Here is a 72089-nt window from a genome sequence, read left to right on the forward strand (position 1 = left end):
ATTGCAGGGAACAACTTCGTTCACTCTCCTTCATGCCTTGATCTTAGTTCTCTGCAAATTGCTTCTGGGCTTTCTGCCAACCATAGTAAGATTAAGATTATTTATTCTTTGAATTCTTGTAGGCTGTTAAGAAAGTTAATTAATAGCCTTTGTTTGAAAACTGATTTAATTTAGTAAACTAAGATTTGTACAGACTTTGTGTATACTGCGTTCTTTGAGGTCCGTAGCTGGGGCAGAACACTAAGTGATGTAGTTGTAAAGTGAAATATCATGTGACCACACCCACTTATAGACTGTGTTTGTTAAGCAAATAACCTACAGTCATTGAGTGCCACATGATGTGATCATGAATTGCAACTTCCTGTCAGTTTCTCCATTGACTTTGCTTGTTGGAAGCCATCTGTGAAGTTCGCAAATTGCAGTCAACTGACTGTGGAACACTGTGATCATTATAAATATCTGCTGGTTGCCAAACACTTGAATTACAATCGCATAACCACATTTTTTCCCACAGGGAGAAGCTTTCTCCCATAGAAAACAGAGTTGTTAGGTTGAAAAAAAAAGAGAAGGTTGGTTAGAAGTGTTGAGAACAGAAAAAAAATGAGTTGGATTTTAGATGGTGCTGAAGATTTGTTTCTTCTGGAAGAGCCTGGGGCTAGGTTCCTAATGTTCTTGGATGAAGTCTGGATAAAGTCACCAAAGAAAAATAGCCAGCAATGAACATGACTTCCTGGGTTTGATGGCCCCAAGAAAGAAAATCAGGTATTGCCAGCCCAAGGGAGAATTCCAACCAGTTTAATGAACACCTTTGTTCAACTCTAAAAGGGGAGGATGTTGTAAGAAAAACTATACACAGATATTCCTCATTTAGCAATTGCCTCGTACAGTGACATTCAGAGTTATGACAGTGAAGAAAAGGTAACTGAATCAATCCTCACATTTACAACCTTCACAAGTCTGTAAAGCAAAGGAAAGATGAAGGAAGATCATAAGCAGAGTCTCAATTTCACTTGGCAACTACTTCACTTAATGACCAAGTTGTCAGTCATAATTTTGGTCAAAGCCTACCAACACTTACATAGTATCAATCTTAAGGTAATTACTTGATATGCAGAGAAAGACTTGACATAGATTTATTGATACAGGTAGTAATGAATCATTACCATATTCCTATTCTCTTCTAGCTAAGGGTAAAGAACATAAAAAAGAGTAAAGCCCCTGAAGGTAGATCAAGAAGCAATGGATGGAAACCAATCAAGGAGAGAAGCACCCTGGAATTAAGAAGAAACTTTGTAACAGTAAGAACAATTAATCAGTGAAATGACTTCCCGCCAGAAGTTGTGAGTGCTTCAACATTGGAGGTTTTAAGAAGAAATTGGACAACATTTGTCTGAAATGGTGTAGGGTTTCCTGCTTGAGCAGGGGGTTGGACTAGAAGACCTCCAAGGTCCCTTATAATTCTGTTGCTCTGTTAATATGGAGAAAATGTATTTGACAAACCTTCTTAAAGGAATACTGGTTAGATTGCTTTATATGTGGAAAACTGAGCTGAGAAGCTTGTTTATCTCTCAAAGGTGCTTTTTTCCTTGAGGAAGAAGAAGACAATATTTTGCTTCTCATCCAAGAAGCTTTATCGGTTCTGGCAGGATGGTGGGGGCAATGGAAGGATTAGTTCTGACAAGGGGTGGGGGTTTGGAAAGATCATATTTCTTTGCAGTCATCTGGTTGTTAGCACTCTCCCTTGAGCTCTCCCTTGAGAGCTCTTGAGGCCATTTCTCCTGAGTCTCCAGAGGAAGGCAGCATATAAATTGAAATAATAATAATAATAATAATAATAATAATAATAATAATAATAATAATAATAATAATAATAACTAAAACAAAAGCAGAATATAAGAAAGAAGTAATTGAGCAGCGAGCTGAAAATTGGAAAAGCAAAGCTCTGCATGGCCAATACTTGAAAAGTATTGAAGGCAAAGCTGACCAGAAACTAATTTGGAATTGGTTAAGATCAGGAGTACTGAAAAAAGAAACAGAAAGCTTTATTTTGGCAGCTCAAGAACAAGCCCTAGCCACAAACTGCATGAAGGCAAAAATTCAACATGTTACCACCAACAGCAAATGCCACCTCTGTAATGAGAAAGATGAGAGAGTCGATCACCTGATCAGTGGGTGCAGCAAAATTTCACAGACTGACTACCTACAATGCCATGACTGCGTTGCTAAGATCATTCACTGGAAATTGTGCCAGCAGGTTGGATTTGAGTACAGCAAAAACCACTGGGAACATCAGGTTGAGAAAGTTTTAGAGAATGAGACACTCAAGATCTTGTGGGACTTTAGGATTCAGACTGACAGGCACTTGGTCCACAACACACCTGACATAACAATAGTTGAAAAGAAAAAAGTATGGTTCATTGACATTGCAATACCTGGTGATGCACGGATTGAAGATAAGCAGCAAGAAAAAATCACAAAGTACCGGGACTTGCAAATTGAAGTTGATCAACTGTGGAAAAAGAAATTGTGTGTTGTCCCAATTGTAATTGGAGCCCTTGGAGCAATAACCAAAGGGCTACCCTGCTATTTAGAAATTCTAAATTTACTGGACTTGAACATTTTGACTTTACAAAAAACCACTTTACTCGGAACAGCTTACATCCTCCGACGATACCTTAACAGTTCCTAGGTCCTTGGCTAGGACTTGAGCTGCTGAGCTATTAACCAGCCTCAAAGGCTGTGAATCTCACTAAAGATTAACCAATAATAACAACAACAAAACAACAAAACAACAAAACAACAAAACAACAAAACAACAAAACAACAAAACAACAACAACAACAACAACAACAACAACAATAATAATAATAATAATAATAATAATAATAATAATAATAATAATAATAATAATAATAATTTGGCAGTTTATCTATGCCTGCAGGGTCACCTGTTTCAGAGTGCAACTGCTGAAAGGACTGTGTTGTAGACAGAAGATAGGTTGTTTATTTCTGTTAATAAATAGGGGCAAAATTCACAGGGAGGGGTTTCTTGGCAGTATGATGGAATATTTGCCATGAACTCAAAGCCTTTGTGACATATACTTTATGTGGAATAAGAGATATACTATTAAACAGAATATAGCATCTCCAAAAGTGAGGGAGAGCCTTCTGACTGATCTGTTATCAGTAGCAAACTTCTAATTATTGAATCTTCTTCAGATTCTTAAATATATTGAACACATACCTGTGCTTATACAGTTATGTATCGTAATTAAAAATAATAATAAAACACATACATTGATGCAAAAAAAGAAGACAGAATATATAACAATTTCATTATTTATTGATAAATGAAATAGGCATTGTGAATTTTCACTGAGTAAAGCAGCGGGAGCAGGGAGAAGAATAGTGATGTTGGTGCTGTATTTGAAGGAATCAAATACGTTTAGTCAATCTTCTTCTATGTCTTCAAATTACTTGCATTTTCCAATGAATTTCAGCTGAAGAGTTCTACCACTGTAACTGATGAGGAAACAAAGCAAAGAATCCATTATGATAAGTCAAGAATCTACTGACTGTCATTGTGCAACCAAAAGAAGGAATCTAGCATTCAGCAAGGGAACTGAAGGATCCCCCGAAATTGACCAAGGAGCTATTTCCTTCTATCCCCAAACAGTAAAATAGTAAAATATACTGTTTAACACCACCTCACTGTTCATTTCTGTTAGAAAATCATTTATTTTAAAAGAGCTGCCAATAAAAGTGCTCTTTTATTGTCACCAACTGTATTTAGTAAACTTTATACTCACATATATGCATTACAGAAGAAACACTGATTATCATAGGTTGTTCCATCAGAGGCACAGTGCGGATTGTACTCTTTCGTGCAGCCTTCTTTTGGGTAGTTCTTACAATAAATCTACACAAAAAGCAAATGATATATTTGAGGAAACACTCCTGCTTCCATCTGGGAGTGCTTATTGATAGAGCCAGACAGGAACTTCTTGTATATTGATTGCAGGACTAATTGAAACTGCTGTAACGGAAGCCAAATGTATAAGGCTGGATAAAGAGGATGAAGTCTAAACTGTAGGTTCTGCTCATGTGAGTTTTATATTGAAGCCACATCAAAGTTGTGAAGAAAGAAGAACTGGATACATCAAATAAAGTCAAGCTGTTGGAAGAACTCATTTGCATTGCAAGTCACTTCAGCATATGGTGAATTATTATAATGCATGTTTTACCAGGATGACCCAGTGCAGATTGTATAAAAAGATAGACCCTTTGCTAAGATACATTACCTTAATGAATTTAACCAGCATGTAATTATAGTATAGTACCACCTCTGACTATTTTGAGATCTGGGAGTACTGGTTTTATTGCCCTGTACAGGAAATTCTGTGCAGCATCAGGGTTTTATGTTTGAAAATGTCAAAAGAGCTGAAGTTGAAATTGAAATCAGGGTCAGTGTATTTACAAAATACATGAGGGTTGAGGGGGAGAAATGGAGCAATTGCAAAAGTAACTGAAGAAAAACATAAGCATGAAATTAGTTGTGCTCAGGGAGCTGTTCGTAAATTTAAAATGAAGCTTTGGTGGTGGTAGCTGTAAAACAAATGGAACAATAATGAGAAACAATCTCAATGGTAATCAGAGAGTAGGGGGGAGAATGACTGAAGTGGTTACAGCAAGCATCTAAAGAGATTTCAAATTTTGGCCTTGGCACCAAAGCAGCCAACGACTGATCAAACTTTAGGCCTTGCAGGGGCCAGAGTGAGAGGGAAAGAGAGTGGGAACACGCCCCTCTCCTCTTCCCTTTAGCCATGCAATCTATGGCTTTTTGGGAAGTATAGTTGGAGCATGGTAGCTGAAATGACCATACATTTCCCAAATTTCATTCCTACAGACCCGGGCATTCTGTAAATTACTCCATGTGACTAACCTTGTTTCAATAGTCATTATCCTATACCAGTGATGGCTAACCTTTTTGTCATCGCTTGCCAGGAGCAGAGGGTGGAGGTGTGGGCACATACACACGCATGTGCGCCCACACCCATAATTCTATGCGCCCACCCCTGCGCATACATGCGTGACCCCCCACCCCCGTGCTCCTGACACGCGATGGCATGGTGGGCCTGGTATGCCCGTTTTTCTCTCTCCCCAGGCTCCAGAGCCTTTCTAAGAGCTTGGGGAGGGTGAAAACGGCCTTCCCCACCCCCTAGAGGCCCTCCGGAGGCAGGAAACAGCCTGTTTTCCTACTTCTGGTGGCCCAAAAACCAGTTGGGCAGTGCGCACATGTGCGCCAGAACTGAGGTCGCATGCCTACCAATATGGCTACACGTGCCACCTGTGGCACGCATGCCATAGGTTTGCCATCACGGCCCTATACAGTACTTTCCAATTTTGTCCAATTGAAGTCTACAAACAGACATGAGAGTTTTAATAGCACATAGATGTTTCTTTGATCATTGAACAGTCAACCCAGAGTTCTCCATCAAAGCACAAATGACCAGGGTCAAATTATCCAACTTCAGATATATTATACAAAGACTTCTCTGGAGAAGAAGAGAAGGAAAGAGAAGAGGTGACTAGCAGCAATGTGGATGAATTCAATTACAGTGGTAATGGGCACACCATGGAAGAACTGAAAAACTAAGCTACGGATAAATTGTCACAGAGAAAATCTATCTATATGATTGCTAGGAGTTGAAACCGACTTAATGGTACATAATCAATTTATCAACTCTGAAGTTGCCCTGACCAAGGCCATCTTTGAGGCTTCAGTGTTGCCACAACGGAGATGAGGGTTAGGGAGGGAATAGAGATAGCTGGGAATTTGTAGCCAAAACTGTTACATACGGACATATGCAGGAATTTGCATGGCTGCCGTGGATTGGATATAATTTGCAGCGGGAAAATTAAACTACTGTCAGTGGCTGGCTGGCAAGCCAGATGGCTTTAAAAAGTCAAGTTGTGGCTGCCGAGCCAGCAGGACTGATTTGGAGATGACCTGATTAAACTAAGAGACCCAAGTTCTGGTGTCCGTCTCTTCTCTTCCCGCGCCTCGAACTTATCACTGGTGACAAGGGTGGGATTGTAGAAGAAGAAGGACAAAGAACTGACCCTCACCACGTGACACCGCAGCCATCACACAGCAGGACGCTACATTGGCCAACTGGATAATGGCTGCCAACCCATCACAAGCTTCTGCCGTCTTCGACTCATGGTCGGAGGAGTGGCACACATACATGTGTCGATTCTGCATGTACATGGAAGCGAACAACTACCAAGACCTCCCCGACAACCGAAAACGGGCTCTATTCCTGACCTACTGTGGGACCAAGATATTCAAGATGGCCCAGACCCTTGTATCACCAGCTGACATAGAATCTCCTGGACAATGCTGCAAAACACTCTGTGACCACTACGTGCCAGTGGCAACACCCATGGTCAGCAGGAATTAATTTTACCGCCGGCACCAGAGAGAGGGTGAGACCATTAATGATTTCATGGCCAGCCTGAGACAGTTAGCGGCCAAGTGTGAATTCATCAACCTAGAGGAAATGATGAGGGACCGCATCATACTGGGCATGAGGGACACCAACCTACAAAAGAAATTGCTGGTGTGGCAGGGAGTGGATTTCAAGGTTGCCATGGAGGAAGCCCGCACAGCAGAATCCTCAGACAACTCCGCCGGTGACATCCTCCAGAATAGTGGAGTCCACCATGCCTGGCGGGAGAGTGATGACCCGGCAGAGTGCACTGAAGGCGAGGACTATGAGGACCCTGATGAGGCTGTCCATCGAGTCTAACACATAGCCAAGGAATGTAGAGCAACCCAACCAATTCCCACCCAACCAAGGCCCCGGTTAGATGTCCGGAAGACTGGGAAGCTCAGGGACCATCGCCATGAAGAAAGATACTCAGTAAGACACTCAGACGCGTGCAACAGAGACAAATTCCACGTAAGGCTCACCATAGAAGGAAGGTTGTGCGACATGGAATTGGACACGGGATTGTTCTTCACAATAATATCGTGGGCAACCCTGAAGCAGCTAAACCCAAAGTTTCCACGGAGCGAGCTGAAGCCCCAACACATACAACTGAATGACTACCAGGGAAATTCAATCCGCATCCTGGGAAGAGCAGAGGTCAGAGTCATTTTCTGAGACTTTTGCGGCCATCTTACACTAATGGTGGTTGAAAATGACCGGCCCACATTGCTTGGGGTAGAGTGGTTCAAACCCCTGGGGCTAGGCATCACTGGGCTGCACAGGATCAATGGAAATGAACTGGACCAGCTGTTGAATGAATTTTGGGACGTGTTTGATGGAAGCCTAGGTAAATATACGGGGAAACCCATATCCTTTAGCCTAGACCCCAGGGTAAACCCAATAAGGCTTAAGCATTGACGGATGCCATTTGCTCTCAGGCCCAAGGTAGATGAGCAATTAGATAAGCTAATTGCTCAGGGGATACTCGAGCCAGTTGACCATGCCACATGGGAGACCCCAATAGTGACCCCAATGAAGCCGGATGGGTCCATCAGGATATGCACTGACTATAAGTGCACGCTAAACAAAGCATTGCAGCAAAGCGCTTATCCTGTGCCCATGTGCAGCATCTCCTGCATTCATTGGGAAATGGCAGGGTTTTTGCAAAATTGGACCTTGCTCAGGCATACCAATAATTGCCACTGGATGTGGCAACAGCAGAGGCACAGACTATTATGACCCACAGGGGGGCATTCAAATGCAATTGACTGCGATTTGGGGTTAGCATGGCCCCAGGGCTGTTTCAAAGCCTTATGGAGCGACCCTTGTAAGGCATCCCGGGAGTCATTCCCTACTTTAATGATGTGTTAATCTCAGGGGAGACAATGGAACAACTCATGAGCAGGGTAAGAGAAACCCTGAAGAGATTTCAAGAGAGGGGCCTTAAGATAAAAAGAGAAAAGTGCAAGTTTGGGGTAAAACAAATCAAGTTCCTGGACTACCTCATTGATGGGAATGGCATCCACCCCACAGACAGCAAGGTGAAGGCAATAAGAGAAGCCCCCACACCCACAAACAAAACGGAGTTACAAGCGTTCCTAGGATTATTGAACTTTTATGGCATTTTTTAAAAGCAAAAAGCAACAGTTGCTGAACCGCTCCACAAACTCCTTGGGAAGACGACCGCCTGGAAGTGGGGCCAATGCTTTCATCTCCATTAAACAGCTGCTGTCCTCAGACAGTGTCCTCATGCAATACACGGAAACCCTTCCACTGCTACTAACATGTGACGCTTCCCCATTCAGAGTTGGAGCCATTCTCAATCATCGATTGCCTAATGAATCCGAAGCCCCCATAGCATTCTATTCCAAGACATTGTCCCCACCCAAGAGGAACTACAGCCAGTTGGACAAGGAACCACTGGCACTATTGGCCGGGGTCAAGCGATTCCATGAATATTTGTATGGCCGACATTTCGAACTAATAATGGACCACAAGCCCCTGCTGGGACTGCTCACAGGAAACAAGCAAACCCTGAACTTCATAGCACCCCGAATGACGAGATGGTCTATCTTCCTCACCGGCTACAACTACACACTAATCCATCGCCCAGGCCCCAGGCCCCAGCATCAGCAACGCAGATGGCCTCAGCAGATGCCCAACATCGGAACTAGTGGAAGACCAGGCACCGGCCACACAAGTACTCCTGATCATCGTCAACCCTGCCAGCCAAACCACCGTGAATGAGATCGCAGACCAAATCAGAAGGGATGCAACACTAGCCAGAGTTCTGAACTGAGTATTGAGGGGGTAGCCACAGGGAATGGTAGGAGAGAAATTTAAAACATTTGAAAACAAGAGGACAGAGTTGTCAGCAATGAGGGGGTGTCTATTGTGGGGGGGAGAGAGTGGTTGTGCCAAGAAGCCTGAGATGACAAGTACTAGAGACATTGCATGCGGGGCACCCAGGAATCATGTGCATGAAAGCACTCACCCGGAGCTACCTCTGGTGGCCTCAAATCGATAAAGACATCACGGAGTGGGTGGCAACATGCATGCCCTGCCAGGAGACAAGACTGGTGCCCCCCCACAAAACCCTGAGGGAGTGGGAGGCACCCAAAGGTCCATGGTGATGGATACACATAGACTTTGTGGGACCTATGGGGGGGGCAAATGTTTTTAATTGTCATTGATGCATATTCGAAGTGGCTAGAGGTAATTTTAATGCCATCAATGACAACAGAGGCTACCATCTGGGCATTGAGAAGGTTGTTTGCGACACATGGATTACCCAATGTGTTAGTATTGGATAATGGGCCACAGCTGACCGCTAAGGCCATGGAAGTATTCTTGGCCAAACTAGGGATAAAACATGCCTTAGTGGCACCGTTTTGTCCGGTGGGAAACAGGCAAGCTGAATGAATGGTGAGACTCACTAAAGAGACCCTCACCAGGATGGGCCCTGGGAATGGACAGGAGAAAATTGACAAGTTCCTCCTCGCCCAACATATAATCCCAGTTCAGCTACCCATCGGAGCCCAGCCGAGATGTTAATGGGTAGGAAGCTACAGTCCCGGTTGGACCGGTTACACAAGGAGTACCACCCGGAGACCCCCCTATGGGGGACCAAACCCGAAAGGAATTTTAATGTAGATGATTTGGTGTTTGCTCATAACTATGCAGGGCACCCTACATGGATAAAGGCTAGGATAGTTGCAGTTACAGGCCCCAAGTCATATAAGGTGGAGTTGGAGGATGGTAAAATATGGAGAAGGCACATTGACCAACTCTGGGCAAGGTGGGGAGAATCCCAGTTAAGATCCAGAGGGAGGGAAAACAATGAGGAAAAAACACAAGCCACAAGACTGGAGTCCCTGCCCCGGGGAACATACACACCGGAGCTGGGAAACACCAACAACAATACACCAGTCCTACCTATTCACACACCCATTGCACTAAACTCAAGCCTGAGAGTTAGTATTGGGGACTTACCAAAGTCAGACGAAAGCACACCAAGTAGTCTAGGGCCAGGAAGCGGGGAAGTGAGGTCAGAATCCACCTCACGCAGCGAAGAGTTCCAGGAGATTCCATCGCAGCCAGCCGGAGCAACAACAGGGCCGACCAAGCCGGCTGAAATCCCAGAACCAAATGAGCTGCGCAGGCCCAATCGGACGATCCGGCTCCCCACCTACCTATGTAACTACGTCACATACATCGACCATGGGGTGGACAATTTTAGAGCTAGGAGGGGAGGGGTGATACGTACGGGCGTACGCAGGAATTTGCATGGCTCCCACAGATTGGATGGAATTCACGACGGGAAATTAAACTACTGTCAGTGGCCGGCTGGCCGGCAAGTCGGATGGCTTTAAAAAGTCAAGTCGCAGCTGCCGAGCCGGCAGTGCTGATTTGGAGATGACCTGATTAAACTAAGAGACCCAAGTTCTGGAGTCTGTCTCTTCTCTTCCCACACCTCGAACTTTTTTTTTTTATTGAAATTTTTTTAAAACAAACACAATTTCCCCACAACCCCCCCTCCCAACCCCCCCTCCCCCTCCCCGACTTCCCAGAGCAGAACACAAGGTATTTCTATTGACCTTTAACAATAAACTAAATTGCATAACCAATCATTAAACTAACACCCCTAAAAAAAAAAATTTCTTAACCCCCCATATATAAAATCCTATTTCTTAAACATAATACTTCTAATATCACTTATATAACGCTTATACAAATAAAAGAAATCATTCATAAGCTATTTGATATTTTTTGGTCTGATACTTATTTTGTATATAATCAATCCATCTTCTCCAGTCCTGTATGTACCTTTCTTGTGTGTGATCCTTCAGATATGCTGAAATTTTAGCCATTTCAGCTAAATTAGTTACTTTCAGTATCCAGTCATCAATAGTAGGCAAAAAGTCCTTCTTCCAGTGTTGTGCTACCAACAATCTTGCTGCTGTTATCAAGTTCAAAATCAATTTAGTCTCTGCAACTGTACAGTCCGTAGTTATACCCAGTAAGAACAACTGTGGAGTAAATTTCAGTCTCTTTTTAAGAACATTCTGCATCACCCACCAAATCTTTATCCAAAATGCTTTGATTTTTCTACAAGTCCACCATATATGATAATAAGTTGCATCATCACAGTCACATCTCCAACATTTAGCTTGCACATTAGAATACATACATGATAATTTTTTAGGATCTAAATGCCATCTATAAAACATTTTATAAAAAATTTTCTCTTAAATTTTGTGCTTGTGTAAATTTCACATTTCTAATCCAAATCTTTTCCCAAGTCTCCATCATTACTGGCTCTTGAAAATTTTGTGCCCATTTAATCATACAGTCTTTAACCAATTCCGTCTCAGAATCTATTTCCAATAAAACATTATACAACCTTTTAATATGCATTTGTTTTTGATCTCTAATTTGTTTTACCAAATTCTCCTCATTTTGCACAAAGCCAGTTTTTTGATCTTCCTTCCATCTAGCTTGAAGTTGACCGTACTGAAACCATGTATAAATTATACCTTCTTCTCTCAGTATATCTAAAGATTTCAAATACATTACCCCCCTTTCCATAATAAGAAGCTCTTTATAGGTAATCACCTCCTGTTTTTGTTCTATACTTATATTTTCTATTGCATGTGTAGGATTTGCCCATAAAGGTATCTTATAATTTAACTTATATTGATATTTTTTCCAAACCCTTAACAAAGCATTTCTTAATATATGAACCTTAAATACTTTATCCACTTTTTTGTCATATAACAAATAGACATGCCATCCATATAACAAATCATAACCTTCTAAATTCAAAATTCTCCCCTCAGTTAAATTAAACCAATCACTAATTTGTGATAAAGCCGCTGCTTCATAATATAATCTTAAATTAGGCATTTTAAGACCCCCTCTTTCACGTGTATCTTGTATAATTTTCATTTTTATTCTGGGTTTTTTCCCAGCCCAAATAAAAGTATTAACACCTTTCTGCCATTCTCTCAGATTTTCATCTTTCTTAAGCACAGGTATCATTTGGAACAAAAATAAAAATCTAGGTAAAACATTTATTTTAATTGCTGCAATTCTTCCCAATAAAGACAACTGTAATTTTTTCCAATTTTCCATATCCTTCTGTACCTTCTGCCAAAGTACCTCATAATTGTTTTTGTATAATTTTGTATTTGAAGCTGCTATGTATACCCCTAGATATTTAACCTTTTTAACTATTTCAAAATCTGTTAATCTTGCTAGTTTATCTCTTTCAAGTATAGTCATATTTTTAACTATCATCTTTGTCTTATGTGAATTAACTTTAAATCCTGATACTTTCCCGTATTGATCAATTATATCCAATATATATGGAGCCGACTCTATAGGTTGGGATAAAGTAATAACCAAGTCATCTGCAAATGCTCTTAATCTATAATCTTGTTGTCTAATTACAATACCCTTCAATTTTTCTGAATCACGTATCTTGTTCAATAGTACCTCCAAAGTCAAAATAAATAATAGTGGGGACAGAGGACACCCCTGCCTTGTTCCTTTCTCAATTTTAAAAGCCTCTGTTAAACCTCCATTAACTATAATTTGTGCTGTTTGCTGCTGGTATATCGCTCTAATTGATTGTGTAAAATATTCCCCGAAGTGCATTTTCTCTATTATTTTGAACAAAAATTGCCAGTTCAAACGATCAAATGCCTTCTCTGCATCCAAAAATATAAACGCTGCAGGGACTTGATTATTTTTTTCCAAATATTCCAGTAAGTTTACAATTTGTCTAACATTATATCTCATTTGTCTCCCTTTTATAAACCCTGATTGATCATTGTGAATTATTTGTTGCATAACTGGCATTAATCTATTAGCTAATATTTTAGCAAAAATCTTATAATCAGTATTCAGAAGTGAAATTGGCCTGAAATTCTCAGGTTTAATGGAATTTTGGTTCTCCTTTGGAATTAGTGAGACAAAGGCTGTTTTCCAAGAAGGTGGTACTCCTCCTCCTACTTGTATTTTATTAAATAAAATTTTGACTGGTTCTAACATTTCAGATTGTAATCCATCTGTAGTCCATCTGTTCCCGGAGCCTTACCTATTTTTAATTGTTTAATTGCCCCAACAATTTCCTCGGAAGTTATTGGCTGATTCAATCTCTTTCTCTGTTCCAGCGTTAATTCAGGAATCTCCATCTTTAAATATCTATCAATGTCAACATCTTGAATTGCATCTTTAGCATATAACTTTGTATAGAACTCCAAAAAAGCCTTTTTTTATTAAATTCTGTTGATAAATCTCTTTACCTCTAAATTCTATCTTGTCTATAACACATGATTTCTGTTTTTTCCTCATCGTGTAAGCCAACCATCTCCCAGGTTTATTAGCATTACAAAATGTATTATGTCTGGCATATTGTATGCTGGTTGCTACTTGCCCAGCCATTAACATATTAAATTGCTCTCTTAAGATATTAATCATATCTTTTGCCTTTTTATCTCCCGGGTTAATTATAAGCAATTGTTCTTTCTTTTTAATTTCCTCCTCTATCTCTTTCCGTCTGTTTTGTTGTTTTAGTCTATATTTATTATTCAAAATAATTAATGTGCCTCTCATATATGCCTTACACGCATCCCATACCATCTCCATCGAAGTTCCTTTATTCATATTGTTAATAAAAAATTCTTTCATTTGTTTTTTAAGCTCACACAAGTTATCTTCATATCTAAATAAATTCTCATTTAACCTCCAAGACCTCCTTTCCCCTCTTTCCTGCTCTAGTTCCACCCAAACCGGGCTGTGATCAGTTAAAGTTCTTGGACATATCTTCGTACTCTTCACCCTAGAAAAAAGATCATTTGTAGTTAATATAAAATCAATCCTAGAAAAAGATTGATGCCTATCTGAAAAAAAAGTAAAATCACTCTCCAATACATTCCTTTCTCTCCAAATGTCTCTGAGCTCCATATCCTCCAAGATATCAAAAAAAGATTTAGGCAACTTAGCACGCATGGAAATCTTGGAAAGACTTTTTTTATCTTTCTGGGTATTTAATACCCCATTCCAATCACCCATTAGAAGTAAAGATCTATAATCCCATTGTAATATTTTGGTATGTAAAAGTTTGTAAAATTTATCTTGTTGTTGATTAGGTGCGTATACTCCAATTACAAACAGCTTCCCATTCTGTGTTGTTAATTCGATTGCAATATATCTACCTTGAGTGTCAGCCTCAATTAAATTGGCCACTAAGCCTCTTTTAACGTATATAACTAGTCCATTTTTCTTTTCTGGTGCTGATGCCACAAAATGTGTACCTAATTTCGAATTTATCAAGTACTTTTGATCTGAGGATTTAATATGCGTTTCTTGCAAACAAATGACTTCGTTCTGAAATTGCTTCGAATAGTGAAATATTTTCTTTCTTTTTTGTGGAGAATTTAAACCGTTAACATTCCAAGATAAAAAATTATTTGCCATCTCTGGGCGTTCCAAGCTTTGAGAGCATCAGCTGAACCTCCTCCGCCATTTTAGACTTCGGCCTAGCTCCTCCCACTGCTTGTGTTTTTTGGGCTTGTTGGGTTGAATCTTGAGGCTGTTGTGCCAGATGTTGTTTGTAAGTAGCTCTTGTCAATCGTTGATCTTTTGGCAGCTGTATCATCGTTAATGACTCAAGGGTTGGTGGTGGACCCCCACTCAATAGTGGATCTTCTTCCAGATTAGCTCCTCCAGCTAGTGCTTGAGCATAAGTTTGTGGTTGCCCTCCATCTTTCTCTTGTTGTGTAATTTCCAATTGCTTTCTAGCACCCCCTGGTGAGGGTGGCCTTCCAGCCTTTAAAACATTGGCATAAAAATCTTTTGCCTTTCCAACTGTGTTTAAACGATATCTTTGCCCAGCATATGTCACTATTATCCCAAATGGGACATCCCATCTGTACTGGAGCTGCTGGTTTCTTAGTTCATTCACCAAAAAACCAAACTGCTTTCTGTCTCTTAACATTTTAGGAGGAAGCTCTTTCAGGACCACCAGCTTTGGAGCAAACATCTTTTAAATTTTCACCACTCAAGCCTGAGAGTTAGTATTGGGGACTTACCAAAGTCAGACGAAAGCACACCAAGTAGTCTAGGGCCAGGAAGCGGGGAAGTGAGGTCAGAATCCACCTCACGCAGCGAAGAGTTCCAGGAGATTCCATCGCAGCCAGCCGGAGCAACAACAGGGCCGACCAAGCCGGCTGAAATCCCAGAACCAAATGAGCTGCACAGGCCCAATCGGACGATCCGGCTCCCCACCTACCTATGTAACTACGTCACATACATCGACCATGGGGTGGACAATTTTTCAGCTAGGAGGGGAGGGGTGTTACGTACGGGTGTACGCAGGAATTTGCATGGCTCCCACAGATTGGATGGAATTCGCGACGGGAAATTAAACTACTGTCAGTGGCCGGCTGGCCGGCAAGTCGGATGGCTTTAAAAAGTCAAGTCGCAGCTGCCGAGCCGGCAGTGCTGATTTGGAGATGACCTGATTAAACTAAGAGACCCAAGTTCTGGAGTCTGTCTCTTCTCTTCCCACACCTCGAACTTATCAAAAACAAAATACTTTCCCCTGAGAACCAAGGACATTCCAACAGGTAGCTGAAGAGAGGAGGAGTGATGTTACCAAGCAACTGGACAGCACCCTAATTGGACCATGTGACTGGTTGTTTGGGAAAAGGGGAAAACTTTTATTTTTTGGTAGCTGAAAACTGTGGGAACCTTTAGAGTTGGTTTTCACCAGTCTGTGCCAATATGATATATCCAATAAGCCTATTCTTTGAGGAATCTACCTGCCATGGAGTTTTGTATTCTATGGGTGTATTACTTGAAACCCGGACACAATTCATAATCAAATCATGAAATACAAGGGACTTGAATAAGAATAATTTTTTGTGACTCACCTTGAGATCCTTTGCAGTGGCAACATCTGCAACCAAAACATTCAAAATGAAAACACTTAGAACAAATCTATACCATCTTATATTTTGTTCTCTTCATCTCAAAAGGTATGGTTTTCGTCTATTTCTGTATATATCTTAGCAGCCGATGTTCTTGGACTTAATATAAAATTTAACAGAGGGGCATCCTAAAACAGATTCAGAGCCAAGCTAACCATGTTGGAATCAGTGGAGCTTCTGCTTACATTACAAATCTTTCCAATTACATGTAAGAGCCACGTAAGAGACTGAGACATGACACCATTGGTGTCTTTGCACAGAAAATGTTAAGTACTCGGGAAAAGTACTAACAGTGGTTAAAAGAGTTAAAGAGTTTTGCCCCATTTTAAAAGAATTAAAAGAGTTTTGCCCCATTTTACTACCTTTCTTGCCACAGTTGTTAAGTGAAATACTGCAGTTGTTTAGTTAGTCACACGGTTGGTAAGTGAATCTGCCTTTCCCATTGACTTGGTTTGTCAGAAGGTCGCAAAAAGTGATCACATCCCCCAAGACACTGCAACTGCATTAGGGCCCCCAAGACACTGCAACTGCATTAATATATGCCAGTTACCAAGGTTCCAAATTTTGAGTGATCAGAGTGATGCTGAGGTAGTCATAGGTGTGAAAATCAATCATAAATCACATTTTTCAGTGCCTTCGTAACTTCAAATGATCAGTAAATGAATGGTTGTAATTTGAGAACTCCCTGTAGTAAACAAAATAACTGCCATCTTCCCAAAGTCACCAGGGCTATTTTCTACACTTTGCCTGCGTAGCTTGCCAGTTCAGCTGTACAAAAAATTGTATTCCCCACAAGTAGTTTGAGTAGCCCTGATGTACAAAATCTTCTTGCGATACAATAATCTCTGCATGATTGTAACCTCTTGCTTTCCTTTGACTCTTCTATGAATGTTCCTGAAGGACGAATCAGTTTCTACTGAGACTGATTTGAGATTGTTGGTGAATTATGGTCTTGTTTTCTCGATGACCCATCTAATGGAGTGTAAGTCCTGAAAACAAAATTCCCCCCACAAGGAAAAGTAGCAATATGAGATACAACCCACAGTTATGGGTTTGATTTTGTGAAAGATGAATTGGAAATCTTACTCTGTGGTACTTTTTTTTTTTTAATTTGATTTATATGCTGCCCTTCTCCGGAGACTCATGGTGGCTTACAATGCGTTAAGCAATAGCCTTCATCCTTTTGTATATTTATACAAAGTCAGCTTATTGCCCCCACAAACTGGGTCCTCAAACTGGGTACTGATGAACACATTATTGCTAAGGTTTATAAAATGTTACTGAAACTGAATTTGGAAAGTGAACATGTAAAACATTGTATGATTCAGTAGGCAAGGGACTTTGGACACAATCTGATGCATGAACAATGGGAAAATATGTAGACGAAAGGTTTAAAATTCATACTAAACTATAATTTAAAAGAAAAATTTTATAAGATGATGAATCGCTAGTATTTAACACCGGATAAATGATCTAGAATGTATAAAGGTATTTGAAATGAATGTTGGAAATGTAAAAGTAAAGAAGGGACCTTTTATCATTTATGGTGGACATGTGATAAAGCAAAGGAATTTTGGAGTAAAATTCGTATTTTAATACAGGAAATTCTTAAAACGAAAATAAAGATGAAACCAGAAACTTTTGTAACTTTGTAACTTTGATCTTATATATGTTGACAGCAGCAAGACTGCTATATGCACAAAAATGAAAGGACATTTCGATTCCCACCATGGACAAATGGCTACAGAAGCAGACGGAGCTGGCAGCTACCATTTTAAGAGAAGAATGTAAGTCCTTTTGCTGCTACATGGAGACCGCTTCTGGACTTTGTGCTTGAGGTGGAAAAAAATGAAATCTTGATTTTGGGTTTTACTGATTAGATTGATTTGTTGTTACAGAAATGGCTAGTTTATAATATTATGGAAAAGGAAAAAGTTGAGGTTTGATGTTAATGCTTTATTCTACTGCAGCAGAGGGAGTCGGAAGTTAACACTTTTTTTTTCTTTTCTCCCCAACCCTCTCACTTTTCTTTCCCCTTCTCCTCCCCAATGTGTCTTACTATTTGATTTTCTTTTTTTTATTCTACAATTTAATAAAATGTTGAGAAGAAAAAAGAAATATAACCTACCTGAGTAAAAGAAGAACACCATCAGAGTAAGCAGCAGAAAGCCTCCTCGCTTCATGATTGAGTTAGTGGGTCTGGTGCTGCAGGTAGGTCTCTCCCATGCCTTTCTTCACTATATATGAGCTCTCTGCTATCTTAGTGACACAATCTCTTCCTCTTTTCAAGAGAAACTATGTAGAAATAGGGCCAGAGTTACCTGCCATGAGCAGACCTATTTCAAAACTCTTTTTTTAATGCAAAGGTCAAGAATGAAGAAACACGACTTCCGGTTTGCTGTTTGTCACCGCCAGACGCTCCTTCGGGATCGTCAAACCCACTGCCTGTAAGAGCCGCCTTTACAGTGGAATGGCGGCTCGAAAAAACTCCGTTTCCATGAGGAAACGGAGATAGAGCTGGCTGGGGTGGGTAGAGCTCTCTGCCTAATCCCAAAAGTTTTTTATTTACTTTTGGGACGGAGCGGAAGAGACTCCCCATATCCCCAGCCGATGCTCCGGGCTTTGGGAGATCTCTGCTACATGCAGAGCTAGGTGGCAAAAGCAAGCCTGCTAATTTGATAAATTAATTAAAGAAGACGTGAGCTGGACCTCTGATCCTGAAGCGCAAGTATTTTACTTATTTTATAAAAGTTACTGAAGCTATTTAAGAAGGGAAAGGAAAAAAGATTTTTAAAATGGCGACTGCCGCGGCTTGAAGAGAGGCTGAAAGGGAAAGTCCTTCCGTTTTCTATTACAAAGTAGCGGAATGAATACTTCTGGTTGCAATTGAAGGCAAAACCTCACTCTCGTGGTTTTTTTTGTTTTGTTTTGTTTTTTTCTTCTTCTCCTGGAGATCTGATATTGATCTTGGTTGGGAAAAAAAGTTTTTTTTTCTCTTTTCCAGTAAATCTTGTCTGGGTAGAAAAATGGCACTGAGACTTATAAAGTTAGACAAACAGGCAGTGGGGGGGGATTCCCCCATTAACAAATTACATGAACAAGTTCTAACTCTCCAGTCTCAGAAACCTGATTTTAATATAATAGAATTTCTCCTAGAGGAGATTGTAAGAAGGGATGAGATTGTGAATCAGCAACTTGAAAAATTTAAGCAGGAAATTAAAGAAATTGGTGAATTGGTGAAATCTAAGTTTGACTTTTTGGATCGAAAGATTTTAAAAATGGCTAACGGTTTAGCAGACTTTATGATTCAGTTGGATGCAAATACTAAATTATTAGAGTCTAAAATGAAAGAAACTGAGGATAATTTGGATGATAAGATCCAAAAAATTAAAAAGGATTTGACAAACATTCAGGATAATAGTTTAGAAGACAAACCTAAAATGGAGGCTGATCAAAAGACTGGTAATGAAGAAAATGTATAACAGAGGATTGAAAGAGAAGTTTTAATGATCCAACATAATTTTACAGAATATGCAATTAGACTGAGAGGTCTGCAGGAAAATAACAGAGATGATTTAAGGAAAATATCTTCTGAGATTCTGGCTGGGATTTTAAAGGTTCAACCTGATCAAGTGTTTTGCAGAATTGACAGAATTTATAGAATAAACTCCTGGTTTGCAAAGCAAAGGCAATTGCCTAGAGATGTGGTGATTTATTTTACGGATAAAGAAATTAGGAATAATATTGTGCAGAATTCCTTTAACTCTACTTTGCAATTTTATGGAAGAAAGATTTGGATTTTTAAAGAGCTCCCGCCTAAGATGTTAACGGAGAGGAAGAAATTTGGTTTTCTAGTGACTGAGTTAAAAAAAAGAAATATCCTATTTAGGTGGGATGTTCCAATCGGTTTAATACTGAGATATCAAGGAGAAAGATACCAACTGAATACTGTTGAAAAAGCGGGAGAATTTTATCAAAAAATTTTGAAAATGAATTTAACATCTTTAGGCATAATACAGGACAAGCAAAAGGAGTTGGAAACAAAGGGAAAATATCAAATTACAGAGGCTGTGGTAGATAAATTGTCGTTGGATTCCTTGGATATCCCAGCTGGACTGTCTATAAATATGAGAGCAGTATCATCCGACTCCAATGTGATGAACCATCAAGTTACAGACAAGTACGTAAACCAACCAGTTGACATACAAGTGATAGAAAAGAAATATGAGATATCAAAACAAAACCAACAAGATCAACTTATAAAACAGAATGAAAATCGAACAGTTGATACTCAACTTGTAGGAAGGAAACCAGGATGGAAATTAAACCCACAAAAGAAAAAGAAAAAAAGAAACAGATCTCATAGAAATAGTAGTTTCTAAATCAAGCAACAGTGAAGCCAGGGACTTTAAAAAAAAAGAATGAATATGTGAAAAGATAGTGGAGGCGAACTATTGCTTAATATCATCTTGAGGACAGTGGCAGACCTCTGCAATGCCGTGATTTTGGGATGTGAAAAGAGCCTTACATTGTTGGATTTGAATCATCTACTTTGGATTTCTTTTACCGATAAATATATTATAACTATTTCGAGTTACAAGGCAAGAGAGTCACGCTGGGGCATGCAGAAGATCTGGTTGTTACCCACTAGGATGATGGGAATTAATAATCCTGATGAAAGCCACAATTACAACTATATGGAATATAATTATAATGTCACTCGGGTGGTTGTTTTTACTTTTATATATATATGAGGATATTCATTACTGATGGGGGCAGAAGATGATTGAAGATTTTGAACAAACTGTTGCACCAGGATGCTATGTTACCCTATTATGGACGATGGATTTAACAATCCAGTGGAAAGACATTACAGAAGATATTATATGGATTATAAATTTAAAGTCATTGTCTTTGTTCTTTTTATATAATGGAATGTATACATAGATATATATATATTTTAGCAGAGTGGGCAGTGGATTATATTTAGAATTGTAGTGCATGGTAATTTTGTAGGAAACTGGGTGGAAATAGGTTAGTTTATTGACTGATTAGTTTAAGCAAAGGGATTTTTAAGTGATATATTTAGGGGAGTGGAGGAAATGGATAGAATTGAATAAATGTTAAATTTGGATGTAGGGATAAGGCTGCTTTGAAATGTTATATTAATATATATAAAAGATTAAATGTTAAAGTAGGAAATGTAATAATATATAGATATAGGTTTGGCGGAGGAGAAAAAGGGCAGATTATTGCCAAAATGGGAGTTATAATAATATTATGCTAAGGGTCAGTATTTAGAGGAGGGAGTAAGGGAATGGTAAAATATTATGAAATTAGTTATGAATTAGGTTATTGTTGTGAAGAAGAAGTCACAGGGAGGGGGGGTTAGGGAGGAGGGGGGGAAAGGGGGAAAACTTGTATTTGAAAACTTTTTCAATAAAAAAAAAAGAATGAAGAAACACATGTCATAATTTCTCTTGAAAAGAGGAAGAAATTGTGTCACTAAAATAGCAGAGAGCTAGCATTCAGGAAAAAACTGTTCTTCCCTCTAGTTGTTCTGGTGTGCAGTGGTCTATAGCAGTGATGGCTAACCTTTTTGCCGTCGGGTGCCAAAAGTGGGGGGAGCGCATGGGTTCGTGTGTGTGCATGCCAACATCCACAATTCAATGTGCCCTACCCCCCACGCATGCACGCGCGACCCCACCCCCGTCTCCCCCTGTTTTTGGCACATGATGGCCCGGTAGGCCCGTTTTTCACCCTCCCCAGGCTCCAGAGGCTTTCTAGGAATGAAAATGGCCTTCCCCACCTGCTGGAGGCCTTCTGGAGGTTGGAAATGGCCCGTTTGCCAACTTCCTGTGTGCCTGGAAGGCCTGAAAATCAGTTGGCCTGCACGCTCATGTGCGCTGCAGCTGAGCTAGGACAATGCTCACGTGCCCACCAATATGGCTCCGTGTGCCACCTGTGGCACGTGTGCCATAGGTTCGCCATCACAGGTCTATAGCATCGTTTTGAGGGTAGGAGTTGAAACAGTTTATGTCCAGGATGCGAGGAGTCTCTAAATATTTTCGTAGCCCTCTTTTTGACTTGTGCAGTATACAGGTCCTCAGTGGAAGGCAGGTTGGTAGTAATGTTTTTTTCTGCAGTTCTAATTATCCTCTGAAGTCTGTGTCTGTCTTGTTGGGTTGCAGAACCAAACCAGACAGTTATAGAGATGCAGATGACAGACTCAATAATTCCTCTGTAGAACTGTATCAGCAGCTCCTGATACTGAATCTCCTGAATTGGCACAGAAAGAACATTCTTTGTTGTGCTTTTTTGATTACGTTTTTGATGTTAGCTGTTCATTTTAAATCTTACGATATGGTAGAACCTAGAAATTTGAAGGTCTCTACTGTTGATACTGTCTTGTCTAGTATTGTGAGAGGTGAAAGTATGGAAGGGTTTCTCCTAATGTCTACCACCATTTCTACGGTTTTGAGTGTGTTCAGTTCCAGATTGTTCTGGTCACACCATGAAGCTAGTTGTTCAACCTCCCGTCTGTATGCAGTTTCATCATTGTCTTGAATGAGACCGATTATTGTTGTAGTTTAACAGATGGATCATTAGAGATGCAGTCATTGGTATACAGAGAGAAGAGAAATGGAGAGAGAACACAGCCTTGGGTGGGGGCTGTGCTAATTGTACAGGTATCTGATCTGATTCTGCTTAGCTTCACCTGCTGCTTCCTGTTTGTTAGGAAGCTTATGATCTACTTGCAAGTGTGTTCAGGTACCTGTAGCTGGTTTATCTTAGTTAGAAGTGTGTCTGGAATGATGGTATTGAATGCTGAACTAAAGTCTACAAAGAGGACCCTTGCATAGGTCTTTGGAGATTCAAGATGTTGTAGGATGTAGTGCAGAGCCAATATAGATCATACCCAAGTTAAATGATGCATAGTATTGCAAGAGCATCAGTGCAAAGACATTTTAAAACATAGTGAAAGGTTACCATTTGGTCCTACAATAAAATAATAAATTGATAAATTTTCTAGATGAAAGTAATTTCCTTCATGTAGAAATATACAGAATTATTTGGTGATAATTGTCTATCCCTAGTAGCACAAAAATAACAGAATAAGTTTGCTTATTTCAAAACTGGTTTCAAAGAAACAACTAACACAAATATTAAAATATGCCAATACTGTAATATCAAATATAAGTGCCAGCTCATTGCAAAAAACAAACCAACTAATATGCAGCACAGCTGCATTATAACTGAATACCCGGGATGCAAAATCAATGAGGAAGAAAATAGGCAAACACTGCAGCCCCAAAATGAAAGATCAGGCTGGAAAATAAGTTCAGCATGCTAAGATCAGATGCAGGCAAGATAGAACATAAGAAAGAAAAGAAGAATGGAAAGCAAGAAGATGAAAGCAACCTTATTAAGAAATAATAAAAAAGCAAATAACAGCTGTAGCCAAACAGATCAGCAGGTACAAAGCTTGAACTGCACACTATAGACAGAATCTGCAATTTCAGTCAAATCAGAAATGTTTCTACCAATCCAACAATGGATAGAGCCAGTCAAGACTATGGGACAAGCCAAAGAAATACAACAAGGATGCATCTTGGATAAAAGAGTTGGATAAAAATAAAAAAGAAGTTGAAATGAAAGAACTTATAATACAGGTAGTCCTTGACTTACAACAGTTCATTTAGTGACCATTCAAAGTTATGACGGCACTGAAACAAGTGACTTATGACCATTTTTCACACTTATGAGCATTGCAGCATCACTGTGGTCACATGATTTACATTCAGGTGCTTGACAACTGACTTCGATTTATGACGGTTGCAGCATTCTTGAGTCATGTGATCACCCTTTGTGCCCTTCTGACTAGCAAAATCAATGGGGAAACCAGATTCTGTTACGTATTTTCAAGGATCCAACCCAATAACTCCAACACGGGATGAGTTTAATTCAAGGAATCTTTATTTACATCATGTTTACTGTTATAGGTGATCATCTGGAGTGCGTGGTGAACCCCTGGACAATACCTTATATACCTGGGAGGCGGAGCCAAGGTAAGGAGGGGTCAAGGGAAGGGTCTGGTGGGTGGATGAGGTTAACCCCTGCCCTGCCATGGCGAGTTTGTATTAGGCATTTATATCTAACAGATTCACTTAACAACCATGTTACTAATTTAAGAACTGCAGTGATTAAATGCATTGGGCAGAGATTTAGAAAAGACTAAACAGACACACAATAGGGAATACACAAGGCTGCTTGCATAGCATGTTCGTGGCTACCAGCACCAACTCATTCCTTTTGATTACATTCCCGATTGTCTGCCTACTTATTCTTTTTATTTCCTACAAATGGAGATACAAACATTGATTCCCTTCCGTTAATTATGTCCTTTTCCTCTTCTCATTATCTACAAAAAAATGTGAAATTAGCCTCTAAATAGTGAAAGATCATTATTGTGGATTTAGTTGAGGCTGAGATCATTCTGGTGCCATCCGTCTCCCTTAATAAGCAGCCGGTTGTATAGGTCACAAATGAGGTGTTGCAAACGTTAAGATTGAGAACCCCAACACGGATTTGCTTTCAAGTCAGGCAGATGTTTCAATCAAAAACCATGCAGTTGTCTTCACCTGGTGCTTATCAGCTCGTGATCTTCCTTATGCTCTTCTCCATTATTTCTGTTAAAGGTGCTGTTAAAGGTAGTCCTCAACTTATGACCACAATTGAGCCCAAAATTTATGTTAAGTGAGAAATTTGTTAAGTGAGTTTGCTTGCCACATTTTAAAAGCATTTTTTTCTGCAACCTCTTCGGCCGAAGAGGTTGTAGGGAAAAAAATGCCTTTAAAAGCCTCTGAAGATCCCAGCTGAGTTGCCTGATCGTCAGAGGCTTTTAAAAGCATTTTTTTTGCAACCTCTTAAGGTTGTAGAAAAAATGCTTTTAAAAGTAAAAAAAAAAAAAAGTTGGCTATGCCCACTCAGTCACATTACCCCCACCACACCAAGCCATGCCCACAGAACCGGTAGTAACAAATTTTACATTTCACCACTGCACAGGACAATGCATACTGACAATGTATAATGGTGTGTGTGTGTGTGAGAGAGAGAGAGAGAGAGAAAGAGAGAGAGAGACAGACAGACAGACATACAGACAAACAGACAGACAGAAGGAGGGAGATTGCAATGGACTTTTAAAATTTCCAACAGTGAAGGTAATTTATGGAATGCTCATTTTTCCTCTTAAGTGTTGGAAAAGAGCAATCAAGACTTCCCTTGCAGAGCAGACTTTTAGCATGAAGAGGTTCCTCATGCATAGTTTTTAATTACATGTTGCCTAATCCCTCCAGATTTGGCTAACCTATTAAATCTATAAAAGATTAGGCTAGTCTAGAGAAAAGAAGAATTGGGGGGACATGATAGCAGTATTCCAGTACTTGAGAGGCTACGAGAAAAAGGAAGTGGTCAATATATTTTCCAAAGCACCAAAGGGCAGGATAAGGAACAATAGATGGAAATTAGCCAAGGAGAGAAGCTACCTGGAATTAAGGACAAACTTCCTAACAGTGAGAACAGTTAACCAGTGGAACAGCTTGTTGTCAGAAGTTGTGGGTGCTTCATCACTAAAGGTTTTCTAAGAAGAGACTGGACAGTCACTTGTCTGAAATGGCATAGGGTCTCCTGCTTGAGCAGACAGTTGGACCAGAAAACCTCCAAGGCCCCTTCTAGCTCCATTCTGATTAATAATTAAGATGTCCAGATACAGTTTGCAAGGCTGCATAATGTATGAAATGAGAGAAAGAAGAAAGAAGCAACCAACTTTCATTCTCATATTCCCCTTCCCTATTCTCAGGTGCCCAGAATCAAAGCAGGCAACCCTGATGGAGCAGAACATAAACCTGGAGCTAAGCCTAAAGTGATTAAACTAAACATACTTTCAGCACAGACTGGATTCTCTCTCTCTCCCTCTCTCCCTCCCCCCCTCTCTCTCCCTCTCCCTCTCCCTCTCCCTCTCCCTCTCTCTCTCTCTCTCTCTCTCTCACACACACACACACACACACACTAAGGTGACCAGACGTCCCGCTTTTGGCGGGACAGTCCCGCTTTTGAGCAATTTGTCCCGCGTCCCGCGGCGTTTTAAAAAAGTCCCGATTTTTCATTCTGCCTCCTGAGTCCCCGCTGATGGCTAGAGGGAAAAAAAAACTGTTTGAACTCTTGCCGCGGGGCTTCAAAGGGCCGACCTACAGCTGATCAGTGTTAAAAAAAAAAACCTTGGTATATTTGCGGCGCAAGGCAGCCCTCGTTTCCTGCCGACTCGGAGCGGTAAACAGCGTCTGGTTCAGGGAGCAGCCGGATTTTGCTCTCCATTGCTCTCTCGGTCCCCTGCAAGCTCTCATCTCTCGAGAAGCCCAACCAAAGTTTCCTGCGCCATTTCAGGGAGCGTTCCTCGAGAGACGAGAGCTTGCAGGGGGCCGAGAGAGCAATGGAGAGCAAAATCCGGCTGCTCCCCGAACCAGACGCTGTTTACCGCTCCGAGTCCCAAGCGACAGGAGAGGAGGACTGCCTTGTGCTGCAAATATACCAAGGTGGAATCCTGATGCCGCCCTTACAGCGGAGAGAAGAAGCCGGATTTTGCTCTCCATTGCAGACACCAGATCGTAATGCACCACCTGCAAAAATGCGAAAATTTCCAAATGTAGCCCTGTCCTCTTACAGCTCTCCTGATGTTCAACTGTTGTCTCTCAAGGAGGATACTTGGCCAGCTTCATGCTTGATGTCTCCCACCTTGGCAGCTTTAAGACTTGTGGACTTCAACTCCCAGAATTCTCCACAATTCCCCAGAATGGGCTCGGCGGGAGTTGAAGTCCAAACGTTATAAAAGAGCCACAATTGCCCAGCCCTGGGCTAGGGTAGGCTGATGTGGCGCGGATGGGAGGAGGGGCGGGCGACCCAGCAATTAAGTTGTGGTTTGGAAGTATATATGGGGGAAATTATTTGGTTTATTATTATTGATAAATATAATTAATTGATTTGTAAGAAATTGGATTGCATGGAAATAATTGGAATATTCATGTTCATATTGATTAATATACAAAAAAGATAGTTATATAACTAATTGATTTATATTAAAATGTTGAATTTGTATTAAACAACTGTATTACATAATTACATAATTAACCAATGTAAGGATGGATATAAAAATAGATGACAATGGGAAGGGGTATAATATAGAATAGAAGGGAAAAATTGAATTTGATTAAGATTAGAGATGAGGATGAAGGGTAATATTGGTTTTTTTAAAAAATAGATGAGGAATAAATATGGCAAAAAGGAAATATAGAAATTGTAAATTTAATTGAAATGACTAAACGCTGTTTAAATTTGTGAACCAGCCAAATATTCTGTTCAAAGAAAATACATTGTATGTTTGTATGTGTGTTTCTAATTACTGCTATTTATTCATATTTGTTCTCTTTTATTCTTTAAAGTTTAACAATTCATTCTTTATCTTAATATCTTTATATTTGCTTGGGGTTGGCTTTCTTCCCTTTCATCTTTTTTATTGTACAGCAATCTTTCTCCTCAAACCTACCACCTCTCTCTTTTCTTTCCTTCTTACTTTCTCTTCCCCCCACCCTCTTTTTCTCCTCCCTACTTCCTCTTCCTTTCTCCTCCTCCTCCTCTCTTCCTCCCTCTCTTACCCTCACTCCTACTCTAATTTCCCTTCCTTCATCCCTCTCTATTGCTGTATCCTTTAATGCATATGGACTACTCAGAGGGCTGAAAAAGTTATTTTTGACTGGTCCTCACACTTTTGACCAGTCCTCGAACGTACGACTGTCCTCACATTTTACATTTTTGCCCTATCTTGTCATCATGGTGAAGAGAAGCAGTTGTGAAATGAGTGACATGGTTGTTAAGAATGCTGCATGGGCATAAATGTGAGGATGGTCATAAGTGTGAAGACCAGTCAAAAGTGCAAGGACCTGTCAGAAATGACTTTTTTCAGCCCTCTGGTTAGTCCTTTTGTGCATATGGACTACTCGGAGGGCTGAAAAAGTTATTTTTGACTGGTCCTCGCACTTTTGACCAGTCCTCGAACTTACGACTGTCCTCACATTTTACGTTTTTGCCCTATCTTGTCACCATGGTGAAGAGAAGCAGTTGTGAAATGAGTGACATGGTTGTTAAGAATGCTGCACGGGCATAAATGTGAGGATGGTCATAAGTGTGAGGACCAGTCAAAAGTGTGAGGACCTGTCAGAAATGACTTTTCAGCCCTCTGAGTAGTCCCTATACACATAGCCATGGCCACCCGGTCACATGACCAGCTAGCCACGCCCACCCAGTCACATGGCCTCCAAGCCACGCCCACACAATAAGCCACGCCCACAATGGTGTCCTTCTTACCAATGTTAAAATCTGTTCACCTTACCCTATACACATAGCCATGGCCACCCGGTCACATGACCAGCTAGCCACGCCCACCCAGTCACATGACCAGCTAGCCACGCCCACAAAATAAGCCACGCCCACAATGTCCCTCTTTACCAATGTTAAAATCTGGTCACCTTAACACACACACACTTACACACACAACCCCTTCTTACTTCTAGCAACCAGTACTTGGTTTCTTAAACACTGAAGCAGGGACTTCTGGTTGGTGTTGTTTGGACAAAGAGAGGGGTTGAGGAGCTTTCTCTGTTCTTTGCCCCTTTTTTCTGATGCTGGAGCGATCCTGAAAGGATACACGAGCCCAAAGGCAAGCGTGTGGGAGTGGGGATACTCGAGGAGCAGTTTGGCGATAAGCGATCATGACAGAAAGAAACCCCATTGAGCCCAGCAATCAAGAGGCTGACATTTTCAATGGTGGCCCCAAAGTCCTGACAGCCAGCAAAGTGGGAAGCAAGATCAAATGACAGCTCATGGTGATGAGTAAGGAGAGGTCAGTGCAAAAGAATTTGTGTTACAGAAGATTAGCAAGAAAGAAGGTTCACACCTCATTGTGAAGATTGATTGATCGTAACCCGAGAAAGCTGCTAAGAAGCAGAGGTGAGAGTGAGTGGGAAGTGACTGAGGAACGATCAATAGCCTGAAAAGGCAGGACATTTTAATGAACAAAATAAGAGAAGATAGCGATCCGTGATACTTTCTGATTATTAGACTTCAGACTTTACATTTTGAACTTTGAAAAACTGAGAACAAAACACTAGTTACGAGGCTGCAAACTCTGTGCTTTACTAAAGATTGACACGCAGCTGAAGTAACGGAAGGGGAGAGCATCCATAGGGAAGAGCATTACTCAGCAACTTATCCACATAATAAAGAGGATGGAGTTGATGGGAATTTTTGAGAGACTGAAACAGTAATAAGAAACTGATGAATTGGTGACTTTTTTACTTTCTGTTTTTTGAATCCGCTAATTGATTATCTTTTCTCTTTTCCTACTGGATTTAATATCTTGAATGCTTTTTGGAAATCATCAATTTTATAGCTAACTGGTATTTACAACTAGATATATTCCATTATATAAGCTATAGATTTAAAGTATAATTAATTTCAATAGAGTTTAGTGTAAATAATTTTCAACTATTATTATTTAACTTACCTAACTTATTAATTTATTCAACATAAGGCTATTTAACCTAGTTAAGGAATTGATTATATTTATTATTATATATTAATTGATTGAAAGTTCTAGGTAATTTATTCTTAAAGATTGACACTTAAAAGTTTAATTTTTTAAAATTTTACTTTATTTATATTTTGATTTACAACTTAAACTGTAAGCTACTGATATATTTATATTTGAATTGGGGGAAAAAAAGTTTCATATAGATATCTGTAGCCAGACATATCAATCTTCTACTTAGGTATGTGCCTTACAATTACTGAATAGTGTTGTGAACATCAAGACTTATACAAATAATATAACACCATAAAAATTTATAGCAAGTACCATATCATATTAACAGCCAACTATTAAGGAAAATAATTTTAAGTTGTTTAACGCCAATTTTGGACAATGTGTATAATATCCTAAAAAAACAGAAAGAGATATGAGAAGAGATGACTTCTACCAGGGGTGAAATCTAAAATTTTTTGCTACTGGTTCTGTGGGCGTGGCTTAATTAGTGGGTGGGGCTTGGTGGTCAGGTGACTGGGTGGGTGTGGCTTGTTGGTCAGGTGGGCATGGCCAAGTCAATGTCACTTAGTTGCCCTTTTTTAACCTACAAGCACAACACAACACAACTGGCTCACCCACAGCCACAAAAAGTCCAAAAAACCAACTTTCAGACTTTACACACACAGAATTCCACATACAGCTTTGTGAGATTTTGTCTGTTTGTGTAGTTAGAGTGAAACACTGCAGAAACACCCAAAATCTCAGAAAGCTGCACAAATATTATTTTATTTTATTTTTATATAAAAGCAGCTAAATTTAAAACTTCCTAAACTTTAAATTTAAGCCTTGGTAGTACAGTGGTCTAAAGCACCCTGTTATTAAGACCAGCTGCCTGCAATTACTGCAAGTTCGAATCTCGCCAGGCTCAAGGTTGACTCAGCCTTCCATCCTTTCTAAGATAGGTAAATTGAGGACCCAGTTGTGGGGGCAATAAGATGACTTTGTATAAATATACAAAAGGATGAAGGCTATTGCTTAGCACATTGTAAGTCGCCCTGAGTCTCCGGAGAAGGGTGGCATATAAATCAATTTTTTTTTAAAAAAATGGCTAGGTCTAAAAAAAGAACAACTAAAAAAACCCCAATTAACTATTTTTTTTAAAGCTCCCAAAGGGGAAAAAAACTTACAGGCAGGCAGGCAGGCAGAAAGAGCTGCTCACCAATGAGCTTGATTGTAGGCAGGGAGATTCAGTTGCTTGCTGATGCAATGGATTGCAGGGATTATAGCAAGCTAAGCAAGGCAGGCGTGCGAAGGTAAGCAAGCTGGAGGGTGGGGGGGGGAAGGGATTTTTGCTACCGGTTCTCCGAACTGCCCACCGCCATTGCTACCTACTCGCCCGAGCCGGTCCAAACTGGGAGCATTTCACCCCTGACTTCTACAAACATCACAATAACTAAGACAGGAAAGAAGACCACACTAACCCTAACACCCTCAGCAATAACAGCTTCTCCGATGACGCAAAAAACAATAGAAGGAATGCTGGCAGCCAAGAAACAAAACACCACTTCGAATGTTAATATTCAAATCTCGCTACTCACATTGCAAGAATCGATGGTTAAACTTCAAGAAATAATGATAAAGAATCATTTAGAGACAAGAGCTGATATTAATGAGCTGAAAGAGGAAATGGAGAAACTAAAAATGGAAATGAGATCAGACATATCAAAGCTCGATGAAAAAATAGGGTCAATTCAACTAGCATTAGAAAAGAATGAACACACAATAAAGGAAATAGAGAAAAGAACGGAACAAACAGAGAAGAAACTAGAAAAGGTGGACCAACAAATAAAAATGGTGAGCAAAGAAATGGAAGATTCTTTGATCTATATTGAGATAGATAAAGCAGCATCGTACCTAAGATTCCAAAATATAATGGAAAATAAAGATGAAGATCTGGAACTAGTGTTGGCAGAAATTTTAGCCGAAGCTAAATAGAGATAAGGAGGAAATGTTGAAGGAAATGTTTATAGGGTCAATACTCTCAAGAAGGACAAGACCAACAAAAAAATAAAGACGAAGAATAAGAAGTAAAAGATACCAACCAACAACAAGAAGAAAGAGAAGAGCCTAAGACAGCGAACAGAACAGAAAGGGAAATAAGAGCAAACAGAAGACAAAAAATGAGATACAATTAGGGTTATGGAAAAAGAGGTGAAACTCTTATCTATCAACATAAATGGACTAAACTCAATGACAAAAAGAAAAAGGATTTTGGCAAACTTAATAAAACAAAATGCAGATATTATATGTTTACAGGAAACAGACATTTTAAAAACAGACGAAAAATATTTAGATTGCTCCAAATTAGGGACTCTATTTACGGCTTCTCCAGATCAGGAGAAAAAGAAAGGAATAGCTGTCTACATTAAAGAAGAGATAAAGGCAAACTTAATATTTGCAGTTCCCAAAGGAAGAATTATGGCAATAGAAATACAGATAATTTTTTTTAAAAAAAATTATTAGTGGTAATTTATGCCCCCAATGATAATCAAAAAGAATTTTACAAAGCCCTATATGATAAAATTATTGAATTAGAAAGAAAAAATATTTGCATCATAGGAGATTATAATGCAATAACAGATTATCAAAAAGACTACAATGGGGGAAATAAGAAAGGGGGGGAAAAGGGAACTACTCAAAATATATGTAGAAATGACCAAAGAATTAAATTTAATAGATATATGTAGAACACTAAATCCAGAAAAGAGACAATTTATTTTCTATTCAAACCCCCATCAGTCATAGTCATGCATCGACATGGCTTGGATGAGTGGAGAACTAGCAGAAGAAGTGACAGAAGTAGAAATTTTACCGAACTCATGGGCAGACCACAACCCACTCAGAATTAATTGGAAGGGTAAAAAAAAACTAAGGAAAAGATGGACGCTAGATTCTCAATTATTGAAAGATGAGGAATTGACCAAGAAAATTAAGGAAGAACTAAATTTTTATTTTAAAGAAAATAATAACCAATATACAACGACCCAAAACTTATGGGATATTATGAAAGCTGTTATACAGGGAATTATAATATCCTATGTTGCAAAAAAGAACGAAGAAAAATATGCCCAACAAAACAATCTACTTCAAGCAATCAAAAAATTAGAGACCAAATTATAGAACAGCCCTCAAAATTCCCAATTACAAGAACAATTGATTTTTCATAAACACAAACTCAATTTAGTTGATCAGGAAGAATTGGTAGAAACTTGAAGGCAACCAAACAAATATATTGCGAACAAGCAAACAAGCCAGGAAGATGGCTATCTTATAAACTTAAAAAAGAGAGAGAGAAAAGAACCATCTACCAACTACAAGATGAAAATGGACATTACCAACACACAATAGAAAAGAAAAAAGAGATCGCACATAAATATTTTGAGGATCTCTATAAGAAAGGAAGAGTAGATGAGGATCAGATAAGGGAGTATCTAAGAGAAAAAAGAACCTGAGAAATAAAAGTTGAACTGAAAGAAACTTTGACTAAGGATATAACTTGGATGGAATTAATTCAAGCATTCAGATTCCAGAAAACACCGGACCCCAATGGTTTTCCATCAGAATTTTATAAGATAATAGAAGAACAAGTAGGACCAATAATGGTTTATCTATACAATGAGGTATTAACATCAGCTAAAATGCCGGATACGTGGAGAGAAGCATTAATTTTGCTAATCCTGAAGGGGGATACAGATGCCAGACTGATACAAAACTATAGACCAATCTCTCTGTTAAACGTGGACTATAAAATATTCGCTACTATTATTGCCCACAGATTAAAGAAAATTTTGCCCACAGATTAAAGAAAATTAACGGAGAGTTTAGAATATTACGAAGCCCACCCGGAGAAACAAGTAGCCTTTGTTTTCTTGGATGCCCAAAAGGCATTTGACAACCTCAATTGGCAATTTATGATTCAACAAGTTTATGATATGAATTTTGGCACTAAATTTGAGAATACTATAACGGCAATATATTTGATACAAAAAGCAAAAAATATAATTAATGGAGAAAACACCCAAACTTTAAATATAGAGAAAGGAGTTTGACAAGGTTGTCCTCTATCTCCTCTGCTCTTCATACTGTCACTAGAAGTATTATTAGAACGAATTAGAGAAAATTCAGAAATAAAAGGATTGAAAACCAGAAATGAAGAATATAAATTGCAAGCATTTGCAGATGATTTGGCTTTTATTATCGAAAAACCAATAGAGAAAGGACAAACATTAATTAAGGAATTAGAAAGATATGGAGCTGTAGCAGGACTGAAAATTAATAGACAGAAAATGAAAATTCTAGTGAAAAATTTAACAGAACTACAAATAACAGAATTGGAATGAACACTTGGACTCCAAACAACAAGAAAAATCAAATACTTAGGTATATGGTTGATAGCACACTGCAAATCGATAAAGGAGAATAACTATAACAAACTATTACAACAAACAAAAAAAGATTTAGAATTATGGACTAACATGCAACTGTCACTTTTAGGAAGAAGAGCAACCATGTCTGTATTACCAAAATGTCTATATTACCAAAATTTCTATACTTGTTCCAGACCATCCCAGTTAAATTAGAAAAGACCTTTTTTAATGACCATAATAAAACAATAGCAAAATTTATTTGGCAGGGGAAAAAACCCAGAATAAAAATGAAATTACTACAAGATCTGAAGAACAGAGGAGGATTTGGATTGCCAAACTGGGAAATATATTATAGTGCAGCAACATTAGTTTGGTTAAAAGATTGGATCAATTTGAAGATCTGGGCCTTCGGCTGATGCTATGCAACGCCAGGTCCGTGGTAAACAAGGCCCCCCTCATTCACGATCTTATACAAGAGGGAGGAGCGGACCTGGCAGGTATTATGGAGACCTGGCTGGGTCCAGAGGGCGGCGTCCCTCTGGTTGAAATGTGCCCACCAGGCTTCAGAGCATTCCATCAGCCGAGGGCTCAGGGGAGGGGCGGGGGGGTGTGGCGGTTATTATTAACAAGGATCTGGGTCTGAGGGAGACCGCTGTGCCTCAGATAGCTGGATGTGAGTCCCTCCTTGTGAGGTGGGGTTCAGATGGGCTTGTTGCTTACGTACCTGGCTTCCTGCCGCATGGCAACAGCCCTACCTGAGCTACTCGACGTGATAGCCACGGTGGCAGTAGATACACCCAGGCTTTTAGTCATGGGTGATTTCAACTTGCCATCCGTTGGTGAAACGTCTGAGGTGGCTCGGGAGTTCAGGGCTTCCATGACGACCATGGACCTGACCCAGTTAGTTCATGGCCCTACTCACAGGGGAGGTCACACTCTGGACTTGAGTTTTGTCTCTGGCCAGTGGTTGAGTGGTCTTGTTATAGGGAATATAGACATGGAACCCTTGTCATGGACTGACCACTCACTCCTTCGCCTGGATCTTCGAACTGCTGTCCCCCGCCGCAGGGAGGCGGACCCAATTAGATGGATCCGCCCCAGGCGCCTGATGGATCCTGATAGGTTCCAGATGGAGCTTGGGCCATTTCCTGAGGATCTAGCACATGACTCGGCAGAGGACCTGGTAGCCGCCTGGGATTGGGTGGCTGGTGGGGCCTTGGACCAAGTTATGCCTTTGCGGCCTCTGACCCGGTGCCAATCCCGGGCGGCTCCTTGGTTTACTGAGGAGCTGAGGGAAATGAATCACCGGAAAAGACGCCTGGAGAGCGGTTGGAGGGCCAGTCTCACTGAATCTGATCGAACACTGGTAAGGTCGCATATTAAGGCCTACCTAGTGGCGATAAAGACGGCAAAGTTTAATTACTTTTCCGCCTCTATTGCATCATCAGGGAATCGTCCGGCTGCCCTGTTTAGGGTGACCCATTCCCTGCTCCATCCGGGAGTGCGGGAGGATCCCTGGGAAGGCAGGGCGGAGGATTTCTGACAATACCTGTATGACAAAATCGCTCAGATCCGGGGGGATTTGGACTCTGACTGGGTAGATCAGGGCAGGGTGACGAGGAAAAGTCTTGTGAATGTTATCTGGGAGGAGTTTGATGCTGTGACTCCCGATGATGTGGACAGGATTTTGGGGAGACTTAGTGCGGCCACATGTTTACTGGACCCGTGTCCCTCCTGGTTGGTACTGGCTTCCCAGGAGGTTACACGAGGCTGGCTCCAGGGTGTTATCAACGCTTCGTTGAGTGAGGGTCACTTCCCCGCTGCCTTGAAAGAGGCGGTGGTGAGGCCTCTCCTCAAGAAGCCGTCTCTGGATCCAGCAATATTGGCCAACTACCAACTTCATGGCGAAGATTGTTGAGAGTGTGGTTGCGCGACAGTTTCCACAATTCCTGGAGGAAACATCTTATCTAGATTCGTTCCAGTCTGGTTTCAGGTCTGGGCACAGCACGGAAACGGCATTGGTCGCATTGGTTGATGATCTCTGGAGGGCTCGGGACAGGGGTTGCTCCTCTGTTCTGGTCCTGTTAGATCTCTCAGCGGCTTTTGATACCATCGACCATGGTATCATGCTGCACCGGCTGGAAGAGTTGGGGGTGGGAGGCACTGTGTTGCGGTGGTTCTCCTCCTTTCTCTCCGACCGGTCACAGTTTGTGTTGGCAGGGGGGCAGAGGTCGACCTCAAGGCCTCTCATCTGTGGAGTGCCACAGGGATCAGTCCTCTCGCCCCTTCTGTTCAACATTTATGTGAAGCCGCTGGGCAAGATCATCCGTGGCTTCGGGGTGAGATACCATCAGTACGCTGATGACACCCAGCTGTACATCTCCACCCCAGGCCACCCCAACGATGCCCTTGAAGTGATGTCCCAGTGCCTGGAATCTGTGCAGATCTGGATGGGGAGGAACAGGCTCAAGCTCAACCCTTCCAAGACTGAATGGCTGTGGCTCCCGGCATCCCGATATAGTCAGTTGACTCCATCACTGACTATTGGGGGCGAGTCTTTGGCCCCCACAGAACGGGCTCGCAATCTGGGAGTCCTCCTGGATATGCAGCTGTCCTTGGAGGAACCTCTGACGGGGGGACCTTTTGTCAGGTTCGCCTGATTCGCCAGTTGCGGCCCTTTCTTGATTGGGACTCCCTGTGCACAGTCATTCACGCCCTCGTCACCTCTTGCCTTGACTACTGCAACACTCTCTACATGGGGCTCCCCTTGAAGAGCACCCGGAGGCTCCAACTGGTCCAGAATGCAGCAGCGCGGGTAGTGACGGGAGCAGCATGGTGCTCCCATGTAACACCGCTCCTGCGTGAGCTGCACTGGCTCCCGGTGATCTTCTGGGTGTGCTTCAAGGTGTTGGTCATCACCTTTAAAGCGCTCCATGGCATAGGACCTAGCTATCTTCGAGACCGCCTGCTGCTACCGACGACCTCCCATCGACCCGTGCGCTCCTACAGAGAGGGCCTCCTCAGGGTGCCATCAGCCAAACAATGTAGGCTGGTGACCCCCAGGGGGAGGGCCTTCTCTGTGGAGGCACCTACCCTCTGGAACCAGTTGCCCCCAAAGATAAGGAGAATCCAAGACCTCAGTGCCTTCCGCCATGCCCTTAAAACCCACTTTTTCCAGCAAGCTGGGCTGGCTTAAGAAGAAATTTTTAAATGTTTTAATTGGTTTGTGATTTTTAATTTTTGGGCCAAATTTATATATATATTAATTGTTTTTTAATATTTGTATTTCATGTTCTTAATTCTGGCTGTGCACCGCCCTGAGTCCTCAGGGAGAAGGGCGGTATAAAAAATAAATAAATAAATAAATAATAAATAAATAAATAAATAAAAAATAAGAATAAAAGACTACTAGCTATAGAGGGTCATGATATGCAGAGAAGATGGCATGCCTTTCTGTGGGAAACAGGACCTACAAAACAACAATACTTCCACGGATACTTGATTAGAGATTCACTAATAAATAATTGATTAAAGTTAAAAAGAAACACTATATAAAAATCCCAATTTGGCTATCCACAATGGAAGCGATGATCCACCCAAACAATTTAGATTTGAACAAAATGTTAAAATATAAAAACCTATTATATAACCATGGAAAGTTAAAAACAATACAGGACCTCCAAGAACAAGGGCTACAAGTTGACTGGTGGGCTTATCTCCAATTACAAAACCGATATAAACAAGATATAAAAGATTATGGAATATATCTTAAACCACAACAATTAGATAAAATTTTATTAGGACCAGACAAAAAAAATATTACTAAAATTTACAAATATCTTTTGGAAGTAGAAATGGAGGAAGAAGTAGTGAAAGGATGCATGATTGCATGGGGTTAAAACATTGGACACAGCATAAAACTATCAAATTGGGAGAACATATGGAACAGAAACCATAAACTAACAAAATCCTCAGCATATAAAGAAAATGCATATAAAATGTTTTACAGGTGACACTTACCCCCTTCGAGATTAGCGAAAATGTACCCTAAAATGAGCTCCAAATGTTGGAAATGTAAAAAGAAAGAGGGAACATACTACCATATGGCCTTGATGAGGGGCGCTAATGTGGCCTGAGGACCATCTTTTCGAGCCAGGATAGACGATGACTGGGTGTGTTATTGAGAGGGGGGCCCTCCGTTTGGGTGTCTTAGAGTGCCCTCGGGGGCTGGGGGGGAGTTAAAGCGCAATCTCCCCTCTTTCCATCTTTCCCCCCTTGGAACACGCCCTTCTTGGACTTGCGCCCTCTTTTGTCTTCACCTCACCGACACAAATAGTTCGCTCATTCCATCTGAGCCGTTCCCCTACTTGTGTGGAGGACTAATATCTGAACAGGAGCTGGTATATGACTCCATCCTACCAGCTGAGAGGTCTAGCCAAGAGCCTAACCACCATGAGAGGGTGGTTTGGGCTCTAGGCCCCACAGGCTGATCTGGGATGGCATTAGCTATTTTGCACATTGCACTTTGTACCTGCTGGCAGGAGAATGACCATCGGACAAACCGCCATGAGAGGGCGGATTGGGGATTTATATCCTGGGTGCTGCATTGTTTCTGTTGTACCATCATTTGGCACCTGCACTTTACACCTTGCTGGCAGAGGGACGGACCATCGAATCTGCCGTGAGAGGGCGGATTTTGGACCTATATTATAGGTGCCAAGTGCGCACGTTGGACCATTACTTCCATCTCACCAGTAGAGGGGGCAGACCATCGGGCCAAGCCGCTGTGAGAGGGCGGTAGGATTTATCCCTCCCCCCTTGGACTTGTCGATCTGGAGACGGACTTGGCCTCTGTTGTGAGAGAACAGCGGACTGGGTCTTGAATCCTTTTGTGGCTCCTGTCTTCCTATGTTCTCCTTCGGACTTTTCTGTATGGACCCTTTAGGAGACCGTCACCCCATCCCTGAGGCAAGATTACTCAGCAGCGGAGCTTCTTGGTCTGCGAGATTCCCCCCTCTTGCAGGCTTGGCCCTCCAAGTTATCGAGGGCCTACCTCGATGACGGATTTTGGAATCCCAAGAGGTGGCATGCTGCAAAGAGGGGGCTGAGGGGTTTTTTAAAATTGTCTTTGTGTAAATTTTTAAGGGGTTTGGGGAGGGGGGTGGGAAGGGAAGGTGATAGGTGAGGCTTGGCATAGGGGCATGAACTGGGAGGTGTGGAACCGGGTGTGGAGGGGCTTAGTGCAAGTATGGAAGAGGGCGATTCCATCAGGACCATGGTTGGGAGGGGCAGATACGGTGGGAGCAGGGGACCATATCATGTTAGGGGGGCACGCACCCGCTGTCTTCAAGTGGTGGCATGCCTCGGCCTCCAAGGCTCCTCTCGTTTCCCGGGTTCTCCAGAGCTTCAGAGCCCGGGCCTTAGGCTGATGCTGTGCAACACTAGGGCCATGGTTAATAAGGCCCCCCTCATCTGCGAGTTAATTCAGGAGGGGGGAGTGGACCTGGTGGGTATTACAGAGACCTGGTTGGGCCAAGAGGGGGGGTCCCCCTTGGAGAGATGTGCCCACCAGGTTTCTGAGCATTTCATCAGCTGAGGGCCCAGGGCAGGGGTGGCGGGGTGGCAGTTGTCATTAAGGAAAGTCTTGATCCGAGGGAGACCACTGTACCACAGATAGCCGGATGTGAGTCTCTCCTGGTAAAGTGGGGCCATGGGATGCAGATGGGCCTGCTGATCACATACCTGGCTCCCTGACACGTGACAGCGGCCCTGCCCGAGCTTCTCAACATTATTGCCGGAGTGGCGGTTGATATCCCCAGACTGGTGGTCATGGGGGACTTTAATCTGCCGTCGGCCGGTGAGGCATCTGAGGTGGCCCGGGAGTTCATGGCTTCCATGATGGCCTTGGACCTGATACAAATAATTCATGGCCCTACTCACACGGGAGGATACACTCTGGACCTGGTTTTTGTCTCTGGTCAGTGGTTGAATGGCCAGGATATAGGGGATATAGCTATTGAGCCCCTGTCATGGTCTGACCATTCTCTCCTGAGGCTGGACTTTCTGACCGCTGCACCCCACCGCAGGAGGTGGAACCAATTAGGTGGTTCCGCCCCAGGCGCCTGATGGATCCGGAGAGATTCCAGAGGGAGCTTGGGCCATTTCCTAAGGCTTTGGCTCATGACTCAACTGAAGATCTGGTGGCCGCCTGGGATAGGACGGCCGCCGGGGCTTTGGATCATGTCATGCCTTTGCGGCCTCTGACCCGGTGTCGCACCTGCCCAGCTCCTTGGTTCACTGAGGAGCTGAGGGGGATGAAATGCTGGAAAAGATGCCTAGAGAGTGGTTGGAACACTAATTAGGTCTCATATTAAGACATATTTAGTGGTGATAAAAGCGGCAAAGTGTGATTACTTTTCCGCTCTTATTGCATCGGCAGATAATCATCCAGCCCCCTTGTTTAGAGTGACCCGCTCCCTCCTACATCAGGGAGTGCGGGAGGACCCCTTGCAAGGGCAGGCTGAGGATTTTGCACAGTATCTGCATGATAAAATCACTCAGATTCGGGAAGGCTTGGACTCTGACTGGGTAGATTTCGGCGGGGTGGCTGAGGCGGGTCTTGAGAATGTTATCTGGGACAAGTTTGATCCTGTGACTCCTGAGGATGTGGACAGGATTCTGGGGAGGTTAAACACAACCACATGTTTATTGGACCCGTGTCCCTCCTGGCTGGTACTGGCTATCTGGGAGGTTACGCGAGGCTCCAGAGGATTATAAATGCTTCTTTGGGGGATGGTTTCCTGCCGCCTGCTTTGAAAGAGGCGGTGGTGAGGCCTCTCCTTAAGAAGCCTTCTCTGGATCCGGCTGTTATGGCTACCGTCCTGTCTCCAACCTTCGCTTTATTGTGAAGGTTGTTGAGAGTGTGGTTGCGCAACAGCTCCCGCAGTACCTGGATGAAACCATCTATCTAGACCCATCTATCTAGACCCATGCCAGCCCAGCTTCAGGCCTGGGTACAGCACGGAAATGGCATTGGTTGCGTTGGTTGATGATCTCTGGAGGGCTCGGGACAGGGGTTGCTCCTCTGTTCTGGTCCTATTAGATCTCTTAGCGGCTTTTGATACCATCGCCCATGGTATCATGCTGCACTGGCTGGAGGGATTGGGGGTGGGAGGCACCGTGTTGCGGTGGTTCTCCTCCTATCTCTCTGACCGGTCACAATCTGTGTTGGCAGGGGGGCAGAGGTCGTCCTCGAGGCGCCTTGTTTGTGGGGTGCCACAGGGGTCGGTCCTCTCGCCACTCACCACTCCTGTTCAACATTTATGTGAAGCCGCTGGGTGAGATCATCCGTGGATTTGGGGTGCGATGCCATCTGTATGCTGATGACACTCAGGTGTACATCTCCACCCCAAACCTTCCCAATGATGCCCTTGAAGTGATGTCCCAGTGTCTGGAGGCTGTGCGGGTCTGAATGGGGAGGAACAGGCTTCGACTCAACCCTTCCAAGACCGAGTGGCTGTGGATGCCGGCATCCTGATATAGCCAGCTGGCGCCATCGCTGGCTATTGGGGGCGAGTCATTGACCCCCACAGAGGGGGCTCACAACTTGGGCGTCCTCCTGGACACACAGCTTTCTTTAGAAGACCATATGATGGCCGTGGCCAGGGGGGCTTTTTATCAGGTTCGCCTGATACACCAGTTGCGCCCCTTTCTGAGTCGGGATTCCTTATGCACAGTCACTCATGCTCTTGTCACTTCTCGCCTGGACTACGCTAATGCTCTCTACATGGGGCTCCCCTTGAAGAGCACCCGGAGGCTCCAGCTGGTCCCGAATGCGGCCGCGCAGGTGATCATGGGAGCGACATGGCGCTCCCATATAACACCTCTCCTGCGTGAGCTGCACTGACTCCCGGTGGTCTTCCGGGTGCGCTTCAAGGTGTTGGTTCTCACCTTTAAAGCGCTCCATGGCTTAGGGCCAGGGTATTTACGAGACCGCCTTCTGCTACCGATAACCTCCCACTGGCCAATACGCTCTCACAGAGAGGGCCTCCTCAGGGTGCTGTTGGTCAAGCAATGTCAGCTGGCGGCCCCCAGAGGGAGAGCCTTCTCTGTAGGAGCACCCGCTCTCTGAAACGAGCTACCTCCCGGAATACGGCTGATTCCGAATCTCCGCACTTTCCGTAAGGCCCTGAAGACGTTTTTATTTTAGCAAGCCGGCCTGGCCTGAATAGGTTTTATGGGTTAGTTTTTTAATTGTATTGCTAGGGGTTTTTAATTGGGGCGGCCGTTTAATTTAATTTATTTTTAATTATTTTAACTTTTATATTATATGTTATTTTAATTCTCGGCTGTTCACCGCCCTGAGTCCCTTCGGGGAGAAGGGTGGGATATAAATTTAATAAATAAATAAATAAATAAATAAATAAATAAATAATAATAATAATAATAATAATAATAATAATAATAATAATAAGTGGTGGTTCTGTCCTAAGGCTCGAAAATATTGGCTAAAAATTAAAGATTGGCTACAGGAAATTACTAACAAACAATTAGACTTAGAACTGGAACTCTTCCTATTGGGGATCTTCAAAAAAAAAAAAAGCGAAGGGTACAAAATATCTAGTACTACACATAATAACTGCTGCCAGGATTGCCTACGCTCAATATTGGAAACAGCCATGCACACCCGCAGAGAAACTGGTCATACAAAAGATCATGAATTGCGCAGAAATGGACAAATTAATGCTGAGTCTAAAAGATAAAGAGGCATCGATATTTTACAATGTGTGGGAACAGTGGTATAACTGGATAGAACGGAGATAGATTAAAGATAAATAGTTATTAAGTATAAGTAATAGATAAAATAAGAATGTAAATATGCACAATTTAATTTTTGTAAATAATGCACGAATTATCGTCACAAGAAAAACACCACAAATAGCTGTTGTTGAGTGAAATAATTTTTTATGTTTTTAATGTAATAAAAGCTTAATAAAATGTATTGGGGAAAAAAAACACTGAAGCAGGATTTGTCAAGATATGTCAATTGCTGTTAAGTTTGCAATGTTGTATTTAGCAAGGGAATAATATGGCTGTACAGAGAACAATGCAGGGAAAGGACCATGGGACATTTTCACTTTCAATGTGGCCCTGCATTGTTGATGCATGAAATAGAGAATGGGTTATTTGAGATTTAGAAAGAGAAATGGAAAATTACACATTTTCTGCATACAATCTCAATGCATTTGTGCTCCTAAAGTTACCCAGATCCTGCTACAGTTATCCAGATGAATATCATCAAAATGCATTCATTATGAAAAGGGGAATATGTGATTTGAATCTCATGTCAGGAGATGATTGGGAAATCTCATATTTGAATATTTCTGAATGGGAGACAGTTTTTGCATAAAGATAACCAAATCATTACTGAGAGTAATGTACTAGCTTGAGGGAATGTACTTTCTGCAGAAGTGCTTTTTGTGTCATGAGGAAAAACTTCCTGATTTATGTGGTACCAGTAACCAACCTTTAATTATTGTCTCTTGACAATAATCCAAAAATATACATTATCAATACATAGCAATATGTACCCAATTGCATATATACCGGTCAGGGGTGAAATGCTCCCGTTTCAGACCGGACCACTCGATCCGGTAGCGATAGTGGCAGGTGGTTTGGAGAATCAGTAGCAAAAATCCCTGTGCCCCCCAATGACCAGCTGAGCTGTGTGATCATCAGAGGCTTTTTTTTTTTACTTTTAAAAGCATTTTTTCTACAACCACTTCAGCTGAAAAAATGCTTTTAAAAGTTAAAAAAAAGCCTCGGATGATTGCGCGGCTCAGCTGGAATCATCAGAGGCTTTTAAAAGCATTTTTTTCTGCAACCTCTTCGGCTGAGGAGGTTGTAGAAAAAATACTTTTAAAAGAAAAAAAAAGTTGGCCATGCCCACCCTGTCACATTACCCCCACCACCACCAAGCCACGCCCACAGAACTGGTGGTAACAAATTTTATATTTCACCACTGATACCGGTATGAAATTATTGTGCCTTTTAAAATGCAATAAAACTATAAATGCCAATATGAGCCACTTTGATGTAGTGGTTAAAGCATAAGCTAAAAAGCAGGAGACCATGAATTCTAGTTTCACCTTAGATATGAAGTCAGCTAATTGTTCTTGGTCAGTCATTGATAGGAAGGAAGAAAGGGAAAATTACTTCTGAAAAAATATGTGCCAAGAAAACTGCACAAACAAGTTGAGGCAGTTGCAATGAGTCAACTTTGACTCAAAGGAACTAAAACAAAAAAAAGTATGCTCATATATTGGTTTTAAAAGAAGATTCATGGAGAGATAATGCTTTGGGTTTTTTATTGATAAGTCAGATTAAGACATTTAAAAGAGCAACAGAGCAGAAGAAGAGGGAAGAACAAATGTTTTCATGGGTTTGTTAATGAACAAAGTGTCAAGATTGTGGGATATTCTCTGGCAAATGCTCTTTAATCTTCCGCATCTTCAAATTTCACACATTTTCCAAGATATCTCAGCCGAAGTCTTCTACCACTTTTACTGATGGGAAAACAAAACCAAAAATTAAAAATAAGAACCATAGGAAGTTCATCCACCATCAGGGCCCAGCCAAGCAAAAAGCCTAGAATAATTAGCAATATTATTTGTGATCTCCTGAAACTTGCAGGTAGTTCACCCTCCTTAAAATTACTAACATTGACACCATTACATAATCTATCTGGGACACTGTTTTCTGAGGGAATTTTGAATCTTACTTTAAAGAAGGATCAGTTTTCACATTTATTTTATTAAAACCTAGAAATCCAGGGTTGCCAATACAAAGACTATCTTTTCCAACTGTATGGAGTGAACCATATACTTACACATATGCATTGCAGAAGGTACATTTGTTGTCATAGGTTTTGCCGTCAGAGCCACAGTGGGGGTTATACTCCATGGTGCAGAATTTGCTTGGGTAGCCCTTACAATATTTCTATGGGAAGAAACAAATGATTCATTTCATAGGACTAAGACCGTTAAGACCAATGATAAATTGAATAATCTGAGCTAAACTAATTATCTCTTATCTTGTCAAGTTGTAATTTAGCAGAGTTCACTTCTGCCATCATGTATCAGCAATGCTGGAAAATGGATCTGGGGTTTTTAGGAATTATATCTTACAGTGTTTATATTGCTATGCAGATAAATTCTGCATAGTTTGCAACATCCCTCTCAACATTAAATACATATACACATAATATACACTGAAAGAAAAAGCTCCACAACGGTAATATAAAACAGTAACATAAAATTGTTTCGTTTGTTATGCTTTTGGTTTTAATTGCATGCTGTGCCCTTAAAGAGCTTAGGAGGGTAAGCAGGTTGGAAGAGGGAGAGGATAAAAGCAGAAGACCTGGCCTGAAATATGTTATTGTATTGTAAAGAGGGAGAGGCATGAGCAGGGGTGGGTTCTACTTACCTTTACTACCAGTTTGCAGTGGGGCCATGCGCACATGTGCTTGCTTTGCTCGTTCGCGCATGCTCTTCTGCGCATGCACAGAAGTGTTTTTTATGACATTGAGGTCGGTGGGCGGGGCCTCCTGCTGGTTTTACTACCAGTTTTATAGAACCGGTGCGAACTGGGGGCATAATAATCTCATGCCCACCGGGCATGAGGTTATTATGCATCCACATTTCTGGGTCCTACACAGGAACTTCATTTAATAACTAAAATCTGGTACTCACCCTTAAATAGATTTTTTGGGCAGCAATGTCTGTATAAAAAATACGAATGAAAACATTTTAAACATTTCATATTTTTTATTTTCAATTTACTTGTGTTTGTATGTGCCCTTCTCCATCCCTTCCATTTTAAATCCTTGACCAATTTTAATAGTAATAATAATAATAATAATAATAATAATAATAATAATAATAATAATAATACATTAATCCAAAAGTCCAGTTAAAAACCAAATGTATAGTACTAATAAATTTGACAGGTTGATATTATTAGGAAGTTGAAGATTGTTGATTTCTGTAGGAATTCTGCTTATGTTAAATCTGAAAGGACCACTTTATTCCAACTATGGGAATGCTGAGCACTGGTGATTACAGCAGGGCTTCACCATTCCCCAAAATGGAAGGTGATCTTGTGATCCCTCACTTGTCTAAAACTAAATAAAAAACAGTAAATAAAATCTATGTAATGGGCTCACTTCCTCACAATGCCTAATCAGCTGTTATTGACCCTTGAATTGATTTTTAGGACAACTATATCTGGAATGAAAATATACAAAATTATTGAAATAGATCCATATTATCTCCTATATTTTTAAATTTTTACTTGTAGGCTTGTATGCGCCTTGTCCCTTTGCTTCCTCTCTGAAATGAAAATCCTTAACCAGCTGAGCAACAATTATTTACAGCTGAATAAGCTGCCAGTAAAATAGCCAATTCTTCATCAATAACCTACAATTTTTATTTGCTTCTTGTGCCGATTCCTCTGACCAAGAATTATTTCTCTCTGAACCAGCCTTGAAGATATCTGTGGATTATTGTCTCTTTTTTCCTGGGGATAAAGGGCTCCTCAAATCTTTCAAAAAAAGAAAAATTGGATTAGTAAGCAGAACTTACTGGAGTACAAGAAGAAGAGCAGCAGAGTGAGCAACAGAAAGCTCCCTGGCTTCATGATTCCTCACTGAACTTGGCTGAAGTAGGACTCTTCAGAGCAGCTGATGCTGAAGGTGAGGCCTCAAAGCTTTCCCCTGCCCTTCCATGCTATATATGCATATCCTGACTACTTTGATGATGAAATCTCCCCCTTCCAGATGCAATTGGATGTGGAATTGGACTGTTGCTGAAGTATGTGGCAAGCTGTTCAGTTTGTAAACTTCCTTTTACACAATTAACCCAACATTCAAGAAGCATATGGCAACCAGCAACCAATTAAACTCCAGCTGGACTTGATGGGATGGGTAAAATAAGACCCTGTCTTATATTTTTTTGAAACCTGAAAAAAGCGCTTGGACTTATTGCCATGCAATCAAAAGGCCAATTGGGCTTATTATCAGGGGATGTCTTATTTTGGGGAAAACAGGGTATACAAAATCCTATTATTTATAAACAGGCATTTTGAGGAGTCATGTCATTACCCCAGCTGTAAATCACCTGATAAATTCTTCCTTAATTTTATAAGATGATAGTATATTAAGGCCTTCCAGACCAACAATCTGCTCAAATTAAAGCATCCCAGCCTAAGGTTGTCTAACGTCTTCTTGAATACATTCTACAAAGAGGAAGATATCATGTCTCTAGATAACTGGTTTGAACTACTATTATTCTTATAGAAACTTTACTTTCTCTAATATGAAGCCATATGAAGCCATGTCCTACAATCTAGAGGGAGGCAGAATAAGTGTTGACCTTTTTCATTTTTCATTCTTTGAAGAATATTATCATATCTTTTCTCTGTCTATGAAACTTTCAACCATTCATCATTGTTCTGTAAATCTCCTAGTCAGCCTATTGGGTAGATGGGATTATCCTTTCTGCTCTTTTCTTGTCAGAAATTGTATAAAACCTGTGAGGAAAAATGTCTAAACAATGCAAAATACATTGAGACAATTAGTTTTCACCCTAAAATTATGTTTCTGTTGAAGCTACTTAAAGCCACATTTGTCAAGGACAGGTGTTCCCTATCCTGTATCTGTGCATCTAATTTTGTAAGAGATTAAGTTAAAAAGTTAAGTTAAAAAAATTGCATAAATCTCTGCTTCTACATTTTATTTCCAGTCAATTTTTCTTATCTTACATTGTTTTGTATTTTATTTGACCCTTCTAAAATTGTAGACATTCCATCCATTTCTGTATCTGCCAATTTAATAACTTTAATTCAGCCCTTAATTCAAGACATTTTTTAATATATTGTTGGCACTCCATATGATACATTATTTAATAATAAGACATTGCATATACTATTAACTGTCTGAATCACTAAAACTTTCCAGAATCTGACTAAAAGAGAAGGTAAGTGTATCATAAGGATAGTCTATGTTAAATTCTCAGTCTGATCATTGCAAGAGATTTACATTCATGAGGTGGGCAGATATATAAATATGATAATTAATTAATTGTACAGATTTCATTATCACCATTTCAACATCTACCATATTGTGTTTTTTAAAAAATGCATCTGCTTCCAAAACTTCCAGATTCTTGTATCAAATAATTTTATTACATTTTACAAAGCATACACAATATATATAATGTTGTGAAGTTAAGATAATGGTAAGAAATAAAAGGACCAGGAATTAGCTCCTTAGTTACCTTTGGAAAAATGGTTGGTCTATTTTTTGTGTAGAGCAATACCAATAGCAATAGCACTTAGATTTAAATACCATTTTGTAGTGCTTTACAGCACTCACTAAGTAGTTTACAATGTTAGCACATTGCTTCCGACAATCTGGGTCCTCATTTTACTAACCTTGGAAGGATGGAAGGCTGAAACAATCTTGAGGCCCATCAGGATCGAACTCCAGGCTCCGGGCAGAGTTTGCCTGCATTACTCAATCTACCGACTGCATCACTGCATCTGCCCTGTAAGTCTTTGCAGTCGTAGACAAACAGATGATGGGAGGGAACAGGCAGGCGGCCGCAAAATAAGACTTCCTTCGAAAATAAGACCTAATAAGTCTTTTGGTCCCCCCAAAATATAAGACCCTGTCTTATTTTCAAGGTATATAATTTGTATATACTTTGCATATATCTAATTGTATGTATCTAATTTATATATAATTATATTTATATACAAACCCTCCTACTGTGTTTCCCCAAAAATAAGATCCGATCTTATTTCTTTTGACCCCTGAAATAAGCACTTGGCCTTATTTTTGGGGAGGTCTTATATTTTTGAGGTGCAGGAGGCAGTGAGCGCGATCACCTCATGGCTGTTCAGCCCCTTAACTGCAGCCCACGGCCCATGGATCAGCTGATCCAACGAGAGCCAGAAGTTCTGTCTCTCCAGGCACCTGGAGATGTTTCTGGCACACTCTTGCCAGACCTAGCCCTGCCAACCTGAGACTGGGGGGAAGGGGGACCAGAGCCAGAGCTCCAAGCAGTGGCTGATGTGGGCTCTATCTGTGCAACCATGAAGCTTCCTCCAAGCCTTTCTTTGACCCCAGCTCCATTGCATTTCTCGCCATTGTGTGCAGGGAAACAAGTTTGTGGGACTATCGTAAAAAAAGTTCAATCAATTAATTCTAACTTCTCACGAGAAGGCCCAGGTGCGGTGGGCAGACAGGCAGGTGAAACAGAGAAGAGAAATGGCACAGAGAAAACCGTTTCAAACCATGGTTGCTGCCTGCTCCATAGCCACAAAGAGAGCTGTGGAACAGAGGGGCCCTTGGCTGCAAGGTTGCTTGGCATCAGGGCTGGGGCTAGCAAGAATGCACTAGAAATATCTCCAGGCACCTGGAGAGATAGAACTCCTGGCCCTCACTGGATCAGCTGATCCGTGGGCTGCTGTTAAGGGGCCGATCAGCCATGAGATGACCAGGGAAGGGAAGGGCTGCCTCCTGTGCTGGCCATGCCCACCCCCTTCACCAGGACTTATTTTTTGTGTAGGACGTATATTACTCCTATCCCAAAAAAATTGGGCTAGGCCTTACTTTTTGAATGGGTCGTATTTTGGGGGAAACACGGTAGATAATAGACAGAATTGAGTTCTGAAATAATGAGTTTTGGTTTTGCCCTTTATAAGTGATCTGGTAGTTGCTTCTGTGGAGAACTGAAGCAGGTTTTAGTTTCTTGTAAATGCACATGAACATTTCGGTTCTCAGTGGTTGCAACACAATCAAGGTACATGCTTATTTGAGCAATTCACTTCCTCTTCTGTAAACTGATATCGTGACCATCCAGAATCTTAATTGTGCAAAAGCATCTCTATTGCAGAAATGTGATTCTTCTCTTGTTTCAAGTGGTTTGTGGGCTAAAATACCACGCAATCCATCTGGGTCTTTAAATGTTCTTCAGTTCATAATAAAAAGTTAGCAGTCCAGTCCTTTCATCTCACAAATTCGTCAAAAAGTTTCAAAATTTTCAAATGTAATGGCCTGAATCAAATGCTGCCATTTGTTTTCCATGTTTTCCATGTAAACTTATTGTCAACTCTGAAGTTATTGAATGGGACCTATTACTTGGAACCCTGACATTTATGGTGGTTTAGAAAGAGGAAATGATGGCAATGAGTGAATATTAAATGTATTTATTCATTTATTTATGTCACCCAGAGTCATCCTACAGGGGAGATGGTTGGCATAAACTTTTAATAAATAAAATAAAAATCTTTAAAATAATCTATTTGGTTGCCCATTTCATAATACCATGTTTCTCTGAAAATAAGACCGGGTTTTTTTGGACAGGGCTTCCCAGGGCAGACCCACTTTTCACCCAGACAGAGAAATGACAGAGATTGGAAACTTTGTCTGCTTGCAAATGGGGAGCTTTGAAACACAGCGATTAGCTCCATTTCAAAGCGCCCCATTTGCAAGCAGACGAAGCTTCATCTCCCTCTGGGTAAAAAGTGTTTGGGCTATGGAGTGATTTGCTCCTTTCCCAAGTGCCCCATCAGCACCCAAACACTTTTCACCCGGATGGAGAAATGACGGAGATTGGAAGCTTCATCTTCTTGCAAATGGGACACTTTGAAACGGAGCGATTAGCTTCCAGTCTCCCTCTGGCTGAAAAGTGTGCTGCAGAGGCAGGCAGAGACAGAGGAATGAGGGGAAGGCAGGCAATCCCAATGCACCGCCTACTGCATCCCACCATCTCTTGGCTTGCCTGCACCTGCACTGGGGCAGGCATCTGCACAATGCATTGTGATTGCCTGCTTCCCCCCACACCACCACCAATGCCTTTGCCTCTGCTTGCTGCACTTAGAAAACGATGTGTTTTGGAGAGTGTGTATGTGCGTGTATGAATGTGTGTGTGTGTTTATGTAAGTGATTGAGAGGGAGACAGAGACAGAGAAAGCTTTTTAATAGTGATATTTGCATTCATGTACAAATGGTATGTGAATCAATGATGTCTCTAGGAGGAGGAAGAAACCGCTGCTGTATATTTTTGGATTATACAGGTAGTCTTCGATTTACAACCACAATTGAGCTCAAAATTTCTGATTAATGATTTTAAGTATGAAAAATGACCAAAAGACCCAGCGCTGCTGGCTGGGGGATTCTTGGAGTTGAAGTCCACCCATCTTCAAGCTACCAAGGTTGAGAAACACTGGCATAGAGTCTTGCTTTGCAACAACTGCAATTCTATAAGATTGTACAATGAGAATATTTTTTTTAAAGAAAGTTTTTTTTTAACACAGACAGACACACATGCAGTGTATTTTTTCTGAACAGAGTATTGGCCGGAGAGAATAAATACTATGGCAAAAAGGGAATATATAAATAGTGTTGAAATGACTAAAAATTGTTTAAATTTGTGAACCGTACAATGAGAATATTATTGTTGCTAAATCTGTTTGTATTTTGCTTTTTCCTCATTATTATCAAATACTTCATTTGTTTCTTTGTTTTGTTTTTGAGGTTTATACCATTGTTCAACTTTTTTTTTCCTAAATAAAGGCTTGATTCATCCATATTTCTTCCTCAGTTAAACATTTACATGTTTCTCTAGCTTGAACCCTCTGCTGCTATGTCATTATTGTATTTTAATGGTGCATTATGACCTTATAATGTTAACAGTTGTTTAAATTTCACATTGTTTCAATTGTTATGCTGTTTGCATTTATAATTTTAAAAAATTTGTCTTGGTTTTATCATTCTTTCTTTCAAATTATGTATTCCACTTTGAAATACTTTGAAATAGAAGCAAACTAAACATTGAAATAAATATATACATGTATGTTTATACAGTTCTGGATTATCCACTGGACACAGGCATTCAGTTTTCAAGACTCTATGAACAAATTATAGCCAACGTCTCAAACACCTAGAAGTATTATTTATTTATTTATTTATTTATTGCTTGTTTCTTTGGGGTGTGTGTGTGTGTGTGTGTGTGTGTGTGTGTGTGTGTGTGTGTTAGAATGGGCAAATCCTCCCAGAATAGAGAATTTCCTGCCTATTGAGGGCAAAAAAAGAAGGAAACGACAGAGAATGAGGTGGCTGGATGGAGTCAATGAAGCAGTTGGTGTGAGCTTAAATGGACTCCGGTGGATTAGATTAATGTTACATTATTTTTGTCTGGTAGGTGAAAATAATAGATTTGGATCTGCTAGGCGATACAGGAATAAACAGCAGTTCACATCAACTCCCAGCATTTTAATATAAGCAGCAACAAATTCAAAGTTTTCTATGATTTTGTGGAATAGGTCATAAACTCATTTCATTTCTTTTGATGTTCAGAGCATTGTGGGAGTTAGTAAACAACAAGGTTTGTCCTGGAAATCTGAATTTTTGCCCATTTATCCATAGTCTAATTTATTCAGAACTTCTTTAGTTACATTTTTGTTCTTAGAGATTTGGAATGTTTCTGAAATCCATCGTTGGTTTCTTCATTAACCCTGTGATCTAACTGAATCTTTAGTTTTGCAAAGCTGAATTTTTGGTGTAAAAAGAAACGGAGCAACAATTGCATAGTTTTTAAACCACAGTGTGTGTTGCAACATTTCCTGGCTGTACAGCTGGGCCCAGGATGGACAAATAGCTTTGGATGGTTGGAATGGACATGGACTGGAGAAATGGTAGTGAATAACATGCTCATATGTAAAATGAACAGAATTTGTTTTAAGGGCAGAGATCAAAACTTGCTTTTGATGAGATGTGCTGCTGTACAAATTTGATTAATTAATAAGGAAAACTGCAATATGGGTTGTTACATGTAAGTGGCACATGTTATTACTAACAGCTGTCTATTTTTCTTGCATCTTTATACTTTGTGCCATACTCCCTGACAGAATAGAATAATTGTTAATGACTTTTTGTTTTGCAACACTTTCATCTTTATCTATGTGGCAAGTTCACAATTTTTGGGAAAAGTTCCCATGTTCTTGAATACATACATGGGAAAGTTATTTTTGTCCCCAACCTTTACAGCTTGTTGTCTTAGTGGGGAGGGGAGAGGGGAACTGACTCACCACTTGCGCAACTCAAGCTGCACGTGTGCACACCAGCTGGCCACTAAGGCAAGTCGTGCCGCGTGTGCTCGTGCTGGCCAGACACTCATGTGGCCCAGTTCCAAACAGGTCGTGTCCCAGTAGTGGGACACGACCCAAGGATTGGGGACCTCTGATCTGATGTATCTAGCTTAGTGGTATCTGCTCTGGCTGATAGTATCTTTCCAAGGGATGAAACATGCAAAGGAGAATTCCGTCCCTTCTCTTCAATCTGGAACATTCCTGTTATGTCTGCACAGGTGTGAGCAGAGACTTTTCTTCTGCCATGCAGGTGTGGAACATATTTTAATGTTATTGGCTAAAGGCTGATTGTTTTCCTTTAAAAGGGGCTATCAGCGGGAAATTGCATGTTGGTTTTACTGAGTCATTATCTGCAATAAACATTGCTGTTGGAAGTTTGGCTTCTCATCTGTATTCCTACTCCCACACATTCCATTGGCAACAAAGGAGGAATTGCTGGGCCCTGAGCCAATATAGAGATAAAAGAAGCACGTGTGAGTGGAGACTGTTTGTTTTGGAAAGAGAATGGCTAACTCACCACAGTTTGTTCCATTTGATCCTGAAACACAGATGTATCTAATTCTTTTTGACTGTATATTGGAAGCTAATGACTATACAAATATCACAAATTGAGCATTTGTGAAAGGAAGTGTTTGAGACAGTGAGAGCCCTCATTGCACCCCAACCCCTGCAGACAGTTCCTTGGGACATATTATTAAGCAAATTGTGGGAAGATTATGCTCCTCGATCATCTTGTATTGCTAGAAGACATGCTTTTTAACATAGAGACCAGACAGAGGGTGAGTTATCAGTTGTTATATGGCAGCCCTCAGGAAAGCAGCTATCTATTGTGAATTTAGCAACTTAGATGAAGCCCTTTGAGACAGATTGGTCTGTGGGGTTCGGGATGTTTGGTTACAGAGGCGATTATTGGCGAAACCAACATTAATGCTACAGACAGCAGTAGAGGAGGTGCAATCATCGAATAGATTGACGGAAGAGATATAGAAGTCGGGTAGTCCCCTGGTGGCTAGAAGGGGGGAAACTATCCATCGGGGAGAGATGGAATTACGGGAAGACACTGAAGATGAGGGAAATAATCATGATGGTATCCATCGGTTGAGAGCAGCTAGCAAGGAGCGTAGATGGACAGAGGATCAAAAGTTGTTTTCCTCATGTATAGGGTGCAGCAGAAACCATCTGAGAGCTATGTGTCACCATAAAAACACCATTTGTAAACTGTGTGGGAAAAAGAGTCACTTAGCACAAGTTTGCCATGCTGTGTTGCTTGCCCCCCAACTGGACAGACTTCAACTCAAAATGGGGGGGAAGCATGGGCCACCGAGTTTAAGCATCCCAGAGGACGAGTGTTTTACTATTAATACAGACACTTGTTGTTCAGAGAGGGTGAGCAATCAAACCAGGATGCCGGGAAGTAGTAAAATTTACATTACTGTCTTTATTGCGGGATCTCCCTGCCAGATGGAAGTGGATACAGGATTGGCAACAACAATTGTATCCTGACAGACTCTACAAAAATTGGTGCCACATGGACCCAAGCGGAAGTTTATACGTAGTTGTATTTGTATGAGAGATTATCAAGGAAATAACATCCTCATTATGCAGAATGTTCCACATAGAATATAAAGACTTCTCCGGGCCATTTAAATTGGTTGTTGTTGAAGGTGCACTGCCTAACCTCCTGGGACTGGACTGGATTGGTTTGCAGCATTGGGGTTAGAGATTACCAGGGTTCATAAAATCCAGGGAGAAACCATCAGAGAGTTGAGTAAAGAGTTCACTGATGTGTTTGACGGAAAGCTGGGAGAATATAGGGTACCCCAATATCCTTTAGTTTGGACCCCAAGGTGGCACCAATAAGAATGAAATCGAGGAGGGTGCCATTTGCACTAAAGCCCAAAGTTGACAAACAACTAGATAAATTGATTCAGCAAGGCGTACTGAAACTGGTGGACCACACCAAGTGGGAGACCCCTATCGTGACATCAGTGAAACCAGACGGGTTGGCCTGAATTTGTGCGGATTATAAATGTACGCTAAATAGGGCTCTTCAACATAATGCTTATCCGTTACCAGTGATGCAGCACTTGTTATATTGCAAAGTTAGATCTTGCCCAAGTGCGCTACCAGGAGCCCTGGTAGTGCAGCAGAGCAAAGGACTGTTATTAACATCAGCTGCCTGCAATTACTGCAAGTTCAAATCTCACCAGGCTCAAGGTTGACTCAGCCTTCCATCCTTTCTAAGGTAGGTAAAATGAGGACCCAGATTGTGGGAGCAATAAGCTGACTTGGTATAAATATACAAAAGTATGAAGGCTATTGCTTAACGCACTGTAAGCCACCCTGAGTCTTCGGAGAAGGGCAGCATATAAATAAAAAAAAAGTGTATCAGCAGCTCCCTATAGATGACGCCACTGCTGAAGCCCAAACAATCATAATGCATCAGGGGAGCGTTCTGTTATTACCGCCTACAGTTTGGGGTGAGCGTGGCCCCAGGGTTGTTTCAAAGCCTGATGGAACGTTTGTTATATGCCATTTCTGGGGTTGTGCCCTATTTTGATGACGTGCTCATCTTCGCTACCAATAAAACGGAATTATTTGAATGACTACGACTAGTGCTACAAAGATTTCAAGAGGCTGGACTAAAGGTAAAGGAAGAAAAGTGTAAGGTGGCAGTAAATCAAGTCCAGTTCCTGGGTTACCTGGTCGATGCATCCGAATTACACCTCACCAAGGGGAAAGCACAAGCAATACATGCTGTGCCAACACCAAGGAATAAGATGGAACTCCAGGCCTTTTTAGGGCTCCTCAATTTTTATAGTGTGTTTTTGTGACAAAAGGCATCTCGCTGAAGCATTACATCAACTATTGGGGAAAAAGGTGCCATGGGTATAGGGGCACAGAGAAGCAGCTGCATTTGTGGGGGTAAAAAGATTAATTTCCTTGGATAGCGTCTTAGTTCAGTTTAATGAATGTGTACCGTTAGTCCTGATGTGTGATGCATCCCAGGGGTGAAATCTAAATTTTTTTGCTACCAGTTCTGTGGGCATGGCTTGGTGTGGCTTGGCTTGGTGGTCATGTGACTGGGTGGGCGTGGGCAGTTTGACATCATTCACGTCACTCTGTTGTGCATGGGGCGCTTGGAGAGCGAGCGAGCAAGACAGCTTTCCAACCTCTGTGTGTATGTGTGTGTGTGTGTGTGTGTGTGTGTGTGTGAATGAGTGAGTGAGCAATCTAAAGCTGAGGCACCCAAACTTCTGGCAGCGGCGGGGCAGCTTCTGAGCAGCCAGCTCCACCTAACCTACTCCCTGAGTCTCACTGTTCTCCTCGCCCCCATCCCCACCCCAATCAAGCAGTGGCTTCCCTGCTCAGCCCCAACAAGCTATGCATCCATGGTGCCTGCACCAGCATCCTGAGAGAAGCAGAGAAGTTGGTCGCTTGCAAGCAGATATACAGAGGTAGCAAGCGTATGCCATGCTGTGGGAAAAATGAGAAGTCCTGTTGTCCCGCAGAGCCTGCCACTGCTTGAGTGGGGTGGGGGGGTGAGGAGAATGGTGAGACTCAGGGAGTAGGTCAGGTGGAGCTGGCTGCTCAGAAGCTGCCCTGCCACTGCCAGAATTTTGGGTGCCACGGCTTCAAATTGCTCCCTCCCTCCCTCCCCCCCCACACAAACAGAAGTTGGAGAGCTCTCTTGCTTGCTCACTCTCCAAATGCCCCATGCCCAGTCCATTTGAGGAAAGGGCACGCACAGCTGGGCACGTTTGGCTGCAGAAGGAGGCATAGCACAATGGGGTTGTTTTGTTCACCGAGATGGTATTTCGGGAGGGCAGGTAGATGTCTGCAGCTGACAACTACAATGAACTACATCTGCCCTCCCGAAGCACCACCACGGTGAACAAAACAATCCCATTGCTATGGATGCATAGCTTGTCGAGGCTGAGCAGGGAAGCTGCTGCTTGAGGGGGGGGCAGTAAGCTGCTAGCTCCTTCCCCACAGCCTTGCCATGCTTGCCTGCCTTCCACGTGCACTTCTGCTTGCCTGCCTTCGCAAGCTGGCCACCGGGACGCCAGGAAGGCATCATGGAAGGCAGGCAAGCATGGCAGGACTGTGGACCATGGACCAGTTTGGGGGTGTGGCCAGCCAGCCATTGTGAACTAGCCTCAATCTCCGCTACCTACTCACCCGAGCCAGTCCAAACCTGGAGCATTTCACCCCTGATACATCCCCGTTTGGAGTTGGGGGAGTTTTGAGTCATCACCTTCCAGACAATTGTGAGGCTCCAATAGCATTCTTTTCCAGGACATTATCATCTGCTGAGAGAAACTATAGCCAACTTGATAAAGAGGTGTTGGCTGTGGTGGCTGGAATTAAGAGATTTCATGATTATGTTTATGGAAGGAGATTTGATTTAGTGACAGATCATAAGCCACTTTTGGGACTAATCATGGGGACAGGCAAACACCGCAGGTCCTCTCCTCAAGAATGAAGCGTTGGACAGAGTTCTTAGCAGCATATAGTTATTAACTTATACATCGACCCGGCACAGAACTGGGCCATGCTGATGGCCTAAGCCGATGTCCGCTACCTAATCTAGTGGAGGATTCAGCTCCAGCAGCATCAGTACTGCTGATTGAGACTATGCCATCCGTTCTTGTTATGGCTGCAGAAGTGGCAACCCAGTCGAGAAAAGAACAAACGATCATGCAAGCATTAAACTGGGTGTGGAGGGGATGGCCTAAAGAGACAGGGAGTGTAGAGTTTAAGCCATTCCGGACAAGGCAATATGAACTTTCAGTGCAGAAGGGTTGCCTATTGTGGGGGAATTGGGTAGTGATACTGTCAGGTGTGCTTCCTTCAAAGTCCAGCAAAGAATGAGCCAAACTCTATTGTTTATAGAGTAATGTACTTTTACTGGAAAATGAAATGAATGCTACCAAGGAAAAGCTAATACTAAAGCTATAGGCGTGAAAGTTGCATATAGAAAGCATCCCCTCCCACGGTCCATCATCACTCACCCAATCCAAAGGTCTCCCAGAGGTCAGGTGGAAACACATGTGGCATCGTCATCAATCAGGAACGCGATGACGGTGACCTGATAGTCACTTCGGAGATTAGGTTTCATTTCTTCAAAATCCTCCAGCACACTTCCCCTCCCCCGCTCACCAATTCTCTCCCACCCATTTCTTATGGCAGCCAAAGCAGTAAAGTTGGAGGCTGACAGATACCCTCAAAGATAAGGAAATCATTATTAGAGACTTTATTCAAAGGCCACCCCAGAATTATAAGGATGAAGGCATTGGCCCGTAGTTGTTTGTGCTCGCCAAATATAGATAGAGATATTGCGGAGCAGGTGGCGTTGTGTCAAGTATGCCAGGAATTGAGACCGGCACCTCCTGCAGCACCACCATGGGACTGGGAAACACCTAAAGGCCCCTGGTCTAGAATACATCTTGATTTTGCAGGGCTGATAAAGGGGTTGTTCTTCTTAATTGTTGTGGATGCCTATTCCCAATGTCTGGAGGTGACCATAATGAGGTCAACACAATGGACGCTGTTCTGCGAGTATTAAACAAAAATGTTTGCGACACATGGGTTGCCGGACGTATTGGTATCGGACAATTTATGGCAACGTCATTCGAGGTATTCCTAGTAAACCAAGCAATACGTCACGCCCTGGTCACGCCATTTCACCCCGCAAGTAACGGGCAGGTGGAGGGAATGGTGCGAGTGACAAAAGAGGCCTTGACTCGAATGGGTCCAGGGGACTATCAGGAGAAACTTTTTTTTTTTATTGAAAAAGTTTTTCAAATACAAATTTCCCCCCCTTTTTTCTCCGCCCCCCTCCCTAACCCCCCCTCACCACCCGTCCCCCTGTGACTTCTTCAAAATAAAAACCTAATTCATAACAGATTATATAATATTTTACCATCCCCTTACTCCCTCCCCCAAATACTGACCCTTGCTTTCTAATAATATTATTCCATCCCCCTTTTACCATACATTTCAAAATAACATTCTACTATAACATTGTATAATAACTTCTGATTTAGCATAGTAATATTGTTATAACTCCCAATTTAGTAATAATCTGCCCTTTTCTCCTCCCCCATACACATATATCTATATATTAATATAACATTTCAAAACAACCTTCCACTTTAAGACTATATAATAAATCCTAATTTAACATTTACTCTTTTGTGTATATTAATATAACATTCCAAAGCAGCCTTCCCCTATAAAGCTATATAATAAATCCTAATTTAACATTTAACATTTATTCAACTCTATCCATTTCCTCCACTCCCGTAAATATATCTCTTAAACATCCCTGTTCTTAAACTAAACAATCATTAAACTAGCCTGTCTCCACCCACATTCCTACAAAATTACCATACGTAACAATTCTTAATATCTTTATTCTTCTGCCCACCCTACTAAAAAAAAACATTCCCTTATATAAATAAAATCAATGACTTTAAACTTATAATCCATATAATGTCTTCTTTGATGTCTTTCCACTGGATTGTTAACTCCATCACCCATATTAGGGTAACATAACATCCTGATTGCAACAGAATGTTCAAAATCCTCAGTTATCATCTGCCCCCATCAGTAATGAATATCTTTGTGTATATAAAAAAAGAAAACAACCACCCGAGTGACATTATAATTGTATTCCATATAATATCTGTAGTAGTGGCTTTCTTCAGGATTATTAATTCCCACTGTCATAATGGGGTAACAACCAGAACTTCTGCATGCCCCAGCATAGCTCTCTTGCCATGTATCTCAGCATAAATATAATACATTTATCAAAAAAATCCAAAATAGATAATTCCAATCCAACAATTTAAGGCCCTTTTCACATCCCAAAATTACGGCATTGCAGAGGTCTGTCACTCTCCTCAGGATAATATTAACCAATACTTCGCCTCAACTATCTTTTCATGTATTCAGTCATTTTTTAAATAACTGGCTTCACTGTTGCTTAATTTAGAAATTTTTGTTTTTTTGAAACCTATTTCTTTTTTTCTTGACTTTTTGTGGGTTTGATCTCCATCCTAATTTCCTTTCTACGAGTTGTATATCAACTGATCAGTTTTCGTTCTGATTTATGACTTGATCTTGTTGGTTTTGCTTTTGTGGCTCATATTTCTTTTCTATAAGTTGTGTATCAACTAATTGGTTTCCATGCTTGTCTGTGATTTGATGAATCATCACATTAGAATCCGATGCCACGTCTCTCTTATTTATAGATAATCCAACTGAGGCATCTAAAGAATCCAAAGGCGATTCATCTACAGAGGCCTCTGTAGCTCGATATTTTTCCTTTATTTCCAACTCCTCTTATCTTGTGTTGTGCATAAAAATGTTGAGCTCATTTTCAAAAAATTTTGATGAAATTCTTCCGCTTTTTCAACAGTATTTAATTGGTATCTTTCTCCTTGATATCTCAATATTATACCAACGGGAACATCCCACCTAAATAAAATATTTTGTTTTTTAAGCTCAGTCACCAGAAATCCAAATTTCTTTCTTTCCAATAACATCTTAGGCGGTAACTCTTTATATATCCAAATCTTTCTTCCAAACAATTGCAAAGTAGAATTAAAAGATTTTTGCACAATATTATTTCTTATTTCTTTATCTCTAAAATAAATCACCACATCTCTAGGCAGTTGCCTTTGCTTTGCAATCCAGGAATTTTTTCTATAGACTCTGTCAATCCTACAAAATACTTCCTCAGGGTGAACCTTTAAGATCCCAGCCAGAATGGGTAGGCTGGGGTCTTCCACATGTTTACTGGACCCTTGTCCCTCCTGGCTTGTTTCGGCAGCCAGGGAGGTGACTGGAGACTGGATCCAGGCTATTGTCAACGCTTCACTAAAGGAAGGGGTCTTTCCCGCTGCGCTTAAAGAGGCGGTGGTTTGACCCCTCCTTAAGAAGCCTAACCTGGATCCTGACGTACTTAACAACTACCGTCCAGGTTGTTGAGTCCGTGGTGGCACAGCAATTCCCTCAATTCCTGGAGGAAACTGACTACCTGGATCCTTACCAATCTGGTTTCAGGCGTGGCCACAGCACGGAAATGGCATTGGTCGCCCTAGTAAATGATCTCTGGCGGGCCAGGGATGGGGGTTGCTCCTCCATCCTGGTCCTTCTTGACCTCTCAGTGGCATTCGATACCATCGACCATGGTATCCTGCTGCAGCGGCTCAGGGGGATAGGGTTAGGAGGCACTATTTTAAGTGGTTCTCCTCCTATCTCTCGGGCCGTCTGCAGTCTGTTTGGGCGGGGGGTCAGGGATCCTCCCAGAGGCCTCTCACTTGTGGGGTGCCTCAGGGCTCGGTTCTCTCTCCTCTGCTTTTTAATATCTATATGAAACCGCTGGGTGAGATCATCCGTGGTTTTGGGGTGAGGTATCATCAATATGCTGATGATACCCAGCTTTACATCTCCACCCCTGACCACCCTAGGGATGCCCTTTCCATGATGTCCCACTGCCTGGAAGCGGTGCGGGTTTGGATGGGGAGGAACAGGCTTAGACTCAACCCTTCCAAGACTGAGTGGCTGTGGATGCCGGCATCCCAGGATCTGGAGGTTCCATCCTTAATGATCGGAGGTGAAACCCTTGCTCCCTCCGACAGGGTCCGCAACTTGGGTGTCCTCCTGGATTCTCGGCTGTCTTTAGATGACCATCTGACAGCCATAACCAGGGGGGCCTTCACACAGGTCCATCTTGTGCGCCAGTTGCGCCCGTTCCTAGACCGGGATGCCCTCGCCACGGTCACTCACACCCTTGTTACCTCTAGGTTGGACTACTGTAACACCCTCTACATGGGGCTGCCCTTGGGATGTGTCCGGAGGCTTCAGCTAGTCCAAAATGCAGCCGCGCGGGTACGTCTAGATACTCCCGTGTAACACCTCTCCTGCGTGAGCTGCACTGGCTACCGGTGGCACTCTGGATACGCTTCAAGGTGCTGGTGCTCACCTATAAAGCCCTTCATGGCTTAGGCCCAGGGTACTTGCAGGACTATCTCCAGCCGTTCTCCCATCGTCCTGTGCGCTCTCACAGAGTCAGCCTCCTCAGGGTGCCATTGGCCAAACAATGTCGGCTGACGACCCCCAGGAGGGCGTTCTCTGTGGGAGCCCCGACCCTCGGGAATGGATTGCCCACTGAGCTCAGGACAGCCCCCGATCTTCTTTCCTTCCGTAGCGAGCTGAAGACGTGGCTCTTCCGCCAATTAAACTGATCCGTTTGGGGGTACACTGGTATAATTTTAAATCATTTTTAATTGGGTTACTGATTTTAATTTGGTATTGTATTGTGATTTGTATTGAAGTTGTCATTTTGTAAGCCGCCTTGAGTCCCTAGGGAGAAAGGCGGCATATAAATCGCAATAAATAAATAAATAAATAAATAAATTTCAGAAGATATTTTCCTGAAGTCATCTCTGTTGTTTTCCTGTAATCCTCTCAGTCTAATCGCATATTCTGTGAGATTATATTGCATCATTAAAACTTCTTTTTCAATCCGTTGTTTTATGTTTTCTACATTACAAGTCTTTTGATCAGCTTCCATTTTAGGTTTTTCTTCTAAGCTATTGTCTTGAGTGTTTATCAAATCATTTTCAATTCTTTGTATTTTATTGTCCAAATTATCCTCAATTTCCTCCATTTTAGACTCTAATAAATTAATATTTGTATCCAACTTCATAATAATTTCTGAAAAACCATTAGTCACTTTTGCAACCTTTCGTTGCAAAATATCAAACTTTAATTGCACCAATTCTTTAATTTCCTGCTTAAATTTTTCAAAGTTCTGATTCACAATCTCATCCCTTCTTACAATCTCCTCCAAGAGAAATTCAATTATATTAAAATCAGTTTTCTGAGTCTGTAGGTTTAGAACTTGTTCATATAGTTTGTAGATGGGGGAATCCCCCCCACTGCTTGTTTGTCCGGCTTTGTAAGTCTAAACGCCATATTTCCACACAGACAAACTCTTTTAAGAAAGAAAAGAGAAGCAAAGAAAGGAAAAAAAAAAGCTTCTTTCCAAACAAGATCAATATCAAATCTCCAGGAAAGAGAAAACACAAAAGTGGAGCTTTTTCTTCAATTGTAGCCAAGAGTATTTATTCTGCTACTTTGTGCCTTAATAAGAAATGGAAGGATTTTCCCTTTTCAGCTTTCCCTGCTCAAATCTCGGCAGTCGCCATTTTAAAAGTTAAAAGTTCTTTTTTGCTTTCTTCAATATCTTTTACAAAATAAATAAAAATACTTGCGATTTAGGGTCACAGATCCAGATCTCATCCTCTTTACTTAGTCTGTTAGTTTTCTTTGAAAGGCTTGTTCTCGTCGCCTGGCTCTGCAAAAAAGCAGAGGTCTCCCAAAGCCCGGAGCGACGGTGAGAGAAATAGGGAGCCTCATCCGCTTCGCCCCCAAGAGTAAAAAAAAACTCTGGGGGCTTTGCAGAGAGCTCTACCTTCACTCACCTGCTCTATCTCACATTTCCTCATGGAAATGGAGTTTTTCGAGCCGCCTTTCCGTTGTAAAGGTGGCTCTTTACAGGCGATGTGGCTGGCGGTCCCGAGGGACCGTCTGGCAGTGACGAGGAGCAAACCGGAAGTCCTATCAGGAGAAACTTGATAAGTATTTGTTCAACCAACCCTGTGTAGCCACCAGAAAGAGCCCAGCCAAATTACTTATGGGTCGCCGGCTGAGAACAAATTTAGATAGAATACACTTCGATTATTCGACGGAAACCCTCACAGACTGGGAAAGTACAGTCAGAACCTTTGAGCAAGGTGATCTAGTATACGCCCAGAATTATACTGGTCAACCCATATGGGTGCTGGCACAGATTACAGATGTTACGGATCCCCGTTCATACCGGGTGGAGCTCAAGGATGGGCGCCTATGGCGCCGACTTATCAATCAGCTTCGGAGCCGAGTGAGGGGGACAGCCATTAGGGAGTTGGAAGAAATAAACTGGGGTGGCAATCCAGAAGAGCGAGAGGGAAAACAATGCAGTGAAAGGGTATCTTAAGGGCTGAGGCCAGTGCAGAATGAAACACCTGTTATTGAGGGTCCATTGCCACGGAGCTCGTCTCGTTTTTTCCCATCTCAACTGTTCGGGGGGGGCATAGAGTATTTGTAAGCCATCTGATGTAGTTGAAGAATCATCAAGAATGCAGTCAATGTGTGAGGGCCCAACAGAAATACAGGAGACCTGCCAGTCGACACGAAGCTGCCATAAACCAATGTATCTGGATGATTATGTTTGTGGTATACGAAGTTTCCCCAAGGAAGGGGGAAGGAGTGTTATGTCCGCGCAGGCATGAGCAGAGACTTTTCTTCTGCCACGCAGGTATGGGACATATTTTAATGTTATTGGTTAAAGGCTGATAGTTTTTTTTTAAAAGGGGCAATCAGCTGGAAATTGCATGTTGGTTTTACTGAGTCATTATCTACAATAAACATTGCTGTTGGAAGTTGGCTTCTCATCTGTATTCCTACTCCCACACATTCCAATTCCGTTAGGCAGTGGTGGGCAACTTTTGTGGCTCCATGATCCCTTTTTTATTCAGTCTTCTCAAGTCCCCAATAACAAAATTACCAAGAGGCAGTTTCCCTATGAAAATACAAACATTGAATTGTATGCCCCAAAAAGCTTAAATCTCCCTTGCCTTCCTAGCAAGGAGAAGCAGAAAATTTTGGTTCCTGACCTCTCCTACTCTGCATAATCAGCTCCAATAATACCCACATTGCCCCCAGTCAGGTGCATCATGGTTACCAAGATGCTCAACAAACTTATCATGGAGAGTACTAGTGGGCTTTCTGAGAAGAAAAAGAGATTCTTCGCCGATAATTATTTTACCATCACTCTATTCTTTCATCACTTTTAAACAACTTTGAGCTACTTGGGCAGAGGAAGAAATTTTCAGAAAGATTTACCTACTCATTTTAATGTCCGATAGTTAGAAGTAATCATTCTTGATAATTGTCCATCATTTTGGTCCACATGTTCCTTCAATCTTCCTATCTATATGGAATTTGAAAAAAAAACCAAAAACCTTCCCTATTTTCTATTACTATTTCCTCTACAGATTCTATGTAAAAAACAGATCTTTACATTAGAATCAGGTAATAAGAACCAAATTTTAATGAAGCTTATTTGAAACCCCTTCTATAATTTCTATGAAATTAGACATCCTTGATTCTATGCAATGATCTGGCATTTCTGAAAAAAAAATTGTTTTTTTATAAATACTTGATTGAGTTTTCCAAAACAAAAAAGAAAATATATAATCTATCTCTCCTTTCGGAGGTCCAGTGTTTATACAATATAGTGAAACAAAAATTTAAAAAAACTTCATCCTTAACAATACATTATTTTATACAATATACCTATGATTCATGTGCCAGGTCAAGATTCTAGGATCATGATTTCATCTTATTGTTCAGCCAGTGGTACCAAATACCCCATACATCATAATATTTTGAATCGTCCTCATTTTTTAACTCACTTGTCAGTTTCGCCATTTCTGCGCACTCTAGGATCTTATTTATTACAGTTTCTTCTGAGAGGATAAGTTTGTTTTTCCAGCATTTTGTGAAGGCTAATCTAGCCGCAGTTATAATCAGGATTATCAGTTGGGTTTTGTTGTTATTAAAGCCTTCTTCAGTTATGCCTAGGAGAAAAAGCTCTGGGGCTAGGACTACCTCTTGCCCCATTATTTCACAGAGCCAATGTCTAATTTTGGACCAGTACTTTTTAGTCTCAGGGCAAGTCCACCATAGATGATAAAAAGTGCCGACCGTTTTTCCACATTTCCAACGTGTGGAAGAGAAATTTAGAAACATCTTGGCTAGCCTCGCAGGGGCTAGATGCCACCTGTGTAACAATTTGTAATGGTTTTCCCTAAACGTTGTCGATTTGGTTATTTTGTAATTTCTGTTCCAAGCTATCTCCCAATCATTAAAATTTAGTCTATGTCCTAGATTTTTTCCCCAGATGTTCAGTTGGTTTTTTGCTATGGACTCTGCCTTATCTTCATCTAATAAAAAGTTGTAGATTTTTGATAACATTTTCTTATCTGTTCCCCAAATAATTTTGTCGAAGTATCCGAATTTTGCTGCTATACCAAATTTATCTCTATCTTTTTGGAATCTTGAGTTAATCTGAAAATAGTTCCACCAATCCAAGTTTAGGCCCTGGTCCCTCAATAGGTCCAGCGATTTAAGTTTTCTTCTTCATCGAGGATGTCCTTGTATGTGCTCCATTTATACTCATCTCTCCTGTTTGGTGCCATCAACGCTTCCATAATGGAAAGCCAGTTGGGTACCTTGGTATAGATCCTCTGCCTAATTTCGGCCCACGTGCGAATAAGGGTCTCCCTAATTTTGTGTTTGTGGAAATAGGATTTTTTCTTGTTTTTTATATCCCAAAGGTAGGAGTGCCATCCTTCTAGAAGGTCATGTCCTTCCAAGATCAGGGTTCTCCTATCTTGTAGTTTGATCCACTCCTTGATCCAGATCAATTTTGCCACCTTTTGATATAATTCCCAGTCAGGGAGCCCAAAACCTCCCAAATTCCTTTTCCCTTGGAGTATCTTAAAAGATATCCTCGATTTCTTGCCCTCCCACAGAAAATTTCTGATGTATTTGTTCAAATCGAAAAAAAAATTTTTATCTAATGAAAGCGGAATATTTTGGAATAAAAACAAAATTTTGGGTAAAATATTCATTTTAACCGCTGCAATTTTACCAATCAAAGACAATTTGAGCTTTTTCCATCTATCAAGGTCTTGGTGTAGAAGGGGGGATGTAATTATCAACTTTTAATGAGGAGAATCTCGCGGTGATCCATATTCCCAGATATTTTATTTTCCTAACTGTCTGGAGGCCTAATAAATCTTCCAATTCTTCCTTTTGTAGATCTGTCATGTTTTTCACTATTATTTTAGTTTTATCCTTATTGAGTTTAAGGCCCGCCACCTCTCCATAGTCCTGAATTTCCTGCATTAATTTTAGACCGGAATCTAATGGGTCGTCCATTATGAGGGCTACATCGTCAGCAAAAGCTTGGGTTTTGAATATTTCATTCCTAATCTTTAATCCTTTGATATCATTGTTGGCTCTTATCTTTCTAAGTAGCACCTCTAGTGCCAAAATATATAATAAGGGAGACAGGGGGCATCCCTGCCTAACTCCTTTTTGGATCTGAAACGACTGGGTTCTGTCTCCATTCACTAGTATATTTGCCCTCTGGTTTTTATAGATGTTCTCAAGCATCTTCCTAAAGTTAGTACCAAATCCCATTAGGTCAATTTGATTTATCAAAAATGTCCAATTCAAGTTGTCGAATGCCTTTTGGGCATCGACAAACATTAAGGCCAGCTGTTTTTCAGGATGTTGTTCGTAATATTCAAAGGTGTTTAGAACTATTCTCAGGTTATCTCTGATCTGTCTCCCTGAGAGAAAGCCATTTTGGTCTTTATGTATCCAGTGATTTAAAAAATTTTTGAGCCTTTTTTTGAATGGATCTTTACATTAGAATCAGTTAATAAGAACCAAATTTTAAAGAAGCCTATTTGAAACCCCTTTTATAATTTCTATGAAATTAGACATCCTTGATTCTATGCAATGATCTGGCATTTCTGAAAATATTGACCACATTTAGTGAAAAACAAAAATGTCTGGAACACATTTTTAAAAATCAACTTTTAAAGGAGTATAACTTTTTGTACTGATTTCTATGAAATGTGTCACAGTTTATTCATTCTTGCCACCCTAGTTTTCCTGCCAACCTTGTCTCGTTCAACTAAAACAAACTCAAGGTTTTTTTGATGGGAAATTTTGACATTATGGGAAGCTGTGATTTTGGTTTGTAATATTTAGAATCCTTTAAACCTATGGAACACAGGGCACACATGACAATCAGCTTCTTATGTGCTGTTCACTGTGAACAACGCAACATGACAGCATTTAGTGAAACATGATTTAAGCCCAGAACAGGAAGAACACTTTAGAAACAAACTCAATCTTGCTCTGTCTTAACTTTCTGGAGCATAAGTGCCTCATAACCTTCTGACCAAAAGGGGGCATTATTGTATAAGTAGAGAATGAATTGGCACTGACCCTTCAGCATTTCATTACTGAAAAATAAAAGGAAAAAGAAAGATAGGAGGTGTATTGACAAGAGGATATGTGTGATTTCTAATTTATTCCTTTATACTCTGACCAATCTGAAATATTTATAAAGACTTAGATCCTTTAGAAACCATATGGTAAACATTTATGTTTCCTTGTCTGATGTAGTGTATATAGGGAAACTATTTTTCCTTAAATGTAGTTAAACATCTGTTTGGGTTTTGACAGTCTTTTGTTCCCACCATGGCAGTTGGGTTGTGCAAGTTCTTGAAGTCCAATGACTAGAGGTCTGTATAGGAAAGGACCTTCAGATTACAGCAGGGGTATCCAACCTTGGCAACTTTAATATCTATGGACTTCAACTCCCAGAATTCCCCAGTCAGCATGTTAAACTCCACAAGTCTTAAAGGTGCCAAGGTTGGACATCCTTGTATTTTTGCCATCTGGATTGATCCTCACTTCCTCCTTGCAGAACTGCAAGGTGTATTTTGCAATGTTAAGTGGAGACTTGAGGTAGGATTAACTAGACCCCTGCAAATTCTTTAAGTGCAAAGGTCTGCAGTCTGCTACTCTATGGCTGCCTTGCTGAAATTTCAACCTCACAAGCTTCCCCTATTGGTGGCATGGAATTAAGGATAGATATGGGAGCCTCCCTGCAGCCTTCCACTCATTCCCTTAGAATCCCCATATCTGTCCCTTCAGTGTTGCTCTCATTATCAGTCAAAAACATTTAGCAGCTCTCTAGAAGGTATTGTAGCTCCCATGTAATCCACAACCCTTCCTAAAATGTCTCTTAGTTAAAGGGACAGAAGAATCAACCAATTTTGTTTAATTCTCCCCTAATTATAATTCCATGAGGTTCGAAGAGGTGGACAGTTCACTGATAGGGGGCTCCCCCGTGATGCATCTCACAGAGCCCAAGTGGCTAGAGATAGGCCAGCACCAAGAGACCATCATGATAGTGCTGAAAATGATGGAGAAGGCAATTCTGGGGCTGTCCTTTCTGAAAATACGCCCATGTGAGCCACTATGAAGAGGAGACCAGGAAAGCCTGACTATCCTCAGCCAAGACACTGGCAAATATGTTTATTAAACAGATCTATCAGCTACATGGAGTGCCACGCCAAGTGATTTCAGACAGAGGCATCCAATTCACCACTAAATTTTGGAGGGAATTCCTGAGGTCCGTCGGATAGTCTCAAAGATTCGGCTTTTCATCCGAATACGAATGGAGGCAGAGAACATACAAATGCCATAGTGAAGCAATACATAAGATGTTAAGTGGATTACCAGCAAGAGAATTGGCTGGACCTGCTGCCTTTCGCGGAAGTGGCATACAACAATGCAGTGCATAGCAGCACCAGACTGGCCCTCTTCAAAGTCACCAGTGTCATGGACTTGGTCCCCATGCCCGAACTGCCAAGAGAGCAGCCTTCTTCCATAACGCTAACTGAATGGATGGAGTCATTAAAGAAGGCTGGGGAAACACCAAAAAGGTGCTAGCAGATGCTGCAGAGGCTTACAAAAAAAAGGGCAGAGCCAAAGAGTCCATGGGAAAAAATAGCAATGGACTTTATAGCTGAGCTGCCAAAGAGTGGGGGAACACAGTGATTTGGACTGTGATTGACCTATTCTCCAAGCAGGCACACTTCATATCCTACAGCGGACCACTCTCAGCCCACCAGCTAGCCAAACTCTTCCAGAAGCACATCTACCGCCTGCATGGAGTACCGTGCAAAATCATCTCAGACAGAGGACTCCAATTCACGGCTAAGTTCTGGAGGGAATTCTTGTGGCCCATTGGGTGTTCTACCTTGAGGGAATGTACTTTCTGCAGAAGTGCTTTTTTCTGTCATGAGGAAAAACTTACTGATTTATGTGGTACCTGTAACCAACCAGAGGTGGGCTGCTACCAGTTCACACCGGTTCTCCCAAACTGGATGTTAATTTTCTGAGCAGTTTGAAAAACCAGATGTTGGAAGAAATCTTTTCCCACTTTACAGGGTTAAACCTGCAAGGGATGCAGGAAGGAAAGATTCTACTGTGCCTGTATTTCTAGCGTAATCCTTATCTTAATTTCCATCCCTGCTGCTTTAAGTGTTTTCAGAAACTGTCCAGACTTTCTGTCTGTAGCTTAGCTTCTCCAGAGTTTCCCCCTCCCCAGAGTTTTTTTGTGGTACTTTTATTCCTGGGACTTGAACAACTATTTACAGAAGGGTCGGCATTGCCATAAAAGAAATGGCTGAGAAGCAGGATGCAAGCTTGGCATTCTGTCTGATTTTTTTACTGCCTTTCTGAGGGCATGTAATTTTTCCTTAAATCTGGATGGTTACCTTAGGATATCTTGTGAGGTGAGTGAGACCAGCTGGTATCTTTAAGTGGTGCAAATGGAATCTAATGTTTGCTTCTCCTGGGTGCTTTGTCAGTTATTATGATTATGATTATGATTATGATTTATTGAATTTGTATACCGCCATACTCCCGAAGGACTCAGGGCGGTGAACAGCCAAAAGATAAAATACATATAATACAAATGTTAAAAAACCATTAAAATATAATTAAATAAATTGGCCCAAAGAACAAAATTTAAAACACCCCACATTTACAAGACAAATTTAAAATTTAAAAAAATTAAAAACAGTTTAAAAGAGAGGTTAGGCCAGGCTGGCCTGCTGGAATAGGAATGTTTTGAGGGCACAGCGGAAAGCGCGCAGATCCGGGATCCTCCGTATCCCTGGGGGAAGCTTGTTCCAGATGGCTCTTCCCCTGGGGGCCACCAGTTGACACTGTTTGACCGACGGCACCCTAAGAAGCCCCTCTCTATGGGAGCATACTGGTCGGTGAGAGGCTACTGGTGGCAGAAGGCGGTCTCGTAGATACCCCGGTCCTAAGCGCTTGAAAGGTGGTAACCAAAACCTTGAAGCGCACCCGGAAGACCACCGAGAACCAGTGCAGCTCGTGCAGGAGGGGGGGTCACATGGGAGTGCCATGTCGCTCCCATAACCACCCATGCAGCCGCATTCTGGACCAGCTGGAGCCTCCGGGTGCTCCTCAAGGGGAGCCCCATGTAGAGAGCATTGCAGTAGTCCAGGTGGGAAATGACAAGGGCATGAGTGACCATATTTAATGAGTCCCGATCCAGAAAGGGATGCAACTGGCGAATCAGGCGAACCTGATAAAATGCCCTTCCGGCCACAGCCATCAAGTGCTCTTCTAAAGACAGCTGTGAGACCAGGAGGACACCCAAGTTGCAAGGCCTCTCCATGGGGGCCAACGACTCACCCCCAATAGTCAGTGATGGCACCAACTGATTATATCGGGATGTCGGAAACCACAGCCACTCGGTCTTGGATGGGTTGAACCTTAGTCTGTTTCTCCCCATACAGATCCATACAGCCTCCAGGCACCAGCACATCACTTCAGGGGCATCATTGGGGTGGTCCGGGGTGGAGATGTATAGCTGAGTGTCATCAGTGTACTGGTGGTACTTCACCCCAAAACCACGGATGATCTCACCCAGTGGCTTCACATAAATGTTGAACAGAAGGGGCGAGAAAACCGACCCCTGTGGCACCCCACATATAAGGGGCCTCAGGGTCAACCTCTGTCCCCCTACCAACACAGACTGTGACCGGTTGGAGAGAAAGGAGGAGAACCACCGCAGGACA

General features: G+C 41.5%; 1 protein-coding gene and 1 pseudogene across 2 annotated transcripts; both read right to left on the reverse strand.

Moving 5' to 3' along the window:
* Positions 1-3322: 3322 nt before the first annotated feature.
* On the reverse strand, positions 3323-10084 carry LOC148115480 (ovomucoid pseudogene; annotated as a pseudogene). Its single transcript, XR_015731996.1, has 3 exons — positions 9986-10084; positions 3809-3918; positions 3323-3521 (listed from the first exon to the last, which is right to left on the reverse strand). The product of XR_015731996.1 is annotated as an ovomucoid pseudogene (transcript).
* A 34316-nt stretch (positions 10085-44400) lies between these two features.
* On the reverse strand, positions 44401-46833 carry LOC148115481 (kazal-type inhibitor-like protein). The gene is made up of 4 exons (XM_087885071.1): positions 46692-46833; positions 45801-45829; positions 44939-45048; positions 44401-44615 (listed from the first exon to the last, which is right to left on the reverse strand). The coding sequence occupies exons 1-4, from the start codon at positions 46744-46746 to the stop codon at positions 44546-44548; spliced, it is 264 nt and encodes an 87-aa protein (XP_087741197.1). The 5' UTR covers positions 46747-46833; the 3' UTR covers positions 44401-44545.
* Positions 46834-72089: the final 25256 nt, after the last annotated feature.

The sequence above is a fragment of the Pantherophis guttatus genome, chromosome 2, assembly GCF_059756535.1.
Source record: "Pantherophis guttatus breed Tessera chromosome 2, ASM5975653v1, whole genome shotgun sequence".
Taxonomy (NCBI): Eukaryota; Metazoa; Chordata; class Lepidosauria; order Squamata; family Colubridae; genus Pantherophis; species Pantherophis guttatus.

What these genes read in the sequence shown, in the direction of transcription:
- LOC148115481 (XM_087885071.1), bottom strand. Translation starts at nt 46,746, where the DNA reads ATGAAGCCAGGGAGCTTTCTGTTGCTCACTCTGCTGCTCTTCTTCTTG. An exon ending in CCCAAAAAATCTATTTAAGG is followed by an intron (nt 45,049 to 45,800) that starts GTGAGTACCAGA and finishes TTCTTCCCATAG; the next exon opens with AAATATTGTAAGGGCTACCC. An exon ending in ACCTTCTGCAATGCATATGT is followed by an intron (nt 44,616 to 44,938) that starts GTAAGTATATGG and finishes TTTTCCCATCAG; the next exon opens with TAAAAGTGGTAGAAGACTTC.